The following is a 54334-nucleotide window of genomic DNA, read 5'->3' as shown; positions in this document are numbered from 1 at the left end:
GACTCTCAACCACTGTGCCACCAGGGAAGCCCTAGAGTCTTGGATCTTTAATGAGTTTTTCCTTCTCCCTACTGTTCTTAATGTCAGGTTTCATTAGGAAATGGAGTTCTGTAGCTCTGCTCTTTCTACCCAGACATGCTGTTGACATAGATGCTTCTAACCAGTGGGCAGGGGAAAGAATGGTTGGCCCTCTGAGAGGGGTGGGTCTCTCCAGTACCCTCTTCTCTACACAAGAGGAAGACCACTCTGAACAGGGTCTGATGAAAGGCCATGGGACACAAAGGGCCTTGGGACAGGGTGGGGTCCTGGTGATGAAGGACGCACACTGTGGTGGCAGGTGGCCTGCGCCCCCACTGTGTTCTTCCTGCACATCCAGGACCCCACCGCCTTCCTGCTCCACTGACATCGCCCACCTTTCCACCTGGACACCTCTCCAGCTGGCTTTGAAATGACAGGTACGTTCCCTCCTCTTCCTCCTTCCTGGTGTCTTCTGAACAAAGAGCTCACAAGCCCTTGTTGTGTTAGGATCCTTATGCTAACCACAGGGGGGAGAGGACAGGGTCATCACAATGACAAAAATGAGGAAATGGTGCTGTTCTTTCTGCTCTGAGCTGAGCTATTGATGCAGTTTCCTCCACAGTCCCCTGGCAGGATCCCCACCACCCACTCCACTCTCACACAATCCTGAAAGGTCACTCCTGTTTCTCATCTGGTCTTCCCACCCTTGTTTGCCCGATGACCCCTGCTTATATTTCAAGTCTCACTTCCTTAGAGAAACTGCTTCTGCCATCTGATTGACGTTTTATTCCCTGTATTCTCCCATAGCAACTTGTATTAATACTCATGCCCTCTTGTAATCATCACCATGCAGGTCCGTCTCTAAGACCAGACAGTGTGCTTCTGTGGGGGAGGGACACTTCGTACCCCCTCCTCCCTCCTGGATATTTCGTACTCCTACCTCCATTTTTCTCTGCTGTGCTCAGGGCAGGCATTACAAATCAATCACAGCACTCTTTTTTTGATGATCCCAAACTCAGCGCTTCATAATAATTCTCAGCCCAGCACTTCAAGATCCAAACAATCATAACCCCGTAAGAGGAACCCACGGTGCTGTCTGGTCTTAGGCTTCCCTAGCAGGTGTGTATCCTGGTTCTCTTGTCACCTGACTCTCATCAACTGTTGGACTGAAAGTAGGAGAATGAAAAAGAGTGAGGTTATCCTGCAGAAATTTGCCTATTCTCATCAAGGGGAGAGAAGGAACTTGGGAATGATGGGAAGAGCTATAGGATTAAAAAAGAAATCCAAGGTTGAAAGTAACTTGCATGTGGATGAAGCCAGATGCAGACATCCAGCCCTAAATCCTGCTTGGTGGCTAATACAGGGCATGGGCTCCTGGTATACTTCCAGAATGAAGCACCAGGAGACTAGGGGTTAACAGCTCGTGGCAAGGAGGCCAAGGTGTCCACTCACAGCCTCCACATCTCAGCTGAAAGGCGGGACATGGCTCACTCAGGCCACGATAACAGAGGCAAGTCCTACAAAGCCATATGCTTCTAACCAAGAGTTACCAACCACCAATAGAGTTTTGATAAAAAATAAACGACAAGAAACCTTCCTGGTAGATTGTCGGGGTAAAACCAGAGTCTGGTGATAAAGAAAGACTGGGGGTCCCAAAGCGTGGGACCCTCTATGTAAGAGAGGGATTGCGGGCAAGGTTGGGGGCAGGTGTGGTGGGCTTGCAAAGCTCCAAAGGTCAGACAATGTGAATGCCAAGGGCAAGAAATCAAAGACTGTGAGTGGTTGGAGGTGGTTCAGTTTGAGATCTCATGTTCTCAGCTGCTGGGTTATGGAATCCATGAGAGAGGCAGAAGGTGACGGCTGAAGCTAATATAAGCCTGTGGAATCCATGGGTATCACTCACGTCTTCTGCTCTCCAGTCATGTCTGCACTGACGCCATCCTCATTTCTCCAAGGCAAAGGGCCAACAGGAGACCTCCCCGCCAGGGCAAATCATCCCCAAGAGATGATTTTCCCCTTTGGCACCATGTCCTGTATTTGCTCAGCAGCCCACATCCTGCTCTGCCCCGAACCTTGGAGCAGTCTTCCCACAAATTCTTTCAAATTCTCCAAGATTAAAATCAATCCTATATTCAGGGAACACTTGAGAGACTTAGAGGTTCACCTAGAAGGAAGTGGAAATTGCATTGCTAATGTCAGTGCTTTTGTAGTTGGGCAATAGCCAGACTGTTCATATAACAATCAATCTAACACACCTAAACTGTTCCCACAGATTAACCATCGATTGTTAGAAAAGTCACTTACTTCCTTTATCTTTACGGCAGCAGTAGAAATAGAGTACCCCGGAAGACACGCCTCCTTATAGCTAGGAACTTATAAATAGCAAGGCATTTTTATTCAGATTGAGAAGAACCCAGAAAAATGGGGATCTCCACAGTCATCCTTGAAATATGTCTTTTATTGGGTCAAGTTCTACCTACAGGTATTATATCTAATTACTACATTTGTTAATTTCACTGCTCTAACTCCAAATCATGGCAAATTATATCTGTTTCTTGGTGCTAGACTTTCCATCTCAAGGGGAGTTTTCTATCAAAGGTGGGGGCAATTCTTTGCTAATCATTGTAATTGCAAGTATTTTTATTTTGTTTCTGGCTGAGAAATGCCATGGTTGTAGTTAGAAAAAGTCAATCATTATGTCAGTGTCTACAGTGAGTTACTCAACTAAGGAAATGATTGACTGGTCTTAGAAAAATTCCTGAAATTAAGGAAAAGTGTGCACTATTAAGAGGTCCTAAAACTTTGTCATCATTGGTTAAGCCCTTAGTTTGTGTACTGATGAAAATGGGCAGAAGAGATTGCCCTGGAAATGCTCATCATGTGACTTCTTTCTGCAGGTGTGTCTGGCTTATTAATTAATATTTACTGAGCAAAATCAGATCAAGTGGCTGAGCACAGATAAGATCATTAAGATAACAAGTTTGTGTCTGTCACTACTTTAGAGAAATGATTTTTTTTTATAAGATGTGGTTAAATTCTCTCTTTTTAAAAAATTATTTATTTATTTATTTTTGGTTGCGTTGGGTCTTCGTCGCTGCGCACGGGCTTTCTCTAGTTGTGGCGGGCAGGGGTTATTCTTCGTTGCAGTGCGCGGGCTTCCCCTTGTGGTGGCTTTTCTTGTTGCGGAGCACAGGCTCTAGGCGCATGGGCTTCAGTAGTTGTGGCACGTGGGCTCAGTAGCTGTGGTTCGCAGGCTCTAGAGTGCAGGCTAAGTAGTTGTGGCTCACGGGCTTATTTGCTCCACGGCATGTGGGATCTTCCCGGACCAGGGATCGAACCCGTGTCCCCTGCACTGGCAGGCGGATTCTTAACCACCGCACCACCAGGGAAGTCCTAGAGAAATGATCTGAAGCTTAGTTAGTCAAGCATATCTTTGTGTTCTTAGAGTGTCAAGTGATAAAATGGACACGAAAGAGCCCTGGGCAAATCAGTGAGACCTTGAATCTCAATGTCATTTTACCGAGATGCTAAGTGAATGGGACAATTAGCCAGTCTGTCTATTAGTTCTCTCTTTTTTTCTCTCTGTCTCTCTCACTCTCTGTCTCTGCCCAGGAGCACGCTGACAGGTGACACCCACCTTCCCTTCTTGTCAGGAGGACCTCGGGGGGTACAGGCTCTGGACAATCTCGGGGCTGGAGATTGCGTCTGCATCAAAATATTTGAAAATGGAAGGCAGTGTTCTTAGCTCCAGCTTTTATGAGTGCGAAGTTAATCCCTGGACTTGCACTGGCTCTGAAAAGTGACAGGGGATTCATGTCAGCCCCTAAAGGACAGGGAGCGAATTGCCATGTCCTTATCTACAAAGGGGCTTAAGGCAGCTTCTACACGTGGCTTGAGGGAACTTGTGGTTTGACATGATGTTATGTGCACACACATACAAGTGTGCCTGCATTTGTACTTTAGACGTAAGGATTAACTCTCTGCAAAGCGCTGGCTCTGTCCCAGGTGCTCTGTGAGACAGGGTACCTATCTTCCCTTGTCTAAATCTGCTAACGAGTTAAGTATCCACATTGCAGATGAGGAAACTGAGGCTCAGAAAGGTTCTGTGTCCCATCCAAGGTCAGCAGTTGCTGCGGGCGGTGGGCCGGCATTTGAACCAGGAGGAGGTCTGCTGGCATTCGGGTAGCGGATAGCGGCTTTGGCCCATTAACCCCTGCTGTTCCTTGCAGAGGTCTGAGGAGTGCTGGAGCCCCCCGGGGGAGCTTTGTGCTGGGGGAACCCATGCAGCAGACACTCTTCTCAGCTCCGGTCTTTGCACAAAATCTTGAGAAGGAGTCAGTGAGCTCAGGTTTGTGCAGGGCTCTAGGGGCAGTGGAACCCCTGCTGCTCCTGGCAATGTCTTTGGTTCTACCATTTACCAGCCCTGGAGCCTCTGCAAGCGTCATTTTCTTCACTGGTAAATTGGGGTTGTGTTCCAGCTTCACAGGGTTGTATAGACCTGAGGTCACCCACGCGGTGTCTGGCACCTGGAGGGTGTGAGGGGGCCTGGGTGCCGTCCACTGTTACTCTCCTAGGCATTTTCCTCACATAACTTCCTAAATGCAAAGTGGTATCTTGGACTGGATCCTAGAAAAAGGAAAAACTGGTGAAATCCCAATAAAGTCTGGAGTTTAGTTAGTAGGAATGTACCATTGTTGATTTGGTAATTGTGACAAAGTTACCTCAGTCATGTGAGATGTTAGCATGAGGGGAAATTGGGTAAGAGTATATGGGAACTCTCTGTATTTTCTGCAACTTTTCTATAACTCTGTAAAGTTATTGCGAAAGAATTTCTTTTAACTCAAGTTCCCTTGGTCCCATTTCTTCAAGGTCAATGTTTTGCAAAATAAGAAAGTAATAGTTGCTTACAAACTAATTCCTAGCAAAGTGTTAATGCCTGTACTTCCCCTTTTCACAGTTTATCAGGGGTTTTGGCAATGATTAACGCCATGAAAAAAAGGAGGAAATGGAATGGAAGGACTTTAAGGCGCTGCGAGATGCCCTTATGCGGGTGACATTGGACTGGGGAGGCACTTCCGTTATCACTTAAACAGACCTCACAGACATCTAATTACTCCCTCGCCAGTTCTGTTGGCTGCAGCTCGTCTTTACTGTGCAAAATCCCCCCCTGGGCATTATGTCACTCAGTCCAGTCTAGGTGCGGAATGTTACAGAAAGGAGGTAAAGTCCAAGGCCGTGCCCCGGGAACGAGTCCCAGAGCGTCACAGCCTGGCACCGGGACCCTGCGTTCCTGCCCGGCCATCCTCTCCAGCCTCCTGTGTCTCTCCAGACCCCCACCTGGGTTTCGGTTCCCACTTGCTCCCTGCTGTTTTCCACCCCATGATTTTGTTCTACCTGTTTTCCAGGACACTTGGTAGCGGGATGTCTCACAGTACAAAGCAACCTGTCCTGCCCACCTCAGGCCCCAGAGTAATGCTGCCTCTTGCCATGGTGACTGCGCTCACGCTGTTCCCTCCACCTGGAACACAGTCTTATTCTTCCCCTCCTCTGGCTAAATCTAGCTACTCTTTTTAAATACGATGGACACTGTCCCATCCAAAAACCCTGACATGTACTCTCAATACACACACACACATGCACACACACACACGCACACACACACACACACGCAGTGTGCCTATGGTTGCCATTCTTATTCTCCCATAACATCTTAACTCTTACACTAGATCATCTGTGGATTTTTCTAGAGATCCTGCTATGCCGGGAGTCCCTGGAGGGCAGGGACCACACCTTGCTCACTTAGTACAACACAGTGCATCACCAGGAGGCTACCAAAGGCTCCCGCTGATGGTAATGGAAGGGCAGGAGAGAGGGTGCTTGTGCCCTGAAACATCCCCTTTGTGCCCTGTGCCAGGTCCCGTGAAGTATTTCTCTTCCCTTATGTATAGTTTATGGGGAGCCAGACACCATATCAGGAACAATACTGACCACAGCCTCTCCATTACTAAATAGTATTATGTCAGACTGTGATGCTTTCTGACAAGTTGAAATGGAATCTCAGTGTTTTCACTTGAATTTTGGGAAGCAGTGGAGCTGAGCTGTGAGCACACTTGCTCTGGGGTCAGTGCACTCGACTTCCAGCATCAGTTTCACTCTGTCACAGCTGTGTGACCTTTGACGAGTTGTTTTCCTTCCCTAAGCCTTGGATTTCTCTTCTATAGAATAGATTGTGTAATAATTCTACCATAAAGGATATTGTGAAGATAAAATGAGATACTACAGGTAGACCACTTAGCTTAACGCCGGAATGTCCTAATTGCTAAAAGGTATGAGCATCTCCCCTCCCTACCTCTCCCCTCTCCCCTCCTTCTTTTTCTCTCCTCTTCCTGCCTCTCGGCTTTGTCCTTAGCATCATTTTTTCCTTATCTTCTTTTTCTTTTTCATCCTTGTTCTTTTCTTTTAGGCTACAACCCCATTTCCCTAAAAGATTCTTTCCCTAAAAGAATCTGCCCCTTACCTTACCTGCCACCTCATTTCATGCCTTCAGCCTCAAACCACAGTTTTTAATGCATAGTTAGTGTGGAAAATGTAGGAGCTAGAGAAAAACAGAGAAAAGGTGAAAACTCTCGTCATCCTATCACTCGAGATTGCCTTTGTTAAAATATGTATTTCTTTCCAATTATGTGCGTATGTAGTGACATCATTTTTTCTGGCTGCCACTGTGCAGCATGAGGGATCTTAGTTCCCTGACCAGGGATCGAACCTGTGCCCCCTGCAGTGGAAGCTCGGAGTCTGAGCCACTGGACCACCAGGGAAGTCCCTAAGTGATATCTTTTCATATACAGTCTTTCTATAGTTTATATTCCGAACATTTTAACATGCAGTCATGATTTTGGAGACTGACGTTTTTTCAGGTTTTCTCCTTCTTTTTTTTTTTTAATTTCAGCTTTATTGAGGTACAATTGACCAAGAAATTTATAGGATATTTAAAGAGTATCTCGTGGTGATTCGATATGCATATGCATTATGGAAATATTCTCCCCCACCTAGTTAATGAACATATCTATCACCTCACATTTTTATCTTTTATTTTGGTGACAGCATTTAAGTTCTACCCTCTTAACAAATTCCAACTGTACAATAAATACAGTGTTATCAACTATAGTCCCTATGTTTTACATTAGATCCTGAGAACTTATTCATGGTATCAGTGAAAGTTTGTACCCTTTTACTAACCTCTTCCTATTTCTTCCACCCCCTTTCAGGTTCTTTCTGTAATCATAATGGCTAATACTGTGAAGATAATGTTTGTTCATGCATCTTTGTCCACATTAAGTAAATTATGATTTCCTTCGGCTAGGTTCTTAGAAGTGGAATTACTAAGTCAAACAACAGTGAGAGGCCCGCATACCGCAAAAATCTTGACTGAATTGTTGGGTGAAAAACGGTGTCCAGTCATTTTAATTTGCATTTCTTTGCTTACAGTGAAGGTGAATGTTTTTAAGCCATTTACATTCCTTTTCCTTGAAGTGTCTGTTTATATCCTTTATCCATTTATTTTGTGTGTGTGAAAGCTAGTATCATTTTTGTTGATTTATATAAACTCTCTCTATAATTTGGATGTTAATACTTTGTCCATTACATTGATGACAAATATTTTCCCAGTTTGTTTGCCTTTTAATTTTGATTTTCTTCCACACAAATATTTTGTATTTTTACAAAATTAAATTTATTGCTATTTTCCTTTGTGATTTCCTGTTGATTTAACACCTAGAAATTTCACAGAAATCGGATAAACATTTAATTAGTTTCCTGTCTTGGTGTGTTTAAAAAAATCTAGTTCTTCTGTTCTGAAAATTATTTTGCTTTCTGGTGTGAAATAGGTATCTGAAATAATTTTTAAATTATTTAAAATTTTAAACTTTGTTCTAATTTTATGGCTTTATTTTGAATATTTTGGAGCTAATAATAATTTTTTGAATGCTGACTACATGGCAAACACTATATTAAGCACTTGATATATTTTTCTGATTTTGTCTTCACAATAACCTTGTGAAGTAGGTTAGTGTAACTACCTTTTTGCAGATGAGGAAACTAGGACTGAGTGAGAATTAATGAATTGCCCAAGTTTAGAGACCAAATAAGCAGCAGAGCTAGAATTTGAACCTAAGTCACCTGTCTCCCAGGTTCATAGGTGGACAAGACCTCCCAGCCCCACTCTCACTGCCCCTACCCCTGCCCCTGCCCCATCAGTATTTTTTTCTTTTTCAAGAACTTACCAGTAATTTTTAGCCTATTTATTTTTCCTGATAAACTTCAGAATCTTTTTTTTTTTTTTTTTTTGTCGTGGTAAGCAGGCCTCTCACTGTTGTGGCCTCTCCCGTTGCGGAGCACAGGCTCCGGACGCACTGGCTCAGCGGCCATGGCTCACGGGCCCAGCCGCTCCGCGACACGTGGGATCTTCCCAGACCAGGGCACGAACCCGTGTCCCCTGCATCGGCAGGCAGACTCCCAACCACTGCGCCACCAGGGAAGCCCCCAGAATCATTTTTTAAAGAACCAATCAATCCAAGAAAAACCTTTGGATGGAAATTATATCAAACCTATGAATTAGTTTAGAATGACTGATTTTCCTATATTCAGTCCTTCCATCCAGAAACCCGATTCATCTCTTCATTTGCCAGGAGAGAGCCACGAAGCTTCACATAGAGTTTGTAGTTTTATTCTCATGAGTTTATTTCGAAAGGAAAGTTTATTCATTATGTCTTAACTTCCTCGGAGCTCATTCTCACCCACATCTTCCCCTCTGCCTGGCGCACATCCGCTTGGACGTCCAGGTCCCGTTCCAGGAAATCTCGCGTGATCTTCTGCCGGACTCCTGGACGTCCGGCAATCAGAGCCCTGAGTCCCCTGTCCTGTCATTGCTTACCTGCAGGCCTCGACAACTAGAGCCAACTACCAGCGGCGGCATCATGTAATCTCAGCATTCCCCCGGCTTCCTGGAGTCTAGCATGCAGGAGGTGCCAGTAAATGATTGTTGAATGAATTATTCCATCTATCACTGTGTCGAAACGCTCTTGCTGCAGGACAGCGAGCGGTTTTCAAACCTTAGTGTGTATCAGAATCACCTCGAATGCCTGTTAAAAACACATATTGTTGGGCACCGCCTCCAGGGTAAATTCTTAAGTCTGGGGGAGGCCTAAAAATGTGCATTTTGTACAGATTCCCACATCCTGGATGGTGCTGCTGATTCAGGGAACTGTTTTAAGAGCCGTTGTTCTAAAGGAACACTTTTCTAACGTGACTGGGTCCGGTAGTTGGTTGGTTTTTCAAAAATGTTGTTTAAAATGGAGAAATCATAAAATATGATACAGACACATTTTAAATGTTTCATTTTATCTTAAAACATATAAACACACTTTGATTTGCCAATTTGTGGCTGTAGGCTTTTCTCTCAGTAGGGATCTTCTGCAATTCTGCAATGTCTTTCTTACATAAACTACGTCCATATGGCATTATCTATAATTTCTAATTTTAGTTTCTCTAAAGCAGCGCATGAAATGAAAGACATTTGCAAAGCAGTATGAGGGGAAAAGTTCTATTACTTTACATATCCTTCTACTTTTTGCTGTTTAACCCACCTGATTTCTTCTAGCAACTTGATTTTATTTTATTTCCAAAGCATTCAGCCTTATTTTTTTTAAAGGCATCTTTCTTTTTGTACCCATATTTGATCAATTTACTTAATATTTAATCTAATGCCAGGTACAACCAGCATAAACAGGTTCAGGACTCATATCTGCCTTTAATCGATCACACAGCTTGGTTGGAGTGAAAGATGCCAAGTGTACTAGATATTAGCCTACCAGCCCTAGTGTTCAGTAGGTTTACAGAGAGGATGGAGAGCCTCAGTGGATCTGGCTAGTGGGTTACATATAGGGTAGTTAAGACAACTTCTTGTCTACTGCCACCTATGAGATGCGTTTCATCTAGAGTAGCCGGATATTGTAAGTAACAATACAATGCACCCAGTTAAATTCGAATTTCAGATAAATTTTTTTTCTTAAGTATACATATATCCCATGTAATATTGCAGACATACTTATATTAAAGCAGTATTCATTGTTTATCTGAAATTCAAATTTACTGGGCATCCTGTGTTTCATCTGGCAACTCGACTTCCACCCTGTTATCTCCTGATGTATGTCTATGTCTTCTTCTAAGCCTTGTTGAAATATCCTCTCCTCTCTGGATTCCTCCTGCCCTTCTCCCAAGCCCAGGAATTGTTTCTTTTGAGATTTCCATTCCCCTTCCACTGTGTTCCTCATTGACCAAGATGGAGAGTTACTGGTTAGCAAGTCTGGCTGCCAGGTGGCCTCTGAGCTCCAGAGGACTACACCTTACCCTCTAGGATGGATCCCTACTGTCCTGTGCCCCCTGTGCGATCAGAGACTGGTCCATATTCCCTGAGTGAATCAATTAATGAATGATGGGTCCAGCTAGCCTCCAAAGCAAAGAGTAATGCAACTTTCTCCCCTGTTTGAATTAGATGGTGGGAGGGTGGGTCCGGGTTTAATTCTTGTTTTCGGAAGACCTCTCATTTGGCTATTTTTCCTTGTATTTTCAGCAACATCAACAGTGAGTGACACCAGAGAAACTGCTTTTTGGGAGACACAGACACTCAGCTCTGGTAACTCTATCAAACTTGGGAGCCGGGCGATTGTGGTGCCCAAGGCCACCCCCAAGAACTCAGGAGGGACTGCTGCGGAGGGTCCTGCTGGGTTTTAGATGTAGGACAGGTCCTCTGAGGGGGTCCACCTGGACCCTTAGCTCCTTCCTTGTGAGGTACCATACTGACCATAAGATAGACCCCAAGTTTCCGTGCAAGTCTCTGTCCAGCCACACTTCTTTCCTAAGGTCTCTGTCCCCCAGACTGCCCCACTGGGTGTCCAGCAGGGGTCACAGACAGCAGGGCAGCAGGGGCAGAGAGGGACAGCAGCATCTAACTGAGCCTCTCTGGATATAATCACATTTCTCTTCTTTTCTAGAACTGTTAACAGGTCTTGGGGAAATAGTGAATACCCCTGCCTCAGTCAATGCTTTAAAGGCTAACTTCTGCTCCCTAATTCCTCTTTTATTCTAGTCCTGTACACCCATGAGCATACCTGCCTGTGCAAAACTGCAGACCATGATTTGGGCCAAATAATACAAACTTTAAAATATATATATATACTGGGAGGCAGAATAGTGAAATGGTTAAGAGCAAACTGTCTGAGCACAAATCCTGCCCCGTCACTTACTAGTCAGTTGATTTGGGTCACCTACCCAAGCCTCAGTTTCCCTATGGGGTTGTACGAGGATTAACTGAAATGACACATAAAACTCTTGAATATGACCCCAGGTCTCCAGGTTAGAAAATGTACAGAATCTTCTGCCATGATTAAGCTTTTAAGAATCAGCACCCTTGGGTGCCTGTGAAGGAGGAGAAGAGATGGCACAAGGGTGGACTTTTGAGGCATTTTAGAAGCAAGCTAGACCTCTCATTGCACTAGAGCCTCAAGAAATCTTTTCAATTTGGATTAAATTTCAAAAACAGATTCCAGATTTGTTGATGTTGAGTTACATGCAGTTGTTACAGCGTTAGTTCAGAGTCAACTATAAGAAAAGCAATGGCTCAAAGGTGGATTTCTTGCTTAGGGTTCCCTGTGCGTGAAGCATGCATACGTCTGATTTTTCTTTTATTCCTTTATAGTTTCTGAATCAGATCTTCCCAGAACAAGTGGTAAGTACTTTGAAAACAGCATCCTGTATTTGGTTTAAAATTTATTTATCCTTCTATACAGTTATTTATATCTTAAAGAATAAACACTGCCTCACTGGACTTCAATGAATGGTATGAGGGTCGCATAAGAATGTGATTTGTGTCCTTTACGGAAATACAAGGGCAATAGAAACTTCCTTCAGCTACAGCATAAATGGACCATGTGGTTATCTAGTTAGGTTCTTCTTCCATTTTAATTTGCCTTTGCCTCAAACTTCAGTGCACATCAGAATCAACTAAGATATGTGGCTGAATGCAGGTCCTTAGAGTTCACCTCCCCACTCCAGACACTCGGATTTGGCTGGCGTGGGGTGGGGCTCAGGAATCTGCATTTTTATATACCCGAAAATAAGGATGGTCTGCAGACCACACTTTGAGCAAGCATGCTGCATGGCCCAGGACTGAATGAAGTTTTCATGTTTACAATGTAATTATGGGACTTGGCTAAACATTTCCAAAGCAAGCAACAGAAGATACGTGTATATAGTTTAAGGGCTACCTTTTCAAACTTATTTTTTCTTAAGGTCTGTATTTTGCTTAATGTCAAGTAAATGCAGGTTTTTCACATTTTGCCAAATGGTTATTGGCTCCATCCTAAGTCTGACTTGTTGATGTAAAGACTCTTCCATAAGTGAGTTGCTGAGATTGAACTTTTACACATCTTGCACAATGGCTTCCACATCCATGCCACCTCACTTGGCCAGAAGAGGTCCTACCAGGGATCCTTCTAAACAGGAGAAGTCCCTGCAGGGACTCAGCGTCCAGTGGAAAGATAGACATTAAGCTCTGAGCACACAGTTACAGCTACAGCTGTGACGGGAGCTGCAGCAAGAGGTCCAGAGCAAGAGAGACACGCTCAAGCCATCAGAGAGAGCAGCCCCGAGGAAGCCACAGGTGACCTGAGGTCCGGGGCTGATGGTGGCGTTAGCCAGACAGAGGAGGAAGGGTGTTTTTCTGTTACTCATTGGCACTGTTGCCAGGAACTTGAGGGAACAGATACAGACTTAGGTTGACAGTAGCCACCCTCCCCCTGCAGTCAGATACTCCCCCCTCCCCATGCTTAGCCATCCTTCTATCGTGTAGCTAACCAGCATAGTGTGCTGATGGGAGGTCATCTCTAGGTCCCATTCCCCAAACTGTGCCTTTGATACATTTTCTGAAGCTCTAGAAAAAAAAAGCTTCTGATCAACAAAGGTTGGAAGGGTCACCTGCCATTGGTGGTAGAACACCGTTTGTCTTTTGGGGCAAATGGGTGAAGAGCAGGTGTGTGGGCAGCTGCAGTCAGACTCGGTTCTTGTCTGCTTTCTAAGTTCTCGTCTAAATCTGCGTGGAGATGATGGAGGCAAATCCAGAGACGTACCCATGAGCGTATCTCCCGGATGCTCATCCTTGGTCATGTCTCAAACTGACGCGTCAAGCAGTGAGCAGCCTGGCACAGTCTCCACTTTGTGCTATCCTGTCCCTCCGTACCATCCCCTTAGGCCGGACATCCTCCCCTTCGTCCATGGAGAGGGCTCAGACAAGGCTCCCATCCACAAAATCCTTAAACTTCACTGAGATGGATGCATTCTGTATGGCGGAAAATATAGTACCTGAGAGCATGAAATAAGCTGGGTGCTTCCCGAGCATAGATCACATCCTGGGACTATAACTGGTGTTAGAGGGCCCGGAAAGGAGACACTTACTTTATTACATCTCATATTACTGAACACCCCAGATCCAACCCACTTGTTTTAAAGGTCTATTGCAAAACCCCAAACACTTTCAGCAAGAATGCTGCAGGCACAGAAACCCAACACTGAACCACAGCACCCCGTGGCATGATCGTGAGGTGAACGTCGAGCCAGTTTCTGTGTCTGTAGACCATTTACCAACAGCAGAATCGCCTAAGATGAATTTGATTTCTTTCTAGATCCGTGGGTTCTCCACACCACAGATGATGGTAAGATATTTTTTCTTTATTTGTCCTCCCTGGGGTTTTGCTCGCTGGCTGGGTTGGCCAGGGTTACTTGAGGCTGAGTGCAGTCTTGGCCACAGAGCAAGTGCCTGCCCTTTAGAACGCAGGGATGGAGAGGGAGGGGTCAAGGGTTCAGAGATCCTCTGCGTGTCCCAGACACATGCTCAGCCAGGTTCGTCTGCCATTCCCCTTCCTTCTCTCTGCCTCTCAGTTATTCATTGCATGAGATTACCTTCAGCTTGGTGTCAGGAGAGAGAGGTGAAAAGCAAATCAGTGCCTCTTCTCACCATGAATGTCAGTTCTATCAAAGATAGCTAACATGTCCCAAGCATTTGCTTTGTACCCTGCACAAAATTATTTTCATACACCAAATGAGTTACTATATAAAAAAGCATTTAAAAGACTGGCTGCGGGCTTCCCTGGTGGCACAGTGGTTGAGAGTCCGCCTGCCGATGCAGGGGACATGGGTTCGTGCCCCGGTCCGGGAAGATCCCACATGCCGCGGAGCGGCTGGGCCTGAGAGCCATGGCCGCTGAGCCTGTGCGTCCGGAGCCTGTGCTCTGCAACGGGAGAGGCCACAACAGTGAGAGGCCCGCATACCGGAAAAAAAAAAAAAAAAAAAGACTGGCTGGCACATAATAAGTGCTCAACTAATGCACATAGTAAGTGCTATTATCATGAAATCTTTCCAACAACACTGAGGGAAGTAGTATCATCACCTTCCTTGTGCAGATAGGGAAACCGGGCCATTGTTAGGTAACTTGTCAAGTTCTGTATCTAAGGTCACATGGTGGGTCAGTGGCTGGGTAGCGATTTGAACACAGAACAGGTGGCTTTGCCTCTGTCCAGGATTCTTTCTAACTGTATCATCTCTTCTCCTCTGCTCAGTGAGAATACACACACTTTGCACCAAATTTGATCCGTCAGGGTCCTTCATGTGCTCACTTAGGGCAGCTGACCCTGCCATTGGGTCTTAGCTGTTTTGAGGCCAATCCCTGCCTTTCAGAGCATGCCCTGAGAGTCCAGAAATGTCCTGGGAGGGACTTGAGGGACAGCTTTCTGGTGATTGACCTCCAGCAAGGCACAGGCCGAGGCTGAGATCTCTTCTGCAGGGACCTTTCACAGGAGTGACCAGAAGGGGACAGCAGGAGGGGCTAAGGGAGCCCAGAATGCACCTTGGGAAAACCCAACAGATAGTCCATTTGGCCTTTCCTCTCTCTTTCCCCGACCCCTACCCTGACAACAACCGGGATAGTGAAATGATTAAGAGCAAAGTGTCTGAGCACAAATCCTGCCCCGTCACTTACTAGTCAGTTGATTTGAGTCACCTACCCAAGCCTCAGTTTCCCTATGGGGTTGTACGAGGAGTAACTAAAATGACACATAAAACTCTTGAATATGACCCCAGGTCCCCAGGTTAGAAAATGTACAAAATCTTCTGCCATGATTAAGCTTTTAAGAATCAGCACCCTTGGGTGCCTGTGAAGGAGGAAAAGAGATGGCACAAGGGTGGACTTTTGAGGCATTTTAGAAGCAAGCTAGACCTCTCATTGCACTAGAGCCTCAAGAAATCTTTTCAATTTGGATTAAATTTCAAACACAGATTCCAGATTTGTTGATGTTGAGTTACATGCAGTTGTTACAGCGTTAGTTCAGAGTCAACTATAAGAAAAGCAATGGCTCAAAGGTGGATTTCTTGCTTAGGGTTCCCTGTGCGTGAAGCATGCATACGTCTGATTTTTCTTTTATTCCTTTATAGTTTCTGAATCAGATCTTCCCAGAACAAGTGGTAAGTACTTTGAAAACAGCATCCTGTATTTGGTTTAAAATTTATTTATCCTTCTATACAGTTATTTATATCTTAAAGAATAAACACTGCCTCACTGGACTTCAATGAATGGTATGAGGGTCGCATAAGAATGTGATTTGTGTCCTTTACGGAAATACAAGGGCAATAGAAACTTCCTTCAGCTACAGCATAAATGGACCATGTGGTTATCTAGTTAGGTTCTTCTTCCATTTTAATTTGCCTTTGCCTCAAACTTCAGTGCACATCAGAATCAACTAAGATATGTGGCTGAATGCAGGTCCTTAGAGTTCACCTCCCCACTCCAGACACTCGGATTTGGCTGGCGTGGGGTGGGGCTCAGGAATCTGCATTGTTATATAACCGAAAATAAGGATGGTCTGCAGACCACACTTTGAGCAAGCATGCTGCATGGCCCAGGACTGAATGAAGTTTTCATGTTTACAATGTAATTATGGGACTTGGCTAAACATTTCCAAAGCAAGCAACAGAAGATACGTGTATATAGTTTAAGGGCTACCTTTTTAAACTTATTTTTTCTTAATGTCTGTATTTTGCTTAATGTCAAGTAAATGCAGGTTTTTCACATTTTGCCAAATGGTTATTGGCTCCATCCTAAGTCTGACTTGTTGATGTAAAGACTCTTCCATAAGTGAGTTGCTGAGATTGAACTTTTACACATCTTGCACAATGGCTTCCACATCCATGCCACCTCACTTGGCCAGAAGAGGTCCTACCGGGGATCCTTCTAAACAGGAGAACCTATGAACAGCATCACAACCATCCCTGGCCTCGGATGACCAAACACCTTCTAAGTGCTACCTTCTCATCCTTTTAAATGCGAGGAAGAAGGACTGGGGAGTTTTGGTCTTTAAAACTTAAATCTATATCAAAAGGAAACTAAGCAGTAACCAATATGTTCTCTTTATCGGTGATTAAATGACAAATGAAGGATATGTACAGCCTCCGTGAAGAAGAGGAATGCTCCCTGACTTAACCTAGCAAATCTCAGCATTTCTCCTTTATGCTCAGAGTGCTGGTGGGTCTTCTAGCACCCATGGGTCCTTTAATCCACAAAGAAGCCTCTAACGATGTCACCCGTCTTGTGTGCCCCAAAGGGGAGTTTCTAGTCAAATTATCCATCTTTAGAGCAACCTCTGGCATTTACCATGTGGACTGCTGTGTGTACATACATGTCACTATGCACAGGATGTGACCATGATAACCCAGCTGTCACATGAGAATGTGTTCCCCAGGAGAGCATGTCTGTCCAAGCAGTCGCTTTGGAGCACGTTATTTTGACATTTGGGGCTGCATCTTTGGAACCTGCCTTTCCTCCTAGCTGGGGCCACATTCAGGCATATCTCAGTGATGGTAGGTATTGTCATTTGAGACTACGTTTGAGCCATAGAAATAGGTAGTTGGTATTTGAAGTTTAATCTTGTGGATAGATTTGGGCTGTTCATCAAAGGGTGGTATTTGGGATGGACATTGTGGAAGCATAGGAGGTGGTGAATGTCCAGAACCAAGAATGTCCCTGGTGGCCTCCAGCATTGAATGAGGGCCGACAGAGTGACAGAGAGAGAGGTTCTCAGCCTCTGGGCAGTGGGCAGAGCTTCCGGATCTTTGCATCCAGCCCCTTCTCTGAGCCAAGGTGCAGAGGGTCGACCCTCCTGGAGGAGAGCCGACATCGAATGACCTTTCCTTCTCTCCACTCTGCAGCTCTGTTTGTCACGGAGGAACCCTCAACAGCAAGTACAGCAGGAGGTAACGTTTGTTATGTGGGATCCCTGGGGGCTCATTACCTTTCTGCACCCAGAGGTCCATCTCTGATCCAGAAGAGGTGCAGAAGCTGTAAGAGATGGGGGTGCTCAGCTTTCAAGGGTGGGGACTTCTGAACAAGGCCTCGGGTCTGAAAAGGTATCTTTTCCGTGGACCTTGACTCTGAGAGACGGGAGGAATCAACCTGCAGAGATATCTCCAGGGAGCTCCAAGATGGAGCTTGGTGTTCTGTCTCCAAGAGAGTCTTATTGCCCATGCTCAGAGCCTACCGTGTGGTTCTCACCAATGCATGTTGACCTCTGGTCAGGCTAGGGTCCTGGGTCTCTGGCTGCACAGCCTGCAGAGGCAGGTGCATACCTGTTGAGGGGGCCACCTTGTCTGTGCCCTTTGCTGAGCCCATATGAGGCCACATTGATTTCTTTGCACTATACAGGAACTATGACCCTTCAGCCTGTGGACATCAGAGGTCCCGTAAACCCCCATGGGGGTGCCCCAAGTAGGAGAGCTGGGAGGTCAGCCAGTAGAGCCTGAGCTTCTGGTAGCCTGGGCTTGGGGAAGGAAAGTCTCTGTTCATTTCCCTGTGATGAAGGTTAACTCATGGCCATGTTCAAAGTGACCCCCTGCCCGGGGAGCTGTGGCCATTAGAAATGGTGTGAGTCTGGAAACTGCCTTAGGCCTGTGACCTCAAGAGAGACATGAGGCGGTGTCCTTGTGCCGTCCTCATCCCCCTTTGCCCCTGTGGTGCCCCTTCTGTGCAAGGTGTCTGATCTGCCTTCTCTCTCTCCCAGCTGCCACGCCCCAGTCCACGCTCCTGCCAGGTGAGTCCTGCTGCCTCTTGACTGCGGGCTGTCTCCTCCGTCCCCACCCACCTCCACAGACTCCAGCCAGGAGCCCCAGGCGGGGCGAGTGGACGTTTGCCCCCTCTCAGTACCTGCCCTGGTCACTCTAGAGCGAGCAGAAGTTTCCAGAGGAGCCATAGCACAAGGGTCCTCGGGTCTGACTCAGCGATTTAAGGACATTGTGGCTACACAGTGTCTCCCCAGAGCTTTGGGTGACAGGGAGGCCTGTCCTGGGGTCATTTCTGCCTGAAAGCATTGTCTAGACCGAGAGTTCTGTGTGCAGGGAGAACAGGGCTTTTTCATGTCCCACACCCCCGGCGGAGTCTAGGGGATGCTGTTACCAAAAGGGAAAGGTGCCCTTGATGGCTTACAGACTGGGGTCCTCTCAGGGCCGACTCAGTCAACAGAGTTCCAGTGTAAAAGGCGCACGTGTGAGTGTGGTGAACACGGTTGAGAAGGTGGAGGGGTACGGGAGCGGGTGGCTGTGTAGACTGGTAACGAGCCTGCTAGGACACGGGGGCAGGAGCTGGACCCCAGGCAGAAACTCTGGGGCGCCTGGAGGAGCCTCACCCTCATTGCAGCTGGGCTGGTGGACTTGGGGTCCTACCCTAACCACCTGGGCTCCTCCTTGCTGTTCCCACAGGGAGTTAAGGCGGTAGCTCCGGTGGCTGGTCGCACTGGTGGCCGGTCGCAGGCATGCCAGGGACTTTCATATTCAGGAAAGTAAGCCCTCAGGTCCAGGCGGTCAGGCACAGGAAGTGAGACAGAACGAGGGGCCCCAGTGGACTGAGTCGTCGATGGTGGGCACACACTCCCCACGCGGAGGTCCTAAGAAAATTGTCAGCAATGTGTGAAGGCTGAGCCTCCTCCCCCTGGGATCCCAGTGGGACCCCCGTGTGCTTTGTGTCTGACTTTCCGTGTCTTTCTCGCAGCTGCTCGGCCCCAGTCCACTGCCTGGCCCAGTGAGGCTCGGGCGACCTTCCCCCGGATGTCCCTTTACTCCCTGCTCATGCCCCATTCTTCTCCCCTCTGGGTGAATCGCTGTACTTTGCAGAACCTGGGAGGTTCTGTCCCCTCCCCTGCTCAGTCTCCCAGCTGGCTCTTCTTAACTAGACCTGGGGTTTCCAACACTCCCGTCTTCCCATTGATCCATCTGAGTTGTCACATCCTGTCCTTGATACTGTCTCAGAGATTGTCACCTGCAGGTTCAGAGAACCAGGAATGTGTTCCACCACTCTAGGCCCTGTTACATCCCAGCTGAGGAGAGTTTTGTGGGAGAAGGAAGGTTGATAATCACTGACCTTCTGTTGATGGGACATGAGAACAGGAAGGAGTGCCTGCATCCCTCACTCTGGGCCACGCCTCAGATCCAACAGGGCCACACCTGCATCCGGAAGTGGCAGGGACAGTGCCCAGGAGATGGTGGGTCATAAGGGACTGCAGTGCTCTGGGTGCCAAGGACCATGATTGGCTCCAGCTTCACCCCCTGACTTTTCTGTCCACTTCTGCCTCTGGACAACCCCTCAGATGTGCCAGTGCGGACATGGCTCATGGAAGGGAGGGGGCCAAGGTTTTCTCATGGGAAGGAGAACATGCCAGGCTTAGAGAGGTGGAGGGAGCCGGCTGACCTCAGACAGGGCCATTGTCCCAGAGGAGCTAACAGAGCAGGAGGTTTGCTCAGCAAACGCAGGTAGCAAGTGGCAGGATCCAGATGTGGAACTGGTGTCATCATGCTGGGTAAACGTTTTCCAAGGCTTCCTTCCTGTGCTTTCTAACTCTGACCTTTCCCTTTGTTGCCACTTCCAGCCTCCTGGCAGACCGTATCCTCACATGCTCCGTCACGCATAGGTAAATATTGCTATCCACCTCCCTGGGGCTTAGTTTCCGCTTCTGGATAAACTGGGGGTTTGGATGTGACAGGAGGAGGTTCAGGGTGTGGCCGTCCATATCCTTGTGCCTGTGAGTGAAGCAAGAGTCTCTGGAGGCCAGGTCTGAGGTCCGATCTTAGTGGGCTGGTGAGCTGTGTCCAGTGGGATCGGGTCCAGATGCTCAGGAAAGATTTTCTTCCAGGCGGTCACTGTAGGCCCTGCATGCCTGTCCGTCTTGCTGGTACCTCTACTGGTCTCTCAGGCCATGGATAGCTGTCCAGCCCGAAGGGTTGGGTGTAAAATGCCTGAACCCGGTCGCATCATCGTCAGGGGTGCGGCCAGAGCCCAGGGAGAACCACCTGGAAGCCAACAAGCTACCAACAGGGGGATGGTCTTGACTTTCCTCCTGCGACCATGGTGCACTAGCCTCGGTGTATCTTGGGTGGGTAGGGTTACCTTCGTGCTCGCCTCCTCTTGGAGTGATGGGCTGTGCCTCTGCATTTGAGCATCTTCGGACTTGGGCAGAATAGGAATCTCTGCTGACTTCCCTGTGATGAAGATTAACTCCTGGGCATAAAAGAAAGGTGATTCCTGCCCAGGGGAGACTAACCGACAGGAAGTCCCCTGAGTCTGGAACGGGCCTTAGGCCTATGACCTCAGGAGAGATAAAAGGAGGTGTCCTTGTGCTGCCCTCTAGGGACTGAATCAGGATTGGCCCTGAGGCTGGTGAATGGAGGTGACAGGTGTCAGGGCCGGGTCGAGGTCCTGTACCAAGGCTCCTGGGGCACCGTGTGTGATGACAGCTGGGACACCAACGACGCCGACGTAGTCTGCAGGCAGCTGGGCTGTGGCTGGGCCACGTCGGCCCCTGGAAGTGCCCGGTACGGTCAGGGCTCAGGGCCGATCGTCCTAGACGATGTGCGCTGCATGGGGCACGAGAGCTACCTGTGGAGCTGCCCTCACAATGGCTGGAACACACACAACTGTGGACACAGCGAGGACGCCGGTGTCGTCTGCTCAGGTTGGTCTCACATAAGCTGGGTGTCCCTCTCTGGGGGTGTGGTTTCCTTCTGACACTCTGATCCCCTCTCAAAGCATTTTCTACATTTCTCGCTTCCTTACATCACCTTGTCTCTCTGCTAAGAATTAGTATGAGCTCTTTGACAAGATGCCAGGCATGTAGCTGGTGAATTGGAACAAAGAACCAAACTGAAAGTGACTTGAAGCCCTTTTTCTCCAGCCACAGTGCAAGGCAGAGGCAAGAGAGGCTAGTTCTGTCACGAGGTCTCTGAATGGAGGTCATGGCCTAGGAATGCAGGTGGCCCAGGGATTGGTTCCTGAGTCCTGCACGGTAGCCCCTGCAGGGAACTGGGATGCACTGTCTGGGCAGCAGGTCTGCCGTGCCCAGGGCAGTGGCCCCTGTGTGGCCTGCCAGCCACAGCCTTGTCACCACCTACAGACAAGCCTGACAGATCTCACACGGGTTTTGGACTTTGAACTTGACGCCTCAGTGTTGCTGCCTCAGTGGGCCCATAAATGCTGTGTGGCTGATGACTGGTTTGGGTCCACTCGGTCATCTAGACACAGAGCTAATCAGTCACCTTGACATTGGAAATAAGGGATGCTGGGCTGCCTGGACCTCTCAGGAGGAGCCTCTTTGGGGGGTGAGGATGGCAGAGGTCCCACCCCGCGTGGCAGGGCTCAGGCATGGACTGAGCGTGTCACCTGCTCAGCGCCGTCCCCCTTTGCCCCTGTGATGCCCCTTCTGCGCAAGGTGTCTTATCTGCCTTCTCTCTCTCCCAGGTGCCAGGCCCCAGTCCACGCTCCTGCCAGGTGAGTCCTGTGCCTCTTGACTCCGGGCTGTCCCTCCCTCCCCACTTACCTTCACAGACTCCAGCCAGGAGCCCCAGGCGGGGCGAGTGGACGTTTGCCCCCTCTCAGTACCTGCCCTGGTCACTCTAGAGCGAGCAGACGCTTCCAGAGGAGCCATAGCACAAGGGTCCTCGGGTCTGACTCAGCGATTTAAGGACATTGTGGCTACACAGTGTCTCCCCAGAGCTTTGGGTGACAGGGAGGCCTGTTCTGGGGTCATTTCTGCCTGAAAGCATTGTCTAGACAGAGGGTTATGTGTGCAGGGAGAACGGGGGCTGTTTCGGGTCCCACCCCCGCCCCCCCGCGGAGTCCAAAAGGGATACTTTCCCCGGAGAGCACTCAGTCAGGAGAGCGTGCTAATTGCTCCTGTGCAGTGGGGCGCCTCGTCGCCATGCCTTGGACATTGGAGGGCATGGTCCGGCTCACGGCCGGCTCTCAGAAAAGACCTATTCTTCCCCCAGGCAGTGGAGAGGCTCAGACCCCACATTCCCTGATGTGAGTGACAGGTCACTAGAGCAACCCTGACTGTAGACACCTTCTCGCTAATCCTGCTGTGCTTTCCCTTCAGGCTGGTGGACGCCCACAGCTCCTACCGAAGGTAAGCCTCACTTGGATCCTGCAAAACACTCCACTCATCAGGCCTGGGTGCAATTCCTGACTCTTGGTTTGAGCCTCTGAGCTCAGCACCTCATCTAATGTGGAGGGTTCCTTTCGCGTGCCAGAGTTGTGGAGACCCTTCACCTCCCAGTTGTGGCATACATTACTCAGAATGCTTTGGTTGCCAAGTGACAGGATCCCAACTCACACTGTCTTGAGTTGGGGGTGGGACTGGGGGCCGCAATGACTTCCATAGGTCAGTGGTAGGACGGTGTTGAGGTAGAGCTGGATCCAGAAGTTCCAGTACAGCTTTTCCCCTGCACTTTTCTTACCCCTATTGTCTCATGTTTACAGACTTCACTGTCAGCTTTCTTCCTGCCAAGGGACAGTTGTCAGCCGCAGGTGTACATCCCAGGAGGGGAGATAGTCTTTTTTTTCTAGCTCTTCAGCTGACAAGCCCTGGAAAGACTCTGAACAGCCTGCTACCAATAGATGCCTTCTTCGTAATGAAGTCCATGGGCTCTGATGATTTTCAGTGGGTGCACGGCTTGGTCAAGAGTCAGCACAATTTTGAGGTTAAAAAATGACATGAGTGAGTGCTCAGCAGAAAAGTAGTCTTCAAAATAACCTTGGGCCTGATGGAGTGGGTTCCCATGTGGGAGTGAACATCTGAAGGTGGCTCCTTGGCGGGGTCTGGGAAGCTGTCTCTGCTGGGCTCCTGCTACAGGGGCTCAAGTTCATCCCAGTAGTCCCTGGGGATTCAGGCTGTGGGCTTCCCCTCTTCCCACCTCCTTCCCAAGCCTGGGATCAGCCACTGAATTGCTGGGCCTTGTGGGGAACCCATCAGAGAACATGCGTTCCTCTGTCCACTGCCAAGGGTTCTATCAAACAGCCCCGTGGGGATAAATGATGATGACCGGGCTCAGTGAGGTCCTCCGGAAGGAAAACATTACCGTGAACTCAGAAGTCTTTCCCTGGAAGGATTCTGAATCGCGTTTGGTCCTCAGGACCTGTTCCTCCGGAAGACACAGGAGAGTGCATTTTCCCGTGTCCTTCCAGGAACTGAATCAGGATTGGCCCTGAGGCTGGTGAATGGAGGTGACAGGTGTGAAGGCCGGGTCGAGGTCCTGTACCGAGGCTCCTGGGGCACAGTGTGTGATGACAGCTGGGACACCAACGACGCCAACGTGGTCTGCAGGCAGCTGGGCTGTGGCTGGGCCACGTCGGCCCCTGGAAGTGCCCGGTACGGTCAGGGCTCAGGGCCGATCGTCCTGGACGACGTGGGCTGCTCAGGGCATGAGAGCTACCTGTGGAGCTGCCCTCACAATGGCTGGAACACACACAACTGTGGACACAGCGAGGACGCTGGTGTCGTCTGCTCAGGTTGGTCTCACATAAGCTGGGTGTCCCTCTCTGGGGGTGTGGTTTCCTTCTGACACTCTGATCCCCTCTCAAAGCATTTTCTACACTTCTCGCTTCCTTATATCACCTTGTCTCTCTGCTAAGAATTAGTATGAGCTCTTTGACAAGATGCCAGGCATGTAGATGGTGAATTGGAGCAAAGAACCAAACTGAAAGTGACTTGAAGCCCTTTTTCTCCAGCCACAGTGCAAGGCAGAGGCAAGAGAGGCTAGTTCTGTCACGAGGTCTCTGAATGGAGGTCATGGCCTAGGAATGCAGGTGGCCCAGGGATTGGTTCCTGCGTCCTGCACGGTAGCCCCTGCAGGGAACTGGGATGCACTGTCTGGGCAGCAGGTCTGCCGTGCACAGGGCAGTGGCCCCTGTGTGGCCTGCCGGCCACAGCCTTGTCACCACCTACAGACAAGCCTGACAGATCTCACACGGGTTTTGGACTTTGAACTTGACGCCTCTGTGTTGCTGCCTCAGCGGGCCCATAAATGCTGTGTGGCTGATGACTGTTTTGAGTCCACTCGGTCATCTAGACACAGACCTAATCAGCTTAACACAGGAAATAAGGGATGCTGGGCTGCCTGGACCTCTCAGGAGGAGCCTCTTTGGGGGGTGAGGATGGCAGAGGTCCCACCCCACGTGGCAGGGCTCAGGCATGGACTGAGCGTGTCACCTGCTCAGCGCCGTCCCCCTTTGCCCCTGTGGTGCCCCTTCTGTGCAAGGTGTCTGATCTGCCTTCTCTCTCTCCCAGGTGCCAGGCCCCAGTCCACGCTCCTGCCAGGTGAGTCCTGTGCCTCTTGACTCCGGGCTGTCCCCTCCGTCCCCACCCACCTCCACAGACTCCAGCCAGGAGCCCCAGGCGGGGCGAGTGGACGTTTGCCCCCTCTCAGTACCTGCCCTGGTCACTCTAGAGCGAGCAGACGCTTCCAGAGGAGCCATAGCACAAGGGTCCTCGGGTCTGACTCAGCGATTTAAGGGCATTGTGGCTACACAGTGTCTCCCCAGAGCTTTGGGTGACAGGGAGGCCTGTTCTGGGGTCATTTCTGCCTGAAAGCATTGTCTAGACCGAGAGTTATGTGTGCAGGGAGAACTGGGCTGCTTCGGGTCCCACCCCCCCCCCCCCCCCCCCCCCGCGGAGTCCGAAAGGGATACTTTCCCCCGAGAGCACTCAGTCAGGAGAGCGTGCTAATTACTCCTATGGAATGGGGCGCCTCATCGCCATGCCTTGGACATTGGAGGGCATGATCCGGCTCACGGCCGGCTCTCAGAAAAAACCTATTCCTCCCCCAGGCAGTGGAGAGTCTCAGACCCCACATTCCCTGATGTGAGTGACAGGTCACTAGAGCAACCCTGACTGTAGACTCCTTCTCTCTAATCCTGCTGTGCTTTCCCTTCAGGCTGGTGGACGCCCACAGCTCCTGCCGATGGTAAGCCTCACTTGGATCCTGCAAAACACTCCACTCATCAGGCCTGGGTGCAATTCCTGACTCTTGGTTTGAGCCTCTGAGCTCAGCACCTCATCTAATGTGGAGGGTTCCTTTCGCGTGCCAGAGTTGTGGAGACCCTTCACCTCCCCGTTGTGGCATACATTACTCAGAATGCTTTGGTTGCCAAGTGGCAGGATCCCAGCTCACACTGCCTTGAGTTGGGGGTGGGACTGGGGGCCGCAATGGCTTCCATAGGTCAGTGGTAGGACGGTCTTCAGGTAGAGCTGGATCCAGAAGTTCCAGTACAGCTTTTCCCCTGCACTTTTCTTACCCCTATTGTCTCATGTTTACGGACTTCACTGTCAGCTTTCTTCCTGCCAAGGGACAGTTGTCAGCCGCAGGTGTACATCCCAGGAGGGGAGATAGTCTTTTTTTTCTAGCTCTTCAGCTGACAAGCCCTGGAAAGACTCTGAACAGCCTGCTACCAATAGATGCCTTCTTCGTAATGAAGTCCATGGGCTCTGATGATTTTCAGTGGGTGCACGGCTTGGTCAAGAGTCAGCATAAGTTTGGGGTTAAAAAATGACATGAGTGAGTGCTCAGCAGAAAAATAGTGTTTAGAATAACCTTGGGCCTGATGGAGTGGGTTCCCATGTGGGAGTGAACATCTGAAGGTGGCTCCTTGGCGGGGTCTGGGAAGCTGTCTCTGCTGGGCTCCTGCTACAGGGGCTCAAGTTCATCCCAGTGGTCCCTGCGGATTCAGGCTGTGGGCTTCCCCTCTTCCCACTTCCTTCCCAAGGCTGGGATCAGCCACTGAAATGCTGGACCTTGTGGGGAACCCATCAGAAAATGTGCGTTCCTCTGTCCACAGCCAAGGGTTCTATCAAACAGCCCCGTGGGGATAAATGATGATGACCGGGCTCAGTCAGGTCCTCCGGAAGGAAAACATTACCTTGAACTCAGAAGTCTTTCCCTGGAAGGATTCTGAATCGCGTTCGGTCCTCAGGACCTGTTCGTCCGGAAGACACAGGAGAGTGCATTTTCCTGTCTCCTTCCAGGAACTGAATCAGGATTAGCCCTGAGGCTAGTGAATGGAAGCGACAGGTGTGAGGGCCGGGTCGAGATCCTGTACCAAGGCTCCTGGGGCACCGTGTGTGACGACAGCTGGGACACCAACGACGCCAACGTGGTCTGCAGGCAGCTGGGCTGTGGCTGGGCCATGTCGGCCCCAGGAAATGCCCAGTATGGTCAGGGCTCAGGGCCGATCGTCCTGGATGACGTGGGCTGCTCGGGGCATGAGAACTACCTGTGGAGCTGCCCTCACAACCCCTGGAACACACACAACTGTAGACACAGTGAGGATGCCAGTGTCGTCTGCGCAGGTTGGTCTCAAATAACCTAGGTGTCCCTCTCTGGCGGAGTCGTTTCCTTCTGACATTCTGAATCCCTTTTACAGCATTTTTACATTTCTTGCTTCCTTACATCACCTTGTCTCTCTGCTAAGAATTAGTATGAGCTCTTTGACAAGATGCCAGGCTTGTAGCTGGTGATTTGGAACAAAGAACCAAACTGAAAGTGACTTGAAGCCCTTTTTCTCCAGCCACAGTGCAAGCCAGAGGCAAAAGAATCTAGTTCTGTCACGAGGTCTCTGAATGCAGGTCATGGCCTAGGAATGCAGGTGGCCCAGGGTTTGCTTCCTGAGTCCGGGACAGTAGCCCCTGCAGGGAACTGGCATGCACTGTCTGGGCAGCAGATCTGTCGTGCGCAGGGTAGTGGCCCCTGTGTGGCCTGCCAGCCACAGCCTTGTCACCACCTACAGACAAGCCTGACAGATCTCACACGGGTTTTGCACTTTGAACTAGACTCCTCAGTGTTGCTGCCTCAGTGGGCCCATAAATGCTGTGTGGCTGATGACTGGTTTGGGTCCACTCGGTCATCTAGACACAGAGCTAATCAGCTTAACACAGAAAATAAGGGATGCTGGGCTGCCTGGACCTCTCAGGAGAGCCTCTTTGGGGGGTGAGGATGGCAGAGGTCCCACCCCGCGTGGCAGGGCTCAGGCATGGACTGAGCGTGTCACCTGCTCAGCGCCGTCCCCCTTTGCCCCTGTGGTGCCCCTTCTGCGCAAGGTGTCTGATCTGCCTTCTCTCTCTCCCAGGTGCCAGACCCCAGTCCACGCTCCTGCCAGGTGAGTCCTGTGCGTCTTGACTCTGGGCTGTCCCCTCCGTCCCCACCCACCTCCACAGACTCCAGCCAGGAGCCCCAGGCGGGGCGAGTGGACGATTGCCCCCTCTCAGTACCTGCCCTGGTCACTCTAGAGCGAGCAGACGCTTCCAGAGGAGCCATAGCACAAGGGTCCTCGGGTCTGACTCAGCGATTTAACGACATTGTGGCTACACAGTGTCTCCCCGGAGCTTTGGGTGACAGGGAGACCTGTTCTGGGGTCATTTCTGCCTGAAAGCATTGTCTAGACCGAGAGTTATGTGTGCAGGGAGAATGGGGGCTGTTTCGGGTCCCACCCCCGCCCCCCCCGCGGAGTCCAAAAGGGATACTATCCCCAGAGAGCACTCAGTCAGGAGAGCGTGCTAATTGCTCCTGTGGAGCGGGGCGCCTCATCGCCATGCCTTGGACATTGGAGGGCATGGTCCGGCTCACGGCCGGCTCTCAGAAAAGACCTATTCCTCCCCCAGGCAGTGGAGAGTCTCAGACCCCACATTCCCTGATGTGAGTGACAGGTCACTAGAGCAACCCTGACTGTAGACACCTTCTCTCTAATCCTGCTGTGCTTTCCCTTCAGGCTCGGGGACGCCCACAGCTCCTGCCAATGGTAAGCATCACTTGGATCCTGTAGATACTCCACACATCAGGCCTGGGTGCTATTCCTGACTCTTGGTTTGAGCCTCTGAGCTCAGCACCTCATCTAATGTGGAGGGTTCCTTTCGCGTGCCAGAGTTGTGGAGAACCTTCACCTCCCAGTTGTGGCATACATTACTCAGAATGCTTTGGTTGCCAAGTGGCAGGATCCCAGCTCACACTGCCTTGAGTTGGGGGTGGGACTGGGGGCCGCAATGGCTTCCATAGGTCAGTGGTAGGACGGTCTTCAGGTAGAGCTGGATCCAGAAGTTCCAGTACAGCTTTTCCCCTGCACTTTTCTTACCCCTATTGTCTCATGTTTACGGACTTCACTGTCAGCTTTCTTCCTGCCAAGGGACAGTTGTCAGCCGCAGGTGTACATCCCAGGAGGGGAGATAGTCTTTGTTTTCTAGCTCTTCAGCTGACAAGCCCTGGAAAGACTCTGAACAGCCTGCTACCTATAGATGCCTTCTTCGTAATGAAGTCCATGGGCTCTGATGATTTTCAGTGGGTGCACGGCTTGGTCAAGAGTCAGCACAATTTTGGGGTTAAAAAATGACATGAGTGAGTGCTCAGCAGAAAAGTAGTGTCTAGAATAACCTTGGGCCTGATGGAGTGGGTTCCCATGTGGGAGTGAACATCTGAAGGTGGCTCCTTGGCGGGGTCTGGGAAGCTGTCTCTGCTGGGCTCCTGCTACAGGGGCTCAAGTTCATCCCAGTAGTCCCTGGGGATTCAGGCTGTGGGCTTCCCCTCTTCCCACCTCCTTCCCAAGCCTGGGATCAGCCACTGAATTGCTGGGCCTTGTGGGGAACCCATCAGAGAACATGCGTTCCTCTGTCCACTGCCAAGGGTTCTATCAAACAGCCCCGTGGGGATAAATGATGATGACCGGGCTCAGTCAGGTCCTCCGGAAGGAAAACATTACCTTGAACTCAGAAGTCTTTCCCTGGAAGGATTCTGAATCACGTTCGGTCCTCAGGACCTCTTCTTCTGGAAGACACAGGAGAGTGCATTTTCCCGTGTCCTTCCAGAAACTGAATCAGGATTGGCTCTGAGGCTGGTGAATGGAGGTAACAGGTGTGAGGGCCGGGTCGAGGTCCTGTACCGAGGCTCCTGGGGCACCGTGTGTGATGACAGCTGGGACACCAACGACGCCAACGTGGTCTGCAGGCAGCTGGGCTGTGGCTGGGCCACGTCGGCCCCTGGAAGTGCCCGGTACGGTCAGGGCTCAGGGCCGATCGTCCTAGACGACGTGCGCTGCATGGGGCACGAGAGCTACCTGTGGAGCTGCCCTCACAATGGCTGGAACACAAACAACTGTGGACACAGCGAGGACGCCGGTGTCGTCTGCTCAGGTTGGTCTCACATAAGCTGGGTGTCCCTCTCTGGGGGTGTGGTTTCCTTCTTTCACTCTGATCCCCTCTCAAAGCATTTTCTACACCTCTTGCTTCCTTACATCACCTTGTCTCTCTGCTAAGAATTAGTATGAGCTCTTTGACAAGATGCCAGGCATGTAGCTGGTGAATTGGAACAAAGAACCAACTGAAAGTGACTTGAAGCCCTTTTTCTCCAGCCACAGTGCAAGGCAGAGGCAAGAGAGGCTAGTTCTGTCACGAGGTCTCTGAATGGAGGTCATGGCCTAGGAATGCAGGTGGCCCAGGGATTGGTTCCTGAGTCCTGCACGGTAGCCCCTGCAGGGAACTGGGATGCACTGTCTGGGCAGCAGGTCTGCCGTGCCCAGGGCAGTGGCCCCTGTGTGGCCTGCCGGGCACAGCCTTGTCACCACCTACAGACAAGCCTGACAGATCTCACACGGGTTTTGGACTTTGAACTAGACACCTCAGTGTTGCTGCCTCAGTGGGCCCATAAATGCTGTGTGGCTGATGACTGGTTTGGGTCCACTCGGTCATCTAGACACAGAGCTAATCAGTCACCTTGACATTGGAAATAAGGGATGCTGGGCTGCCTGGACCTCTCAGGAGGAGCCTCTTTGGGGGGTGAGGATGGCAGAGGTCCCACCCTGCGTGGCAGGGCTCAGGCATGGACTGAGCGTGTCACCTGCTCAGCGCCGTCCCCCTTTGCCCCTGTGGTGCCCCTTCTGTGCAAGGTGTCTGATCTGCCTTCTCTCTCTCCCAGATGCCAGGCCCCAGTCCACGCTCCTGCCAGGTGAGTCCTTTGCCTCTTGACTCCGGGCTGTCCCCTCCGTCCCCACCCACCTCCACAGACTCCAGCCAGGAGCCCCAGGCGGGGCAAGTGGACATTTGCCCCCTCTCCGTACCTTCCCTGGTCACTCTAGAGCCAGGAGACGCTTCCAGAGGAGCCATAGCACAAGGGTCCTCGGGTCTGACTCAGCGATTTAAGGACATTGTGGCTACACAGTGCCTCCCCAGAGCTTTGGGTGACAGGGAGGCCTGTCCTGGGCTCATTTCTGCCTGAAAGCATTGTCTAGACAGAGGGTTATGTGTGTGGTGAGAACTGGGCTGTTTCGGGTCCCACCCCCACCGCGGAGTCCAAAAGGGATACTTTCCCCGAGAGCACTCAGTCAGGAGAGCGTGCTAATTGCTCCTGTGGAGCGGGGCGCCTCATCGCCATGCCTTGGACATTGGAGGGCATGGTCCGGCTCACGGCCGGCTCTCAGAAAAGACCTATTCCTCCCCCAGGCAGTGGAGAGTCTCAGACCCCACATTCCCTGATGTGAGTGACAGGTCACTAGAGCAGCCCTGACTGTAGACACCTTCTCTCTAATCCTGCTGTGCTTTCCCTTCAGGCTGGTGGACGCCCACAGCTCCTACAGAAGGTAAGCATCACTTGGATCCTGCAAAACACTCCACTCATGAGGCCTGGGTGCAATTCCTGACTCTTGGTTTGAGCCTCTGAGCTCAGCACCTCATCTAATGTGGAGGGTTCCTTTCGCGTGCCAGAGTTGTGGAGACCCTTCACCTCCCAGTTGTGGCATACATTACTCAGAATGCTTTGGTTGCCAAGTGACAGGATCCCAACTCACACTGTCTTGAGTTGGGGGTGGGACTGGGGGCCGCAATGACTTCCATAGGTCAGTGGTAGGACGGTGTTGAGGTAGAGCTGGATCCAGAAGTTCCAGTACAGCTTTTCCCCTGCACTTTTCTTACCCCTATTGTCTCATGTTTACGGACTTCACTGTCAGCTTTCTTCCTGCCAAGGGACAGTTGTCAGCCTCAGGTGTACATCCCAGGAGGGGAGATAGTCTTTGTTTTCTAGCTCTTCAGCTGACAAGCCCTGGAAAGACTCTGAACAGCCTGCTACCAATAGATGCCTTCTTCGTAATGAAGTCCATGGGCTCTGATGATTTTCAGTGGGTGCACGGCTTGGTCAAGAGTCAGCACAATTTTGAGGTTAAAAAATGACATGAGTGAGTGCTCAGCAGAAAAGTAGTCTTCAGAATAACCTTGGGCCTGATGGAGTGGGTTCCCATGTGAGAGTGAACATCTGAAGGTGGCTCCTTGGCGGGGTCTGGAAGCTGTCTCTGCTGGGCTCCTGCTACAGGGGCTCAAGTTCATCCCAGTGGTCCCTGGGGATTCAGGCTGTGGGCTTCCCCTCTTCCCACCTCCTTCCCAAGCCTGGGATCAGCCACTGAATTGCTGGGCCTTGTGGGGAACCCATCAGAGAACATGCGTTCCTCTGTCCACTGCCAAGGGTTCTATCAAACAGCCCCGTGGGGATAAATGATGATGACCGGGCTCTGTCAGGTCCTCCGGAAGGAAAACATTACCTTGAACTCAGAAGTCTTTCCCTGGAAGGATTCTGAATCGCGTTCGGTCCTCAGGACCTCTTCTTCCAGAAGACATAGGAGAGTGCATTTTCCTGTGTCCTTCCAGGAACTGATTCAGGATTGGCCCTGAGGCTGGTGAATGGAGGTGACAGGTGTGAGGGCCGGGTCGAGGTCCTGTACCGAGGCTCCTGGGGCACCGTGTGTGATGACAGCTGGGACACCAACGACGCCAACGTGGTCTGCAGGCAGCTGGGCTGTGGCTGGGCCACGTTGGCCCCTAAAAGTGCCCGGTATGGTCAGGGCTCAGGGCCGATCGTCCTAGACGACGTGCGCTGCATGGGGCACGAGAGCTACCTGTGGAGCTGCCCTCACAATGGCTGGAACACACACAACTGTGGACACAGCGAGGACGCTGGTGTCGTCTGCTCAGGTTGGTCTCACATAAGCTGGGTGTCCCTCTCTGGGGGTGTAGTTTCCTTCTTTCACTCTGATCCCCTCGCAAAGCATTTTCTACACTTCTCGCTTCCTTACATCACCTTGTCTCTCTGCTAAGAATTAGTATGAGCTCTTTGACAAGATGCCAGGCATGTAGCTGGTGAATTGGAACAAAGAACCAACTGAAAGTGACTTGAAGCCCTTTTTCTCCAGCCACAGTGCAAGGCAGAGGCAAGAGAGGCTAGTTCTGTCACGAGGTCTCTGAATGGAGGTCATGGCCTAGGAATGCAGGTGGCCCAGGGATTGGTTCCTGAGTCCTGCACAGTAGACCCTGCAGGGAACTGGGATGCACTGTCTGGGCAGCAGGTCTGCCGTGCACAGGGCAGTGGCCCCTGTGTGGCCTGCCGGGCACAGCCTTGTCACCACCTACAGACAAGCCTGACAGATCTCACACGGGTTTTGGACTTTGAACTAGACACCTCAGTGTTGCTGCCTCAGTGGGCCCATAAATGCTGTGTGGCTGATGACTGGTTTGGGTCCACTCGGTCATCTAGACACAGAGCTAATCAGTCACCTTGACATTGGAAATAAGGGATGCTGGGCTGCCTGGACCTCTCAGGAGGAGCCTCTTTGGGGGGGTGAGGATGGCAGAGGTCCCACCCTGCGTGGCAGGGCTCAGGCATGGACTGAGCGTGTCACCTGCTCAGCGCCGTCCCCCTTTGCCCCTGTGGTGCCCCATTCTGTGCAAGGTGTCTGATCTGCCTTCTCTCTCTCCCAGATGCCAGGCCCCAGTCCACGCTCCTGCCAGGTGAGTCCTTTGCCTCTTGACTCCGGGCTGTCCCCTCCGTCCCCACCCACTTCCACAGACTCCAGCCAGGAGCCCCAGGCGGGGCAAGTGGACGTTTGCCCCCTCTCAGTACCTGCCCTGGTCACTCTAGAGCGAGCAGACGCTTCCAGAGGAGCCATAGCACAAGGGTCCTCGGGTCTGACTCAGCGATTTAAGGACATTGTGGCTACACAGTGCCTCCCCAGAGCTTTGGGTGACAGGGAGGCCTGTCCTGGGCTCATTTCTGCCTGAAAGCATTGTCTAGACAGAGGGTTATTTGTGTGGTGAGAACTGGGCTGTTTCGGGTCCCACCCCCACCGCGGAGTCCAAAAGGGATACTTTCCCCGAGAGCACTCAGTCAGGAGAGCGTGCTAATTGCTCCTGTGGAGCGGGGCGCCTCATCGCCATGCCTTGGACATTGGAGGGCATGGTCCGGCTCACGGCCGGCTCTCAGAAAAGACCTATTCCTCCCCCAGGCAGTGGAGAGTCTCAGACCCCACATTCCCTGATGTGAGTGACAGGTCACTAGAGCAACCCTGACTGTAGACACCTTCTCTCTAATCCTGCTGTGCTTTCCCTTCAGGCTGGTGGACGCCCACAGCTCCTACCGAAGGTAAGCCTCACTTGGATCCTGCAAAACACTCCACTCATCAGGCCTGGGTGCTATTCCTGACTCTTGGTTTGAGCCTCTGAGCTCAGCACCTCATCTCATGTGGAGGGTTCCTTTCGCGTGCCAGAGTTGTGGAGACCCTTCACCTCCCAGTTGTGGCATACATTACTCAGAATGCTTTGGTTGCCAAGTGACCGGATCCCAACTCACACTGTCTTGAGTTGGGGGTGGGACTGGGGGCCGCAATGGCTTCCATAGGTCAGTGGTTAAGACGGTCTTGAGGTAGAGCTGTATCCAGAAGTTCCGGTACAGCTTTTCCCCTGCACTTTTCTTACCCCTATTTTCTCATGTTTATGGACTTCACTGTCGGCTTTCTTCCTGCCAAGGGACAGTTGTCAGCCTCAGGTGTACATCCCAGGAGGGGAGATAGTCTTTTTTTTCTAGCTCTTCAGCTGACAAGCCCTGGAAAGACTCTGAACAGCCTGCTACCTATAGATGCCTTCTTCGTAATGAAGTCCATGGGCTCTGATGATTTTCAGTGGGTGCAAGGCTTGGTCAAGAGTCAGCACAATTTTGGGGTTAAAAAATGACATGAGTGAGTGCTCAGCAGAAAAGTAGTCTTCAGAATAACCTTGGGCCTGATGGAGTGGGTTCCCATGTGGGAGTGAACATCTGAAGGTGGCTCCTTGGTGGGGTCTGGGAAGCTGTCTCTGCTGGGCTCCTGCTACAGGGGCTCAAGTTCATCCCAGTGGTCCCTGCGGATTCAGGCTGTGGGCTTCCCCTCTTCCCACTTCCTTCCCAAGGCTGGGATCAGCCACTGAAATGCTGGACCTTGTGGGGAACCCATCAGAAAATGTGCGTACCTCTGTCCACAGCCAAGGGTTCTATCAAACAGCCCCGTGGGGATAAATGATGATGACCGGGCTCAGTCAGGTCCTCCGGAAGGAAAACATTACCTTGAACTCAGAAGTCTTTCCCTGGAAGGATTCTGAATCGCGTTCGGTCCTCAAGACCTGTTCCTCCGGAAGACACAGAAGAGTGCATTTTCCCGTCTCCTTCCAGGAACTGATTCAGGATTGGCCCTGAGGCTAGTGAATGGAAGCGACAGGTGTCGGGGCCGGGTGGAGGTCCTGTACCGAGGCTCCTGGGGCACCGTGTGTGATGACAGCTGGGACACCAACGACGCCAACGTGGTCTGCAGGCAGCTGGGCTGTGGCTGGGCCATGTCGGCCCCAGGAAATGCCCGGTATGGTCAGGGCTCAGGGCCGATCGTCCTGGATGACGTGGGCTGCTCGGGGCACGAGAGCTACCTGTGGAGCTGCCCTCACAACCCCTGGAACACACACAACTGTAGACACAGTGAGGACGCCAGTGTCGTCTGCGCAGGTTGGTCTCAAATAACCTAGGTGTCCATCTCTGGGGGAGTCGTTTCCTTCTGACATTCTGAATCCCTTTTACAGCATTTTTACATTTCTTGCTTCCTTACATCACCTTGTCTCTCTGCTAAGAATTAGTATGAGCTTTTTGACAAGCTGTCAGGCATGTAGCTGGTGAATTGGAGCAAAGAACCAAACTGAAAGTGACTTGAAGCCCTTTTTCTCCATATGCCACAGTGCAAGCCAGAGGCAAGAGAGGCTAGTTCTGTCACGAGGTCTCTGAATGCAGGTCATGGCCTAGGACTGCAGGTGGCCCAGGGTTTCGTTCCTGAGTCCGGGGCAGTAGCCCCTGCAGGGAACCGGGATGCACTGTCTGGCAGCAGGTCTGCCGTGCGCAGGGCAGTGGCCCCTGTGTGGCCTGCCAGCCACAGCCTTGTCACCACCTACAGACAAGCCTGACAGATCTCACATGGGTTTTGGACTTTGAACTTGACGCCTCAGTGTTGCTGCCTCAGTGGGCCCATAAATGCTGTGTGGCTGATGACTGGTTTGGGTCCACTCGGCCATCTAGACACAGAGCTAATCACCTTGACATTGGAAATAAGGGATGCTGGGCTGCCTGGACCTCTCAGGAGGAGCCTCTTTGGGGGGTGAGGATGGCAGAGGTCCCACCCCGCGTGGCAGGGCTCAAGCATGGACTGAGCATGTCACCCGGTCAACGCCGTCCCCCTTTGCCCCTGTGGTGCCCCTTCTGTGCAAGGTGTCTGATCTGCCTTCTCTCTCTCCCAGATGCCAGGCCCCAGTCCACGCTCCTGCCAGGTGAGTCCCGTGCCTCTTGACTCCGGGCTGTCCCCTCCGTCCCCACCCACCTCCACAGACTCCAGCCAGGAGCCCCAGGCGGGGCGAGTGGACGTTTGCCCCCTCTCAGTACCTGCCCTGGTCACTCTAGAGCGAGCAGACGCTTCCAGAGGAGCCGTAGCAGTAAGGGTCCTCGGGTCTGACTCAGCGATTTAACGACATTGTGGCTACACAGTGTCTCCCCAGAGCTTTGGGTGACAGGGAGGCCTGTTCTGGGGTCATTTCTGCCTGAAAGCATTGTCTAGACCGAGAGTTGTGTGTGCAGGGAGAACTGGGGGCTGTTTCAGGGTCCCACCCCCCCCCCGCAGAGTCCAAAAGGGATACTATCCCCAGAGAGCACTCAGGCAGGAGAGCGTGCTAATTGCTCCTGTGGAGCGGGGCGCCTCATCGCCATGTCTTGGACATTGGAGGGCATGGTCCGGCTCACGGCCGGCTCTCAGAAAAGACCTATTCCTCCCCCAGGCAGTGGAGAGTCTCAGACCCCCACATTCCCTGATGTGAGTGACAGGTCACTAGAGCAACCCTGACTGTAGACACCTCTCTAATCCTGCTGTGCTTTCCCTTCAGGCTGGTGGACGTCCACAACTCCTGCCGTTGGTAAGCATCACTAGGATCCTGCAGACACTCCACTCATCAGGCCTGGGTGCAATTCCTGAGTCTTGGTTTGAACCTCTGAGCTCACCGCCTCATCTAATGTGGGGGGTTCCTTTCGTGTGCCCGAGTTGTGGAGAACCTTCACCTCCCAGTTGTGGCATACATTACTCAGAATGCTTTGGTTGCCAAGTGACCGGATCCCAGCTCACACTCTCTTTAGTTGGTGGTGGGACTGGGGGCCGCAATGGCTTCCATAGATCAGTGGTAGGATGGTCTTCAGGTAGAGCTGGATCCAGAAGTTCCAGTACAGGTTTTCCCCTGCACTTTTCTTACCCCTATTTTCTCATGTTTATGGACTTCACTGTCGGCTTGCTTCCTGCCAGGTACAGGTGATAGCCACAGGTCTACAGCCCAGGAGGGGAGAGAGTCCGTGTTTTTCTAGCTCTTGCGCTCACAAGCCCTGGAAGGACTCTGAACAGCCTGCTACCAATAGATTCCTTGTCCGTAGTGATGTGCATGTGCTTTGATGATTTTCAGCGGGTGCACGGCTTGTTCAAGAGTCAACATAAGTTTGGGGTTTAAAAAATGGGAGGAGTGGGCTTCCCTGGTGGCGCAGTGGTTGAGAGTCCGCCCCCCGATACAAGGGACGCGGGTTCGTGCCCCGGTCACGGAAGATCCCACATGCCGTGAAGCGGCTAGGACCGTGAGCCATGGCCGCTGCAGCCTGCGTATGTCCAGAGCCTGTGCTCCGCAATGGGAGAGGCCACAACAGTGAGAGGCCCGCATAACGCAATAAAAAAAAAAAATGACATGAGTGAGTGCTCAGCAGAAAAATAGTGTTTAGAATAACCTTGGGCCTGATGGAGTGGGTTCCCATGTGGGAGTGAACATCTGAAGGTGGTTCCTTGGCGGGGTCTGGGAGCTGTCTCTGCTGGGCTCCTGCTACAGGGGCTCAAGTTCATCCCAGTAGGTCCCTGGGGATTCAGGCTGTGGGCTTCCCCTCTTCCCACCTCCTTCCCAAGCCTGGGATCAGCCACTGAATTGCTGGACCTTGTGGGGAACCCATCAGAGAACATGGCGTTCCTCTGTCCAATGCCAAGGGTTCTATCAAACAGCCCCGTGGGGATAAATGATGATGACCAGGGCTCAGTCAGGTCCTCCGGAAGGAAAACATTACCTTGAACTCAGAAGTCTTTCCCTGGAAGGATTCTGAATCGCGTTTGGTCCTCAGGACCTGTTCCTCCGGAAGACACAGGAGAGTGCATTTTCCCGTCTCCTTCCAGGAACTGAATTCAGGATTGGCCCTGAGGCTGGTGAATGGAGGTGACAGGTGTGAGGGCCGGGTCGAGGTCCTGTACCGAGGCTCCTGGGGCACCAGTGTGTGATGACAGCTGGGACACCAACGACGCCAACGTGGTCTGCAGGCAGCTGGGCTGTGGCTGGGCCACGTCGGCCCCTGGAAGTGCCCGGTACGGTCAGGGCTCAGGGCCGATCGTCCTAGGACGACGTGCGCTGCATGGGGCACTGAGAGCTACCTGTGGAGCTGCCCTCACAATGGCTGGAAACACACACAACTGTGGACACAGCGAGGACGCGGTGTCGTCTGCTCAGGTTGGTCTCACATAAGCTGGGTGTCCCTCTCTGGGGGTGTGGTTTCCTTCTTTCACTCTGATCCCCTCTCAAAGCATTTTCTACACTTCTCGCTTCCTTACATCACCTTGTCTCTCTGCTAAGAATTAGTATGAGCTCTTTGACAAGATGCCAGGCATGTAGCTGGTGAATTTGGAGCAAAGAACCAAACTGAAAGTGACTTGAAGCCCTTTTTCTCCAGCCACAGTGCAAGGCAGAGGCAAGAGAGGCTAGTTCTGTCACGAGGTCTCTGAATGGAGGTCATGGCCCTAGGAATGCAGGTGGCCCAGGGATTGGTTCCTGCGTCCTGCACGGTAGCCCCTGCAGGGAACTGGGATGCACTGTCTGGGCAGCAGGTGCCGTGTGGCAGCGCAGTGAACCCTGGGGTGGCCTGCTGGCCACAGCCTTGTCATCACCTACGGTCGGGCCTGACAGGTCACCCATGGGATTTGGACTTGGAACTGGACCCGTCAGTCTTGCTGCCTCAGGGGGCCCATAAATGCTGTGAGGCTGAGGACTGGTTTGGGTACCACCTCGGCCATCTAGACACAGAGCTAATCACTTTGACGTTGGAAATAAGTGATGCTGGGCTGCCTGGACCCTCTGTCTGGGTGCCTGTAGAGTAGTTCCCCACAGCAGTTGGAACTCCCACAACTGTGGGCGCCACGTGGCCGCCAGTTTCATCTGCTCAGCTTGGCTTCCAAGTCATTGAGCTTCAATTTTAGTGTGGTTTTCTCCAGAAAAGGGCTCTTTGTGCTGGGCTTCCTCTCACCCTGAACTTCCCTGAAAGATGGGCAGTTTCCCTGAATGCATCACCCATATTCCTTGGTCCCTGAATTTCTTGGGTCTGGTGTAGTACCTTTCTTAGTGGACCACCAGGGCAGAGAAGGGTGAATACAGGTTGCAACAACGAATTCCCCCCAAACCGTTTTTATTGTGGAGACTGATATATGAGTTTGAGGTTTGCTGTTCAGCTCTCCTGGACAACTCCCGGCCGCTCTTCTCACGCCCTGGAGGGTAGGGGCCAGGCACTCAGCGTCTCTCTCTCAGGAACCTGCTAGGTGTGTTTCAGCACATACTGGGTGCTGAGGCTGATCGTGTTTCCTCTTTCTTGCAGGCCCAGAAATCTACTCTACTACCACAGGTGAGTCACTGCAGCGCAACCCAAGACTCCTCTCCGGAATTCTACCCTCTCGGGTTTCCAGAAATAGAAGGAGAAGAGCAGCCTCCTCCTATGGATTGCTTTCCCTCTGAGGACTCTGGAATCTCTTTTAGTGATAAGCTGAGTCCCCCAAACTATGGCTGTTACTCATCTCTGGCTGGAGGGCCCCTCTGGTCTCCTGCCACCGCTTGCTGCCAGCGCTCCTTCAGAGACGCTGTGGGGGAAGAGGTTTGGTTTTCTGGTTGTTTCCAATGAAAATAACTCGTAGTCATTCCATAGAGAACTGTGGCCATGCTGGAAACATGGCCGAGAACACTGCTACAAACGTTTGTCTGTTAAAGAATTCTTCACATTGACAGCAATCCCTCAAATGATTTTTTATGATACAGAGAAAAGATCTGGTGCTAATATGTTGGGAAGTGCTATATACTCCGACCCTTTTTGGCCAGTCACAGTGTTAAATTGGAATGGTCAAGGCTCTGAGAAGTCCTGCAGTAAGGAAAGGATTTATTTCTCCATCAAACTGATGACCATGGATTAAAGAATGATGCAGCAATATCCTAAAATCACTTCATTTTCTTTCTAGAAACTGCAACACTCAGAGTAACTAAACAATCAATCATATTTCTCCACCTGACGAGAGGGCACGGGTTCCTTCTCCCCAGCCTTGCCTGCTGGTCCCCGAGCTGCAGTCACGGTGCTCGCTCTCCAAAGCGTTTGCCTCTCCTGCCTTTCCTGGCACGTGGCAACGCCTGCAGCTGATGTCCCAGCCCCAGGAGGGCTGGGCCTCTCTTTAGGCTCCTCTTTGCCCTTTAGTAGCCTGGCCAGCCTAAGATTCGGATCTCTGGTCAGTCCCTAGGCGAGGCTGCCCCCCCGCCCCCGTGTAGATCCCACCCCTCCCCTTGGACACTAGACCCCGGTCAGCGCTGCTGGCTGGAGCCCGCTTCATCTCCGAGCTCAGTGTGTGATCAGCAAGAGCTCCTGACAGGCTGCTCTCGAGCTGCTGCTGAGCTCCCCCTCTCCCCCCACCCCTGAGACCTTTCCTCTCCGTCCCACCCTCCCCTCCTCCCCACCTGGCTTCCTGAAGCCGCAGCAGCTTCAGGCTGCCCCTCCCCTCTGATCCATTCTCTGCAGTGCAGCTAGGGGCATCTTCACAAGATGCCAAGGAGTCAGTCCCAGTCTCAGGGACTGATTCCCTCAGGGCCTTCTGGGCACAGATCCTCACTGCTCAGGACAACCTCTAGGGCTCTGCACAGTTCTCTCCTAGTTCCCGCCATCCCTCCTGTCCCTGCTGCATGCACACTGAGGTTCCCCAAATGTGCCGCGTACACCTAGGTTCCTGGCACACACTGTTCTCTCTGCCTGGAACACGCTTTCTCCCTTTCTGCCTTGCCTCCCTGATTATCCAACCCCCTTTCCCTGCTCAGTCTGGGTCAGGAGCCAAAGCTCCAGGCTCCCACCACCTCCTGGGCTTTGCTCCATCGCAGTCCCAGCCCATGACGCTGGGATTTGCTCTTTTCCATCCTCTCCTCCAGGCTGTGTGTTCCTGAGGCAAGGCCTGTATCCAGCATTCACTGTGAACCAGGGTTGGCGCATTTCCAGCACAGAGCCAGCAAGGACTCAACAGTTGTGTCAAGGGTACCAGGGAACTGATCATTATGTTTTTCTCTTGTCAACAGATCCTGTTTCCACCCCCACCCCGCCCAGCCAGTAAGTTCTGAGCTCCCTGACAAGTCCCCTTTCCCTTCTCCTCAGTGACAGGGACACCGGGAGGGATTAGGAGAATGGTGAGGAGATGTTTTCCCTAAGGACAGTCTCTGTGGAGGGGCGCCCCACTGACCATCAGTGTGTAGCTGGGGTCTAGGCACTGCCTGGTGGGTTTTCTGTCTTGGGAATTGTTTAAAAAATCTCCCCCAGGTGACTGTGCAGTGTGCATTGTGGGTCATCAGTATTTCCATTTTTATCCCAACAGCAAATTATTCCTGTGGAGGCTTCCTGTCCCAACCTTCAGGGAGCTTTTCCAGCCCATTCTACCCTGGGAAGTATCCGAACAATGCCAAGTGCGTGTGGGACATCGAAGTTCAGAACGACTACCGTGTGACTCTCTGTCTTCAGAGACGTCCAGTAAGTGTGTGCGAGGGACCTTGCAGACATTTAGAAGGGGATAAATGGTACCTAGCACTTCAGGAGAGATGTTTGCCCCGTTGACATTTTTTCTTATGGGTTCCATTTTCGACCGAGCACAGAGGTGGCACCAGGACCAGAGCAACTGGTTTCAAGTTGCACCTATGTCACTAATTTCCTGTGTGATCACGGGAAATCACTTAATTCACCTTAGCCTCAAGAGAGGAGAATAAAATAACTGCTTTCCTACCCTTGCTGGTTACTGGGAGGGTCACAAGAGAGAAATATATGAAAATACTTGGACAATGTTATCCAGTGGGATTATTGTTAGGAGTAATAATAATAATTATTATTACAATATTTATTATAATAGTAATAATAATAATTGTTAGGAGTAATAGTAACAAGAATCCTATTAACAACCACACCAGTTTTTTCTGAACCCTTTTCGCTCTACTCCCTCCTTTTTTGGGTGAGTTTCGGGCAGAGGAGGAGAAATCCCTGCAGCAGAGGTTAGGTTATCTGTTCCTCATCCAATGAAGAGTGGGAATCCTTGTTTTAAGTGGAGGAGGCTTCATCAGAATGACAGTGGTACATGATTGGTTCAAGGAGGGGTGACCACAGCGAGTCACCAGTAGTTTCTAGAGTCCTGGGAAGGGGCGTCCATAATTTCTCCTCTAACAGCCACCACTGAACAAAGTAGTTTTCTCTCTTGGTTGCAGTGGCCTTGGGAGTCTCTGCCTTAGAAATTGTGTGGGGTTTTGAGAAAGGTACATATTATTTTTAATCTCTTCATCATTACAATTCATACTGGATTGTGGGGACTGTATGAAATCCTTTGGAGGAAGGTGACCGTGACTGGCTCTGAGTCAGCGTCTTAATAACAATGACCACCATTTGTGACATTTTATGAAGCACTTTCCATATATTACACTGTTTGAGCCTCACGACGGCTTTCCTCAGTATACATGGTAGGGAGAGTTCACCTTCGTAAATAAGAAACCTGAGCTGCAGAGAGGCTATTTGACTTGCCCAGTATTTTTTGTTCAATTATTTGTTTCTATCACTATGAATTCATGGATTTAAAAATTCTATGGGAAACTGGGGTCTTTTGATCAAAGAAAAAGTCTAAGGTAGGATGTGATCCTTTCTCATGTGATGCAAAAGGCTGTCAGGAGAGGGGCTGTAGATCTCATATGTGTGACCCCAAAAGGCAGGACTAGAACCATGTATGGAGGTCATGGGAAGATGAATCTCCGCCCGATTTAAGAAAGTCTCACAAACTGGTGGTGACCAGTGAGGAGAGGGATTGGAGGAGGGACGGTACAGGGGTAGGGGATTAAGAGGTAGAAACTATTATGTATAAATAAGCTGCAAGGATACATTGTATCAACACAATGCAGGGAATATAGCCATATTTTATAATAACTATAAATGGAGTATAACCTTTAAACATTGTGAATCACTATATTGTACACCCGTAACTTGTATAATATTGTACATCAACTATACTTCAGTAAAAAAGGAAATCCATTACTTTCGATTATTAATTTGTCACAGTTTTCTGGCTTAGAGGTGTGATGCCTCTCATGGAGATCTGACCCCCTGCATCAAATCCTGGTTAAAAGTGAAGCCAGATCCCTGGTGGCGCAGTGGTTGAGAGTCCGCCTGCCGATGCAGGGGACACGGCTTCGTGCCCCGGTCCGGGAAGATCCTACATGCCACGGAGCGGCTGGGCCCGTGAGCCATGGCCGCTGAGCCTGCGCGTCCAGAGCCTGTGCTCCGCAACGGGAGAGGCCACAGCAGTGAGAGGCCCGCGTACCGCAAAAAAAAAAAAAAAAAAAAAAAAAAAAGTGAAGCCAGAACTGTGTGCTGTGTCTCCGCAGGCTTGAAGGCAGCTGTAACTACGATTATATTGAAGTGTTTGACGGCCCTTACCACAGCTCCCCTCTGCTCGCCCGGGTTTGTGACGGGGCAAGGGGCTCCTTCACCTCGTCATCCAACTTCATGTCCATTCGCTTCATCAGCGACGGCAGCGTCAAGATGAGAGGGTTCCAGGCTGAATACTCCTCCAGCCTTTCCCCTGGGAGCACAAGTAAGTCCCCGTCTGTCTGGGTGGGGCCCCTCGGAGTGACTTCTGCTGCTCAGCCATCCCATGGCTGTGAGATGAGAAGTGATGGCCGCCTTTTCAGGTCACCAAGGCTCGATCCGGTGCAGAAAGGGGCCAAGGGCAGTGGGTCTTGGGACTCTGGCTCCCAGACATGGCCGATGGGCGGCGCGTTGGCCTTTCTGTGGTCAGCAGAGATGAAGTAGAAGGGCAAGGTGTTGCTTTCAACAGATAGTGAGATGTCAGTGTCAAGGGCAGAGGAGATCACCTGGCTTGAGGCCCTTGTGGCCTTCCCAGAGTGTGGGACACTGTGACCTTGTCCTGAGACCTAGCACATTCGGCTGCTGCCTGAAGACGGTCTGAGCTGGCCGCTCAGCCTCGTCCAGCAGAGGCTGATGGCCACGGTTTGAGCTGTTAAGTGGACTGATGTACAGATTGGCCAGGGGCCGGGCAAGGTGAGGTACTGGCTCTCTTTAAAATCCTGAGGTCAGGACTTTAAGCACCGACCTGCCCCTTAGCTAAAGGACCTATGTTTACGTCCATAGCTAAGGATGTTGATTTTCCGACATCCCCTCAATTCAACCCGAGCGTTACTTTACTATATGGATAAGCGGCAACTTAGCAAAACATTTTGCTTTTTTCACACCCTGCCTTCACTTCTCCATCAGAGAAATCTAGTCCCTGGCCCTCAAGGGGTCTCATGAGAGTGAAACTGACTTTGAGCCCCAGGGCACCTGGCGTGGTGGTGAGCTGTGTCCGCAGGCAGACCATCTGCCAGCCATCTCAATCTCTGCACCTTCCTGTGGGCTTGGGGGGGGCGCTGACACTGACCGCACTGTCTGCCCTTGGCCCCCAGAGCTGCTTTGCCTGCAGAATCACATGCGAGCCAGTGTGAGCGTGGGCTACCTCCAGTCCCTGGGCTACTCTGCCAGGGACCTTGTCATTCCCGGCTGGAACAGGAACTACCGGTGTCGGCCCCAGATTACTTCGAGCCAGGTGACCTTCACAGTTCCCTACTCTGGCTGTGGCACCATCGAGCAGGTAAGCCTGGAGCTTCTTCCTCTCCCTCCTGCTGAGCCAGCTTTCTTACAGTGCCCTGCGCTGTGCTTTTTGAATTCTGGGGACCCAGAAAACACGATTATGGTATAACCAGAACGTAATCGGGCTGAAGATACAAATCCGTCCCTTGGTGCCGTGACGCAGCTGCAGCCGTGTCCAAATAGAAGGAAGGAAAGTCAGTGGGGAGGTTTTCCCACACTGTCCACCAGAGAGGGTGCCTGGCAGGCTGCTCTCACTTCGGCAAGAGCGATAGCAGCTCCCAGGGCCAGCTCCAGGTTCTGAAGGGCCTGGAGCTGATACAGGTTGGTGTTGGGGTGGGCAAGAGAGGCAGGTGCCTCGTTCATGGAAAGAATGCAAGCATATCTTAGTTTTAGAAATCTTACAAAAGCACATGGCTGAGCCAGTGCATTGCTGAGCCCCGGAAAAGCCTGTGCGGGGGGCCCTGAAGCTTAACCTCCATTAGCTTCACAGTAAATCGGCCTCTGCAGCTATCGTTTGTTGAGCTGTCACCACCTGGGGTGACCAGTTGTCTTGGTTGACCTGGGACTTTGCAGATTTTAGCATGGAGAAATCTCATGTCCCAGGAAACTCCTTAATCTTGTCCCCCTACAAGTGGCAGACACTGAGATTAGTCTGTGTCAAACTCCCCCAAATCCCCACCAAGATGAGGCAAGTCTCCCCTCATTGTCATCCTGCTTGAAAAACAGGGAGACTGGGCTTTGAGGGGTCAAGCAGGTTGCTGAAAGCTACTTAGCCAGGAAGCGGTAGGGCCAACGCCAGACTCTGAGAATCTCAAAAATGTGGCACTGAGTGAAAGAAGCCAGGCGCTACCCACCCTGTGATGTCATTTCTATGAAATCTGTGTACATAGTGAGCCGACCTGGTGGGAGGGGACTGCCTGCAAAGGGGCAGGATGGAGCTGTTTGAATTAATGGGAGTGTTGAGTCTTTTACTGTCAAACCCCACCGAATGGTAAACTTAGAGTTGTTGCATTTCATTGTATGTAAATTCATTTAAAACTCTGCACTCTAAGTTCTGAATTTTTGGCTGACACCTAAGTAATCACTTCAAGATTTTGTCTGTCAGGGAACAGACACAGTGCAAATACTTTTATTAGGTTTAGGACCGCAGTATAAATATACAGCACAAAAGGCTCAAATACGTACAATGTGTGTGACACACGCGATCAGAGGGTTTGCCCGTCACCAAAGACGTACCGTACATTTGCCGCGTGCCTAGCTAGGTGCTATGAGCGTGTGTTCATTACCTGGCAAGGTCACAAGGAACCGTGAGAGAGGGAGGGGACACTCGTTTAGCTAACCAGATGGGCCTGTCAGCCACAGGTGGGTGCCTGGGCCCGAGGGTCTGCAGTTGCCACTGTGGCCCCCCAGCTCCCATTGGACAGTCCCTACAGACACCAGATCTCCTTCTGATAGGAGCCGAGTGGGTCAGGGAGGCTTACATGCAGAGGAGGGTACAGATGGGTCACGCCCTGCAAACGTTCTAGTCGACCTGGCTTTTACATTTCGCGCTGTCAGTCAATCGTGTTGGATTCTGGTTTGAACTGAGTTTAGTCAGTGGGAATCAGTCTGCCAAAGGTGACCCACCCCTCCCAGTTCCAAATATGCAGCCTGGAGCCTCTGACATCTGAGCCCTCCTATCTGTGTTCCTTCATCTCCAATAGGAGCTGCCCAAGCCACGGGCCAGCCCTGGTCTTCTAACCTGGCTGGTCATGGGCAGCACAGGCTACATTCTGATTCCTCTGCTTACTTAAATACCTGTATCCCCTAGTAAACCGTGCCTCCAGGGCAGGCCAATGTTTCATTCATCTATGCAACTGCGAGTGCCCCTGGTGTGGAGCCTAAGCCTTTATAATCATATTATTAGGGACTAGTATGCGTGCCAGGCACTGAACTAAGAGTTCCACGAGACTTTCAAAATTCCCGAGACAACTTTTATTCCCATTTAATTGTGAGGAAACGGAAGTTTGCAGAGGTTAAGCCACTTGCCCTAGGCCACATGATCATGAACTGTGGAGCCGGCATTCAAAGGCAGGACGGTATGATCCGTAGCTGGGACTTTCTGCATCTCCTCCAGGTGCCCCGTTTAGTGGGTGTCTGACAAACGTTGGCTCGTGTGTCTGAATAGGCAAGGTCTCCCCACCACAGGAGTGGGATGCCAGGCGGAAGAGGCCGGGTCTCTATGGGATAGCCGTTGACGTGTCTGCCGGACTCCCACTCCATCCCAAGTGCCTTGTACGCTGAGCAGACGTCTAATAATGAATTTTAATTTAAAATCAGAACAGCTTCTGATGATCAAGAAATACACCGGCACCCCACTTTCATTATTTGGCGTGCATTCAGAATCTAGCTTGACCGCGGAAACCACAGGCAGATGTGGATTCAAGAACACTGTCATGTGAATATACAGAGTTCAACTGAAGGCACCTCAGCTTGTCTTTGAAGGAGTAACAAGGTGGCAACATTTATATGGTTTATTGCGATAACCACTGGCACTCCAATATAAAGCTCCCCCCGCTTTTTTAAAGAAAATATAAAGGCGGAAAATACAGTGTACTTCCCATGAAGGAATGGAAGGCATAGAGCCCATCCTAGGCCCTTTGCCAGACCTGAGTCCAAAGTGCGGGCTCTGGCGCCCCCTGCAGGCCAGAGCCTCCCTCTGACGGGAGAAAAGGGAAACCCACGGTCAGAGAGTAGGCAAGGGTCCCAGGGTGGCAAGACCACTTTAGATAGTTGTTAAACTTGTCTCTTTTCACATGTCTTTCTGGAAGGGACAAACTCAGAGCTGAATTTTGCAACTTTAGACATGAAGTTAAAGCCTCTCCGACACATGCTGCTCTAAAGAATAATTATATTTAGTTGTACAAGTGCTGGCTTCAGAAGGGAACTTGTCTGATTTCCCAAATGGCCAGGAATGAACTTTTGCTCCTGACAGGGTATATAACTAAATGTCATATGACATTTAGTGACAGTGACAAACTTGCTTTTTTTTTTTTTTTTTTTTTTTTTTTGCGGTATGCGGGCCTCTCACTGTTGTGGCCCCTCCCGTTGCGGAGCACAGGCTCCGGACGTGCAGGCTCAGCGGCCATGGCTCACGGGCCCAGCTGCTCCGCGGCATGTGGGATCTTCCCGGACCGGGGCACGAACCCGTGTCCCCTGCATCGGCAGGCGGACTCTCAACCACTGCGCCACCAGGGAAGCCCCTATATATTTTTTTAAGAGTAAGGTTGTCTTACATTTTAGGGCTTCTGTTTAGGCCGCTATGGTGTTATTTCTGCTCCTGTTCTCGCAGAGGCACCCACGGCTGGTGGGAACTCGTACCAGGCAAGGACAAGTTTGCTTAGGACCATCACAGCATTTGGGAGGGAAAGAGTGCACCACCCCCAGTCTCCACCTGGGGATGCTGCTCTTGTGCTCACCTCCCCTGCGGCCAGATGATCATGACCATGGGGCCTGCAGGGGCACTTGCTCACCTGTGTCCTCTTGGCCATTTGGGCTGGTTGCTCCTGGCACCATCCTTCTTTCATCACAAGTACTTTTGCTGGACTTCCGTCCCCTGGACCTTTCCTCCATTCCACGGATCTTTATTGATGCTACTGATGCTATAGTTAACACCAAGCCCTGGGAAAAGAGAGATGCTTAGACATCACCCTTTCCTTGAAATGCTTACAGACCACCAGGTGTGAGACTCTTGTCTCTGGAAAGGTCACTCTTACGAGACGGTAGGCACATCAAACAGCGTGAGAGACCAACGTTCTTATGAATTTGCTGCTTCATGAAAGGCACAGCAGGAAATGGTCCTGTGGTTTGGGGAGTGGAGAAGCAAAGCGTGACAGGAAGTGCCCCAGCATTGCCATGGCCTCCACTCCAACCCCCACACACCACCACCACCTTGTTGTCCATATGAGCCTCTGGGGAATTTCCTGCCCCAGAGGTCAGAGACCTGCCGCAGCCATAACTCTGGATCTCTGTTGCTTCAGGCTCCAGCAGCTTCAGACACCAAACTGCAGTAACTACTGACCCATCCAAACAGCACAGTGAAAACGAATCCTACTAGCCCCTCCCACGACTGCCTCCCCTGATTTCTCCCAGCAAGAGTGAGAATGAAATAGAACAAGCCAGAAGGGTCCTGAGCCATGGAGACCAAACTCAGCTTAGTCATACAGCAGGGGTAGGGGGTCATCCAGACACCCCCATCTTTCCATAAGCAGCAGCTCCTGGGAGGCACCAGCACACTGTGGTCCCCATCACGTGGCAGAGGAAAGGGGATGTGTGAAAGGAGGGAGTCTAGCTGGTGAAGTGTATCCATCCCAGGGAACGGTAGCCATGGTGATAGGCATGTGCCGTCTCTGTGTGGTTCTGGGAAGGTTTTGAAATCTTGCAGCATCATTTCAGTCTCATTCTCACCCAAAGCAGCAACGAGATTCCCTTAGTAGGTGACGTTTGCCTGACTCTGCTCGCCTGCCTGTCTCTCCCAGGTGGATAATGATACCATCACCTACTCCAACTCCCTCAAAGCAGCTGTTTCGCGTGGCATCATCAAGAGGAGGAAGGACCTCAACATTTACGTCAGCTGCAAAATGCTCCAGAACACCTGGGTTAACACGATGTACATTGCTAATGACACCCTCGAGGTCAAGAACATACAATACAGCAATTTTGACATGAACATTTCCTTTTATACATCCTCTTCGTTCTTATATCCCGTGACCAGCAGCCCATACTATGTGGACCTGAACCAGGATTTGTACCTTCAGGCTGAAATCCTCCATTCTAACGCCTCCCTGGCCTTATTTGTGGACACCTGTGTGGCGTCACCATCTCGCGATGACTTTACATCTTTGACTTATGATCTCATCCGGAGTGGGTAAGGAGTGTCTTCATGGGGTGGACTTCAGCCTCTACCTGATAACTCACACACAACCAGCCCAGAGCTCAAGGAAGGCAGACTGGGCTCCCGGTAGCTCCAGCTTAACTAGCCAGGCTGTCACCTCTGGGCACCTGGAGAACTGAGTGGCCATCAAGCAGGTTAGCTATAAAGTAAAATTAGACTGAGTGACTAAATTCCAGGCAAGCCTTAATATGAAAAAAGACATGCCTGTAGTGGGAAAACGTTGATTTTGAAGCAGATGGAGGTTGGGATGCCTGCTCTGCCCCGTCCCAGCTGCATCATTCTGGACAGGCAATAGCACCTCTCTGAGCCAGTTTCTGCAGGCATCGAATGAGCGTAGTGGAGCCCATATCACAGCCTGTTGGAAGGACTAAACAAGAAGGAGGAGATGGGGTGCCGCACAAAGAGCATGCCAAGCAGGTGGTCCACAAGGAAGGCTGTGAAGGCAGCAGGTGGTCCCCTGACCGCCACCCTCTGAGGAGGGTGCACAGCCCACGGGGTGGGTGGCATGAGGAGTGCAGTGCCTTGTTGAGAGCTGACGGTGACTCCTCTCCTCCTCCAGGTGTGTGAAGGATGAAACCTACCGATCCTACCACCAGCCCTCACCCAACGTCCTCCGCTTCAAGTTCAATTCCTTCCACTTCCTGAGCCGCTTCCCCTCCGTGTACCTGAAGTGCAAGATGGTCGTGTGCAGGGCGTACGATGCCTCATCCCGCTGCAGCAGAGGCTGCATCATGAGGGCCAAGAGGGGCGTGGGCTCCTACCGGGAGAAGGTGGATGTCGCCCTGGGACCCATCCAGCTGCAGGTCCCGCATGCTGAGAAGAGGAGCCTGGGTAGGTGGCCATCTCCCCACCCCACCATCTGCCGGGACCCAGGCCCGTGCACCATGGGGACTTGGGTTGCTTCCGTGGGTGTCCCGTTTCCCCTCGAATAGGGCTCCTGTGCTACTCTGGGCGATATGAAGTGGAGCTAGACCTGGTTCTCACCTTCTTCCAAGAGCTTCTGGTCTATGGGGGATGCGCGTGTAGGGTTTGGTCAAGACAGTTCTAATGTGGGACACAGAACACCTGACAGTTTTACCCTCTGGGTTCTGAATACCCAACCTCACACTCATCTGTAAAACAAAAACGTTAATACTTACCTCTTAGGACTGTTGAGGGGGTTACACAAAATACTGTTAGTTGCACTGCTCTGGCCCTTGCCTGGTATAAGCCACTGGCTGCAAAGAACGGTGATGTTGTTACTATCGTTATTGTCACCAATGTTAACGTTAATCATCGCATTATTACTTATAATGATGATGACAAACTGTAGCCCTGGAGTAGCGCATGCAATCAGGGTCTGGGCAGGGCCGTGTAGGTCCAGGCAGGACTGGTTCATTCTCACGGCTCCCAGGGGTTGATCCTGGAAAAGCCATTTCATTTTCCCCATCTAGAACGGGGAGCAGATTTCCCACTGTGCTGTTCCGTTGTGCATGTGGGTGAGGAAATGTTTGCCGAGGGAGTCCCATGATTTCTGGTCCAGGCCGGGCCAGGTCAACAAATGTGGTGGCCTTGGTGACAGGGGCAGATGTGGGGCGGCGCTAGAGTCACAAATCCTCCCGCAGTCACAGGCTTCACCCTACAAGGATCTTTGACAGCTCTCTCCCCTCAGGGCCCAGATCCAGGCCCTCCCCTGGAAGTCTGGCTTGCTTCCAGGCTCTTTCCTCCCATCTGCAACATTCCAGGCACCTTTGGAAGACCTATTATGTGCCAGGAGACAGAGAACTAAATACATCAAAATCCTTGCCCGGAGGAGCTTCCATTCCAGTGGGAGGGGACACAGTGCGGCCATAAGTCACCTGCATGGTACCCACCACGGGGGCTGGAGCTACAAGAGAGAAGGAAGGCAGGGCAGGGGGAGGGGCAAAGGCAGCCGATGGGGACTCTGCTCATGTCTCTCCTTTCCCTTCTCTTCCCACCTGCACTGCAGTAGCTTAAGTCCAGTGTCCCTCCTGCTGGGACCTTTGTGCCCATCTCCCAAATGGACTCAAATGCCCCAACTCTCTCCTCCCGTCCATCGGGAGCCTTCAGCCAGATCTTATGCCAAAGGCCAGCTCTGACTTCCTGTTCACAAACCTTTGCTCCTGTTGGCTGACAAGACACTGGGAAATCTGCCAGGGCTGACACTCAGCTGCTCCTTGGGGTCTGACCTCAGTTTCCTGAAAGGCACTCTTTTCTCCCTTCTTTTCCCCGCCCACCGAACAGTTCTGATTGCCATCACCCTGCCCTCGGACCCCCGTCCTTACTTCTCTCCCCTCTCCTTCCCAGACCGGACAGAGGTTGACCTGGAAGAGGAGGCCAGCGCCCAGGGGAGCTACCACAGCACCACCATCCTTGCTGGGGTCTTCCTGGTCGTGCTCTTGGCTGTAGCAGCCTTCACATTGGGGAGGAGCACCCGTGCTGCCCATGGCCAGCGTCTGAGCTCTAGGATGTGAAGCAGGAGATAACGCGCGATGCTCAGACACAGGCCCCCATGCTCTGGAGCCCGTGAGAGGAGGGAAGAAACCAGTGTCCAGAGCTTGGCACATAGAGCACCCAACTCTGGCCCAGGTGCACAGTGGTGGGTGGTGGAGGAGGGGGTGAGAAAGATGGGAGCAGGTTTTCCCAGAAACACAGACTTGGTGCTGGGACACAATGTCAGTCAAGCAGGTGCTGGAACCTGAAATCCCACGTGAGGCAGTGAGCCACACGCTAGAAGCAGCAGCGCTTTTTCTAGATAGAATTTCTTTCCTGACGTTTTATGAACCAGCTTCTTTGGCCTGTGGTGTATATCTTAGTGTATATCTTAGCCTTTTCTTATTATAGGACAAGCCAAATAAAGAACTTTTTCAAAGCAAGTGTCGGTTTGGTCACTGTTTCCAGCGTCACATCTAAGCACTAATCCCTTCATGTTAGGTAGGTAACGTGGGCTCCCACAAGGAGTGAGAAAGGCCACGGGGCCCTGCCCTGTCGTGCCCCTGAGGCAGAGGAGCGTGCGGAGTGAGCAGTGGACAGATGGGGCTGAGACAGCTTCACCGCATCCTCCACGCGCAGCCCCTGGGGGTCTTCACGGGCAAGGCGGCTGTGATGGGCAGACAGCCATGCCCACATCAACCTGCCTCCCCTCCCTGGACCCATTACAGCCTCCATACACAGGGCATGGGAGGCAAAGTTGGGCACATTCCCTTCTTGTACGTGTCCTCAATGGAGCAGGTAGTTGTAGGAGGGCTGAGGTTGGCCCGAGGGGCCTGGGGTGGTGTCAAGCTTGGGGTGTGGGCTGAGAGGGTGAAATGTCAGGAGCTCATGGGGGAAACAGGACAGAAAACTCTCGACCGAGACCCGCAATGACCCATGGCATGTCTGCTACCTCCCACATGGCCTCCCGTGAGGTGTGAAGTGTGGAGTAGACTTGGTGGAGGGTCCGGAAGTACAGGAAGTTGGAGCCTTTAACATCTGTGTGAAAGCATCTCCCACTAGGTTGACAGGAGACCTGCTTGACACCACTGCATGCGGTTGGCCATCTGACCACTAAAACCTCTGTCCCCTGTCCTTTGGCCACTGGAGCCTCATTTATATCACCCTGGTTTGGGAGGGGACCACTCACCCTTATTTTCCTGGGACCTTCTTGGTTTGGCACTGTTGCCCCTTGTCCTGAGAACCCCCTCTGTTCCCCGACTAACCAGGAGGGTTGGTCAGCCTAAACTTTGGGCAGCAGGGCTAGCGGGGAGCTGGGGTCTAGGTTCCCATGACAACCATGCAATGTAGCAGACAGGATGGAGAAGCAGACAGGATGGAGAAGCAGGCAGGAGACCAGGCCGAAGTGCAGCAGCCGAGGTGGCTGCTACCTGCCTTGATGCCCCGGACACAGGATCTGGGAGACGGCCCTTAGCTCAGGTGAGTGTCTGGTCTTTTTTTTTTTGGTCTCTAGGGGCCAAGACCAGATGGGTGAGAAGACCTCAGGTTTTACTCAGGACTGGATCAAGACCCTGAGTTACGAAAGCATATGGGCCTTCATGACGTGTGTGTGCGTGTGTGTGTGTGTGTGTGTGTGTGTGTGTGTGCACGCGCACATCTGGGGTGGGCTGGATAACGTCTTCCAGCACCACGTGAGGAGCTAGGCCAGCACCACTGATGTTCACTCTCCAGTGTGTGAGCACAGTGACGTCTCTGCCTGCGGGAGAAGTGGAAAAGGGAAAGTGTCTAGTGGGGAAGGGTCCCTGGTGGCTGGAGTCACAGGACCCCATTCTAACAAGATGTCCGTTTCAGGAAGAGATTCCTAGAAGGAAGGCTAGTCCTGCTTTGACTTCCCTTCTTGAGGGAAGGTCTAGCTCAGAGAGAGAAGAAGCCATTTGGGAGTTGTCTGCCCTTTTCTGGAGGACCAGCTGGAAACTGCAAACGGGCTGCCTCCGCAAAGCCGCGGGCACTGAGCCCACCCTGGGGCTGCGCCTTGCGGGAACGCAGAGCAGTCAGATGAGGCCCAGGGCTTTTCCTTGCACTTGTTGTCAGTTTGTAACTGCATCTGTAATGTGCCTGACTCTTTTCTCTAACACAGGGAAGCAGACTGACGTCCTCCCTGGAGACAAAGGCTGCTGAACTGGAATTAGGTTTGGCTTGTAGTGGTTG

The 54334-nt window shown here is 51.5% G+C and overlaps 1 protein-coding gene across 1 annotated transcript; it reads left to right on the top strand.

Annotated features, from left to right (window-relative positions):
• The first annotated feature begins 2424 nt into the window (after positions 1–2424).
• LOC101316532 (scavenger receptor cysteine-rich domain-containing protein DMBT1) lies at positions 2425–52569 on the top strand. The gene is given in 35 exon segments (XM_073793738.1): positions 2425–2500; positions 10646–10708; positions 11771–11800; positions 13752–13781; positions 15556–15585; positions 17326–17370; positions 18174–18203; positions 20031–20072; positions 20790–21113; positions 21896–21925; positions 22533–22562; positions 23621–23944; positions 24723–24752; positions 25369–25398; positions 26457–26780; positions 27557–27586; positions 28196–28225; positions 29283–29606; positions 30388–30417; positions 31019–31048; positions 32106–32429; positions 33213–33242; positions 33844–33873; positions 34933–35256; positions 36036–36065; positions 38029–38309; positions 39445–39471; positions 41169–41199; positions 41462–41595; positions 41597–41613; positions 43500–43708; positions 44577–44761; positions 49278–49666; positions 50253–50524; positions 52001–52569. Coding segments are annotated over 35 exon segments (4317 nt in total). The 5' UTR covers positions 2425–2439; the 3' UTR covers positions 52168–52569.
• Positions 52570–54334: the final 1765 nt, after the last annotated feature.

The sequence above is a fragment of the Tursiops truncatus genome, chromosome 16, assembly GCF_011762595.2.
Source record: "Tursiops truncatus isolate mTurTru1 chromosome 16, mTurTru1.mat.Y, whole genome shotgun sequence".
Classification (NCBI taxonomy): Eukaryota; Metazoa; Chordata; class Mammalia; order Artiodactyla; family Delphinidae; genus Tursiops; species Tursiops truncatus.
This window is presented reverse-complemented; position numbering and strand designations above follow the sequence as displayed.